The 72089-nt window shown below is 35.4% G+C and overlaps 1 protein-coding gene across 2 annotated transcripts; it reads left to right on the plus strand.

The window, feature by feature from the left end:
* The first annotated feature begins 16600 nt into the window (after positions 1 to 16600).
* RAE1 (ribonucleic acid export 1) lies at positions 16601 to 44224 on the plus strand. 2 transcript variants are annotated; one of them, XM_051976640.1, is made up of 12 exons: positions 16601 to 16784; positions 25910 to 26006; positions 26511 to 26615; positions 29177 to 29269; positions 32805 to 32891; positions 37381 to 37467; positions 37579 to 37650; positions 37982 to 38089; positions 40350 to 40456; positions 40542 to 40617; positions 43196 to 43390; positions 43764 to 44224. In XM_051976640.1, the coding sequence occupies exons 2-12, from the start codon at positions 25917 to 25919 to the stop codon at positions 43848 to 43850; spliced, it is 1107 nt and encodes a 368-aa protein (XP_051832600.1). In that variant the 5' UTR covers positions 16601 to 16784; positions 25910 to 25916; the 3' UTR covers positions 43851 to 44224. The 2 variants fall into 2 exon arrangements, with proteins under 2 accessions (XP_051832600.1, XP_051832601.1); XM_051976641.1 differs by lacking the exon at positions 16601 to 16784 and adding an exon at positions 16796 to 16924.
* Positions 44225 to 72089: the final 27865 nt, after the last annotated feature.

A 72089-nucleotide genomic window follows, 5' to 3' on the forward strand; every position in this document is an offset into this window, starting at 1 on the left:
GGCTCTGGACTATAAGAAAGCTAACCAGGCCCCAGGAAAGGAGACAAGACTTTGAAAGAGATTATATAGGATTTGGATTTTTAACCCCAGGCTACTAGTATGGTGATTACTAAACTGAAAAGAAGGCTGCCCCAGAGACCCCCAGAAAATCCAAAAGAGAACATTACAATCACCAACATTTGAGTGATCTAAATTACCCTTTAGCCTAATTTAAAACAATGAATAAACTAGGAAATCAGTCCAAATTCAAGAGTATCCATTCCTACTATATAGGAATGATAGTAGAGAAGTGATTACTACCTTTTGGAGTTCGTGGTAATAGAAAGGAAAATCAGGCATATTTTGATATGCATCCTCAATTTTGAGAAAACAGCTTTCAAAGGGTTCAGTGGAAAGATAGGCAGAATCCCATGAATTAATATTCTATAGGAGAAGTTAACTCAAGAGGAATGGAAAACTCTCAAGAATGAAATTTGTGTGTGTGTGTGTGTGTGTGTGTGTGTGTAATGAAATTCTTAAGATAGAAAGGGAAATAATTCCAATGAGGAGTAAAAAATAAAAATCACCTAAAGAATTTTATATTGATGAAAAGACAACTCATTGATCAATTTAGATTTTAAAGATATATACAACAGAGGCAATATGATAAAATGGATAGAAAGATTGTCTCAGAGTCAGGAAGACATAGGTTCAAGTTCTACCCCTGATGTTTAATGGCTATTTGACTCTCTCAAAATCCCAGGCAACTCTGACTAAAAATTGCAGAATAGATGCTGACCTGATGATTAAGACAATTTTCCTATCAGCATTTCACAGGTTATAGCAAGAAAAGATACAAGCAAGCAAAAGTAGCAGAGGATGAATACAAAAAAGTGTCACAGTCCTATAGGAATACTACCAGGAGAATAAAAGCTTCAAATGAAATTAGGTTAACAAGGACCACACCTAAAGCATTCTGTTCAATTCTGGGTGCTATAGTTTTGAAAGAACGTTGATAAACTGGAATGTGTCTAGATGAGGGGAATGAGAATTTTGAAGGACTTTCAGTCCTTACCATATAAAGGTTGTAAAGAAACTAGGGATATTTAGACTGACCAACAGACTTGTTGAGGGGATATAACTGTGTTTGAGTATTTGAAGGATCATCATAGAGAAGAGTTTAGTTCTGTTCTGCTTGACCCCAAAGACAAAGATTAGAAACAAGAACAAAGAAGTAAATCTAAAGAATGTAAGGAAATTAGTTCCTTAATGTAAGGAAAACTTTCCTTAAAAAGCTATTCTGATATCGACCAAACCATGATGAGAAGCAATGGGCCCCACTAAATGAGGCTAAGCAAAAGCTGTATTACCATTTATCTGTCACCTTTTTATGTGTGCATTGTCTGGATTAGATGGCTAGTGAACACCCTTTCAAGTCTGAAATTCTACAATTTTCTAATGGTTTTCAATCTTCAAAAATTTTTGTTTGCACATCCTTGAAAAATTAAAGACTGGATGAATTCACAAGTTTACTAACTGCATTAATGTACTTGTTTTTTCACCCTGGTCCTCATCCACCATTATATATCTGGGTTAGTGTAATAGATGATTGTTCTGTTTGTTGGTCTGTAAGATGGTCTCCCTGCCTCAAATCTCTTCCCACTCCACTTGAAACTCCACTTAAACTGTCAAATAGGTATTTCACTATTTTCCGGAGGCTTAGAACTCTCTTTAACTCTTAGATTGGCTTACTTCAAGTCTCAGCTAAAGTTCTACTTATACAAGTATAAAGTAATGTACTTTATACTTATTCCTTTTAATACTAGCACCTTTCCCTTGTTAGTTCTCTTCAATTTATTTTGTATGTATCTTTTGTTCATATTTGTTTGCATGTTCTTATTCATTAAACTGTAAGCTCCATTTTTTGCCCTGTGCTTTGCACAATGCCTGGTACATAGTAGAGTGTTAATAAATACTAGCTGACTGACTGATTGACTGATTTGGAAGCTCTAGATTTTTACAATATTTCTGAGAGTTTTTATTTTGGTGGAGTTTTTTCAGCAGATGACCAGTGGCTTCTTCCTATTTTTACTTTGTCCTCTGGTTTTTAAGAGTTCTAGTCAGTTTTCTTGTATTATTTCTTAAAATATAATGTCCTGGCTCTTCTATTGGTAATAACTTTCAGATAGTCCATTGATTTTTATTTCTTATTTAAAATTGTTTATTTATTTTATTTGCAGATTTGCATTCTGTCTCTATCTCTCTGTCTTTGTCTCTGTCTCCCCCTCTTTTTCTCCTTCTCTCCCTTCCTCCTTCCCTCCGCATTTCTCTCTTCCCCCAATCTCTCTCTCTCTCTCTCTCTCTCTCTCTCTCTCTCTCTCTCTCTCTCTCTCTCTCTCTCTCTCTCTTTCTCTCTCTCTCTTTCTCTCTCTTCCCCATACACACACATTAGAGAAATCAAGAAAAACAAACCTCTCTGACAAACATGTATAGACAGTCACAACAAATTTCCATAGGGACTATATTTTTAAAATGCCTTAAATTGTACTCTGAGTCCATTACCTCTCAAAGCAGGAAGTGGGTAACTTATTTCAACTAGAGCATGGGTCAGCAAACTACAGCTTGCAGGTAAAATCCAGCCTTCCAATTTTTTTGTCCAATCCATTAAATAAGAATAGCTTTTTACATTTTTTTAATGTGAAATGTAAAAGTCTAGTGTTTAACAAGTCCCAAATCCCAGAAATTAGGACAAGAACAAAAACTATTGGGAGAAGTGGAAAACAGTCTGACAGAAATTAGGTCTAGAATATGGCCATTAATAGTTTCAGTATAGGATGAGATTCTTGAATGCCTGAGTCTATGGTACAGAATATATATATATGTATATATTTAAAACACAGATAAAAGAAAAGACAAAGGCAAAGTTGTATCAGCTTTTTGTGATTTGCAAATGATTATAAGTCATAGATGTGATACAGGGACAGTAATGGAACATGTTTTATCTATATGGATTGAAATTTATTTTAAAAAACACATTCCTCTGGAAACTGAATAGATGCCCATCAATTAGGGAATTGCTGAATAAGTTATAGTATTTGAATGTAATGGAATATCATTATTCTATAAGAAACAATCAGCAGGATGATTTCAGAAAGGCCTGGAGAAATTTACATGAACTGATACTAAGTGAAATGAGCAGAACCAGGAGATGATTGTATATGACAACAAGAAGATTATGTGATGATCAACTGTGACGGACTAGACTCTTTTCAACAATGAGGTGATTGAGGTCAATTTCAATAGACTTGTGATAGACAATCTGTATCCAGAAAGAAGACTATGGGAATGGAATGTGGATCACAACCTAGTATTTTTACTTTTTTGTTCTTGTTTGCTTGATTTTTTTCTTTTTCTCATTTTTTTCCCTTTTGATCTGATTTTTTTGTGCAGCATGATAAATGGAAATATATTTAGAATAAACTGCACATGTTTAACCATCATTAGATTATTTAGTTAGGTGGAAAGGAAGAGAGAAAAATTTGGAACAAAATGTAGAGAGTGGAACTTTGGAGAAGTATACTTAAAAGAAGTATATTTGAAACTAGGTGTTAACTCAGTGGAATTGATGATACAATGGTTATCTAGTTTACATATACTTAGTATCTAGCACAGTGATGTTATAGTTCTACAGTTGATGTAATTGTAATAGGATATTTAAATTGAGGACAAAGTCGGACCAAAAGGGAAAAAAAATTGTAACAAAAAAACAAACACAAAAAGATGAAAACACTATGCACTATGCTTTGATCATTTTCAATCTTCATAGTTCTCTCTCTGGAAGTGGATGGTGTTTTCTATCTTAAGTATATTGGAATTGTCTTGTGTAATGTTCGGGCTAGCTTTCTGGAGGTCCTTCAGATGGGCCTTGGTCTTTAGGTGGAGAAGTGATGAAGGCAGGAGAGCCACCAGGAGGATGGTCAAAAATGGAATGTGTCATTTCCAGTCCTTCTCAACCTTTATATATCTTAGTATAATTAGATCATTACAGCATGCTGAATATGTGTGAGCTATAGAACCATTGCATCACCATACTAAGTACTGAGTATATAAATGAACTAGAGAACCATTATCTCATCAATCACACTGAATAAATACCTTGTTGAAAGTATCCTTGTTCCAAGTATACTTCTCCAGGGTTCCAGCCCTCTACACACAAAGTTCTGCAAAGATAAATGTTGAAAATTATCTTTGCGAAATCAAGCCATTCTCCAATTGATAAATGGTCAAAGGATATGAACAGACAATTTTCAGAGGATGAGATTGAAACTATTACCACTCATATGAAAGAGTGTTCCAAATCATTATTGATCAGAGAAATGCAAATTAAGACAACTCTGAGATACCACTACACACCTGTCAGATTGGCTAAGATGACAGGAAAAAATAATGGGCTTATATCCCAAAGAAATACTAAAGAAGGGAAAGGGACCTGTATGTGCCAAAATGTTTGTAGCAGCCCTGTTTGTAGTGGCTAGAAACTGGAAAATGAATGGATGCCCATCAATTGGAGAATGGCTGGGTAAATTGTGGTATATGAATGTTATGGAATATTATTGTTCTGTAAGAAATGACCAGCAGGATGAATACAGAGAGGACTGGCGAGACTTACATGAACTGATGCTAAGTGAAATGAGCAGAACCAGGAGATCATTATACACTTCGACAACGATGTTGTATGAGGACATATTTTGCTGGAAGTGGATTTCTTTGACAAAGAGACCTGAGTTTCAATTGATAAATGACGGACAAAAGCAGCTACACCCAAAGAAAGAACACTGGGAAACGAATGTAAACTATCTGCATTTTTGTTTTTCTTCCCGGATTATTTATACCTTCTGAATCCAATTCTCCCTAAGCAACAAGAGAACTGTTCGGTTCTGCAAACATATATTGTATCTAGGATATACTGCAACATATCCAACATATAAAGGATTGCTTGCCATCTAGGGGAGGGGGTGGAGGGAGGGAGGGGGAAAAAAAATTGGAACAGAAACGAGTGTCAATATAAAGTAATTATTAAATAAAAAATTAAAAAAAAAAAGAAAATTATCTTTGCATGTATTTTGAAAATAAAAAGCTATTATTGAAAAAAACTCATTCCTGTATACAAAGAATTGGAAGTTGAAGAGAACCTATCAGGAAATGGTTGAACAAGTTATGCTATATGAATATAATGAAATGTTATTGTGCAGAAATCATAAAGGAGTTGGTATCAAAGAAACTTGAGAAGATTTGTATGAACCGACACAGATTAAAATAAAAAGAATCAGGAATATAATTTATGCAACAATAACAATATTGTAAAGAGAACTACTCTGAAAAACTTATGAATTTTGATGAACTTTTCAGCATAATGACCAACCACAATTCCAAAGGATTCTAAATTAACAATTAGCAATCTGTTCCCCCATATATTTTACTTTAAAGATGCAAAAACCGTTCTTAATTTGCAAGCCATACAAAATAGATGGTGGGACATATAATTGGTGATTTAGAACATTTTTCATATGATTGTTGATAGCTTAGATTTTTTCCTCTGAAAAGGATTCATATTCTTTAACCATTTATCATTCAAAGAATCTTGTATTCTTTTAAAATTGAATCTTATATATATATCTTAGAAATGAAACATTTTAAAGAGAAACTTGTTGCAAAGATTCTTCCCCCATGTGCCACCTTCCTTTCTAATTTTAGCTGTATTCATTTTATTTCTTTGAAACCTTTTAAACTTCATGAATGAAAATTATCTATTTTATCTTCTGCAACCCTCTGTCTCTTATTTGGTCATGAAGTCTTGTCCTGTCCCTAGACCTGACAGGTAATTTCTTCCTTGCCCCTTTAATTTGTTATATCTAAGTCCTATACTCATTTGGAACTTATTTCAATATAATGTAAGATTGGTCATATCTATACCTATGCTTCCAGACTGCTTTCCATTTTCCCCAAGATTTCTTGTTGAAAAGTGAGTTCTTCTACTATGGAAGAAATTAGGGCTTGGCCCATACCTAACACCACATACCAAGATAAGATCTAAATGGGTTCATGATTTAGACATATTATAAGCAAATTAGAAAAATATAGGATAGTTTATCTCTCAGATCTGTGGAGAAGGAAGGAATTTGTGTCCCAAAAAGAATAGGAACTCATAATTGAACACCAGATAGATAATTTTAGTTATATTAAGTTAAAAACTTATTGTATAAATAAAACTAATGCAGACAAAATCAGAAGGGAAGCAAGAAATTGGGAAATCATTTTTACATTTAAGGGTTCTGATAAAGGCCTTATTTGTAAAATATATAGAAAATTGACTCAAAAGTATAAGAATTCAAGCCATTCTCCAATTGATAAATGATTGAAGGATATGAACAGACAATTTTCAGATGAAGAAATTAAAACTATTTCTAATCATTTGAGAAAGTGCTCTAAATCGCTATTGATTAAAGAAATGCAAATCAAAACATCCTGAGATAACACTATACATCTCTCAGATAACAGGAAAAGATAATGATGAAATGATAGAGGGGATGTGGGAAAACTGAGACACTGATACATTGTTGGTGGAACTGTGAACAGATCCAGCCATTCTGGAGAGCAATTTGGAACTATGTTCAAAAAAGTTATCAAATGGTGCATACTATTTGATCCAGCAGTGTTACTACTGGGCTTATATCCCAAAAAGATCTTAAAGGATGGAAAGAGACCTGTATGTGCAAAAATGTTTGTTGCAGCCCTTTTTGTAGTGACAAGAAAGTGGAAACTGAATGGACACCCATCAATTGGAGAATGGCCGAGTAAGTTATAGTCTATGAATGTTATGGAACATTATTGTTCTATAAGAAATGATCAGAAGGATAATTTTAGAGAGGCCTGGGGAGATTTACATGAACTGATGCTAAGTGAAATGAGCAGAACTAGGAGATCATTGTACACGACAACATCAATATTATATGACAATCAATTCTGATAAATGTGACTCTTTCTAACAATGAGATGACTGAGGCCAGTTCCAATGATCTTGTGATGAAGAGAGCTGTCTACACTCAGAGAGAGGACTGTGGGAACTGAATATGGATCACAACATAACATTCTCACTCTTTTTGTTGTTGTTTGCTTGCATTTTGTTTTCTTACTCATTTACTTTTTTTTTATCTGATTTTTCTAGTACAGCAAGAGAATTGTATAAATATGTTTTTGCATATTGGATTTAAGATATATTTTACCATATATTGGATTGCTTTCCATCCAGAGGAGGAGGAGAGGGGAAGGAGGAGAAAATCTGAAACACAAGGCTATGCAAAGGTTAATGTTGTCAAATATCCATGAATATGTTTTGAAAATAAAAGGCTTTTAAAAAATTTTTTTAAAGTGAGTTCTTGCCCCAATTGTTGAAGATCATATACAAGAGTACTATGCTCTTTTGCTTCCATATATTGTCTACCTAATCGGTTCCACTGATGAATCTATCTATCTCTTGTCCATAGCAAATTATTATTATTTTTTTTAATAACTTTTTATTGATAGAACCCATGCCAGGGCAATTCTTTACAGCATTATCCCCTGCATTCACTTCTGTTCCGACTTCTCCCCTCCCTCCCTCCACCCCCTCCCCCAGATGGTAAGCAGTCCCTTACATGTTGAATAGGTCACAGTATATCCTAGATACAATACATGTGTGCAGAACCAAACAGTTTTCTTGTTGTACAGGGAGAATTGGATTCAGAAGGCATAAACAACCCGGGAAGAAAAACAAAAATGCAAGCAGTTCATATTCATTTCCCAGTGCTCTTTCTCTGGGTGTAGCTGCTTCTGTCCATCATTGATCAATTGAAACTCAGTTAGGTCTCTTTGTCAAAGAAATCCACTTCCATCAGAATATATCCTCATACAATATCATTGTCGAAGTGTATAATGATCTCCTGGTTCTGCTCGTTTCACTTAGCATCAGTTCATGTAAGTCTTGCCAGTCGTCTCTGTTTTCATCCTGCTGGTCATTCCTTACAGAACAATAATATTCCATAACATTCATATACCACAATTTACTCAACCATTCTCCAATGGATGGGCATTCTTTCATTTTCCAGCTTCTAGCCACTACAAACAGGGCTGCCACAAACATTTTGGCACATACAGGTCCCTTTCCTTTCTTTAGTATCTCTTTGGGGTATAAGCCCAGTAGAAACACTGCTGGATCAAAGGGTATGCACAGTTTGATAACTTTTTGAGCATAGTTCCAAATTGCATAGCAAATTATTTTGATGACTGTAATATTCTCTCCAAAATGTAATGTTCTCTTGTTGCGGTTTTTTTGGGGTCTCTGGGAGCAGCTTTCATTTCAGTTCTGTAATCACCACAAATGCAGTCAGGTGTTAAAGTCCAAATCTTTTCTTTCTCCTTCAAAGTCTTATCCCCTTCACTTGGGGCTCAGCTAGTTTTCTGGAGGCCTATCTCTCTCCTTGGTTCTGAGAGCTTGAGCTCCCGCCTGCCTTCTCTGGCTTCTGAATCTCCCCAACTCCAAAGGTTTGTACTTTAGCCTCCAGCCACTACAAAGATGGATGATGGAATGAATCTGTCTCAGACTCCGAGAGCTTCTAGTGTGCTTGTCTACTCTGGTCCTGAGAGCTTCTAGCTTATACATGCTCTACACTGAGTACAAATCAATCATTATATCATTAGGAAACCATTATTTGTTGTAGGATTAAATCAATGCTTAACTAGATTTAACCATTGTCTCCTCAATTCCACTTAGTACCTTGTTTCAAGTTCTGGCCCATAACATCTCCTTGTAGGATTAAATCAATCATACTGAACTATGCTAAATTAGATAACTATTATCTCTATCAATTCCACTGACTTAGTACCTTGTAAGAATCCTTTGTTTCAAGTTCAGAGTTCTGGCCCATAACAGATGACTATTACTTTGAAGTATTGTTTGAAATCTGGCACTTCTAAGTCTCCTTTTTCCCACTTTTTTCAGAAGTTCCCTTGATATTCTTGACATTTTTATTTCTCCAAATTAATCTATTTTTTTCTAGTTCTATAATACAATTCTTGGGTAGTTTGATTGGTATGGCACTGAATAAGTAAATTAATTTCATAGTACAGGCTATGTTACAATTAATGTGAATTTGGAAAATGTGAAACTTGATTTAGTGTGAATTGCTAAGTGATACCAGGTCAAATTCAATGTGAGCCAAAATTCAATTAATGTTATATATGTGAGGCAATCAAGAGTTTTAACATGCCATTAAGTCATCAGACTACATTCCTATCATTTCATGTGAATGTGATATGCTGCTGCAAACCATATTACCAACAATGGTAGTAGCACTTTTTAAAATATCCTTTAGCAAAATGGACAAAAGGAAAAATACTTCAAGGGAAAACATTGCCAACACAAAAAATAAGAGGCTTGTTATTTTACAATAGAACAAAAGTTGATATAATTTAAATATAATACAAAGATATTGTAAAATCTACAAATGAACTAAACAAAAAAGGCGAAACTGCATCAACTTTTTATGATTTGCAAGTAACTATAAGGAATATAAGTATTACCATGTAAAAAACAGAGCATCTTTTAGCTGCATGAAGATTACATCAAAAACATATTCCTCTTGATAGAATATCTATTTAGACAAAAGCTTTAAATATGTTAAAGGCAATGAAAGAAAATGTAAATGAAATGGGGAGTGAAGAATCTTTTGCTCCAAGAACTGATTATCTTTGTAAAATTTGAGTTCAATTACATTATATTAAAATTGTCAGAGAAATGGTCAGTGCAGATGAGAAGATGGCAACTAAATATCTTGATATTTTCTAGAAAAAATTGAAGAAGGTGGGTGTACCGGCCAATACATTTTTAACGTCAATGAAATAGGTTTATTCTCTAATAGATGGCTTCCACATCTTACATTTCTCAGAAAGAAAAATCTCTTATGATGGAAAGAGCCATCTGCATTCAGAGGGAAGACAATAGAGACTGAATGTGGATCACAGTATAGTATTTCCACTTTTTTGTTTTTGCTTGGTTTTTTTCTTTCTCATTTTTCTTTTCCTTTTGATCTGATTTTTCTTGCACAGCATGATAAAGGTAGAAATATGTTTAAAATAGTTGCACATGTTTAATCTATATTGATTTACTTGCTGTCCAGGGAGAAAGAAAAACTTGGAACAAGGCTTTGCAAGAGTGAATGTTGAAAACTATCTTTGCATGTATTTTGAAAAATAAAAAGCTATTATTTTTCAAAAAAATCTCAACCTGGATTTAAAGCAACTAAAAATCATCTATACTTGTACTAAGAGATAATAAAACCAATGGTTACATATTGTCCTTGAAATCCTTACAATTTAAGGAGGCTATAACTACCAGTCTTTTCAACTCATAAGAAAGTATAAATGATTAAAGTTGATGTCAAAGATGGGTATTCAGGTTATTTTAGCCTAATTATTTAAAAATATTGTTAGGACAACAATATTGTGCTTAAAGCATCACTGATTTTAGATAATGCCCTGGATCATCCAAATATACTTGGTTCATTGTGTTAGATTGTGAGCATTCAAATTGATTGATCTGGATAAAACTCTCTGTACCTACCAGTATATGTCAAAAGATTTTAAAAATGTCTATTCAATCTATGCTAATGAAATATTTTAAATGACAATAATGACAATTATGTTATCCTTGTAGACATCTTTAGATACAACATTCAGTAAATTTTTAATTGAAAAAATTTTGCTTTTTCTAACTACTCAATTACTTTTTAATAAACTTGAATCAAAAATTGTTCAGTCATTTCAGACATGTCTAAACTCTTCATAACCCCATTTTGGGGTTCTTTGGGCAAAGATGCCAGAGTGGTTTGCCATTTCCTTCTCCAGTTTATTTTACACATGAGGAACTGAGGCAAACAGGTTTAAGACACTTTCCCCGGAGCCTGGAGGGGAGAGGGGTAGAGAGTCACATAGCTAGTGTCTAAGGCTAAATTTGATCTCTGGAAGATGAGTCTTCCTGATTTCAAGCCCAGTTCCCTATCTATTGTGTTACAATTTTTTTATCCATTGCTATCATAATAATAGCTTAAAAACTTATTTACACATTTTTTATTCATATTTCCATGGAACTGGAACAAATTAATATATTTTACATATGTAATTATAACTTTAAATAGTGCGAATTTGAATAATGTGAACATTTCACAGAATTCATTATTCATACTCATTGGTACCTTGCTAGATTGTTATTTTTATGATATTGAGTTGGCCTATCCAAGAACAATTATTATTTCTCCCATTATGTAGGTCTGTCTTTATTTACATATATATATGTGTGTGTGTGTGTGTGTGTGTGTGTGTGTATACATCACATTTTATAATTGAATTCATATATTTCCTGTGTATATCCTGGTAGTCATGATTTTTACATGATTTCTCCTTGATCTGTTTTCCAGATTTGTGAGATGTTACATTTTCCTCTATAAATTTTCCTCTATTTTTTCAGTCTTTTGACTTTTTAAAATATTTCTTTTTACATTTTTACATCCAAAGGGTCTGATAAAGGCCTCATTTCTAAAATATATAGAGAATTGGCTTGCATTTGTAATAGTTCAAGACATTCTCCAATTGATAAATGGTCAAAAGATATGAACAGACAATTTTCAGATGAAGAAATTGAAACTATTTGTAGTCACATGAAAAAGTGCTCCAAATCACTATTGATCAGAGAAATGCAAATTAAGACAACTCTTAGATACCACTACACACCTTTCAGATTGGCTAAGATGACAGGAAACGATAATGACCAGTGTTGGAAGGGATGTGGGAAACCTGGAACACTGATACATTGTTGGTGGAGTTGTGACCGTATCCCAACATTGTGGAAAGCAATTTGGAGCTATACCCAAAGAGGTATCAAAATGTGTATACCCTTTGATCCAGCGGTATTTCTACTGGGCTTTTATCCCAAAGGGATCTTAAAGGAAGGAAAGGGACTCACATTGCAAAAATGTTTGCAGCAGCCCTTTTTGTGTATCTAGAAACTAGAAACTGAGTGGATGCCCATTAGTTGGAGAATGGATGAATAAATTATGGTATATGAATGTTATGGAATACTATTGTTCTGTGAGAAAAGACCAGCCTTGATGATTTCAGAGGAGCTTAGAGAGACTTACATGAACTGATGCTAAATGAAATGAACAGAACCAGGAGATCATTGTACATGGCAACAAGAAGACTATACAATGATCAGTTCTGATAAATGTGGCTGTCTTCAACAATGAGAAGATTCAAACCTGTTCCACTTGTTCAGTGATAAAGAGAGCCTGCTACACCCAGAGAGAGAACTGTGGGAACAGAGTGTGGAACACAACAGAGCATTCTCACTCTCTCTATTGTTTGCTTGCATTATGTTTTCTTTCTCAGTTTTTCTTTTTCTTCCTTCTTGATCTGATTTTTCTTGTGCAGTAAGATAACTGTATAAATATGCATACATATATTGGATTTAACATGTATTTTAACATATTTAACATGTATTGGACTACCTGCCAGCTAGGGGAAGGGGTAAGAGGAAGGAGGGAAAATTTGGAACAAAGGGTTCTGCAAGGATCAATGTTGGAAAAATTACCCATGCATATGTTTTGAAAATAAAAAGCTTTAATAAAAAAATTACTTCTTTTTGTTCCATAAAGTGTGACACCCATAAAAAGTCTAACTTTTCAAGGTTTATGAAGTCATTCTCTGATCAAGGTAGAGAAGGAAAGGAGACAGAAACTATTCCCTTACTCCCAAATAATTCCCTTTCAAGGAATTAGATGGAAATGCTTTACTTTAGTCAGGCTTGATTCTGGAATTCTCGGATTCCAAACTGGCTTGCTGTTTTAAATCCAAGCCATACAGGAAGTGACTGACATTCCTCTACCACCACAACACAATTTTATGAAATTCATTTGCTTTCATCTAGTAGCTCAAAAGTATTTCATTATTCCTTTGAATGATTGTTCAGACCTTATCTTATTTCTTGGACTGATTAATTCAGTAGAAATATCTAGGCTGTATTCACACCTAATTCGTAGTTCTCTACATGGTTAAGTTGAGAAATCTGAGTCTCCGTAATTATTGAGATGGGGTTATTGAACTCCTTTTACACTCTCTCCATTCAGTTTAACATTTGCTGTTTTGGAGAAACCAACTAGAATATTGGCAGCAGGTTGTGGAACTACTACCTGCAAAACACTAAAGATTAGTATCATGGAAGGCATATGTTAGTTGTGAGCAGGTTGTAGCATATAACAAAGAAACTTCAAAGAACAGAAGTAAAGATGTCATTAAGAAATTGTATGACAGGAAAAGATGATGAACTGGTCATATGGTAATAATGCAGAATGACAGGTAAACAGACAGACTGTTTCACTAATATGCCTAATGTATTGGAAGAAAAGCAAGGAAGACTTCTAGTACATTGGATGGACCCCCTGTGCTAAACTCTTGGGAAAGCAAGGAGTTGTGTAGTTTGGGACTTTTTGCTTATATTATTGGAGGCAACTCTCAAATCACTGAGATTACAGAACCTTTAGAAAAGAAATTCTTAAATTATTGTGTGTCATGACTTAAAGTCTATGAATTCTTTCTCAGAATGTTTTAAAATAAATAAAATACAAAAGATTACAAAGAAAACCAATTATATTGAAATACAGTTATCAAACTTTTTTTTTTAACAAAACAAGTTTATGGACTAGAAATTAAGAAATCTGTTTTTAAAGTTTTTGAGCATTCTTATAACCAAGGTTTTTTAAGATGTAAAAATTAATAAATTAACATCAAGATAATTACAAGATATGTTAATACAGAAACAAAATCTAAACTGCTTTCCACAAAATGATTAAATGTCAAATATCCAAGTAAATTAAAATGGCCCATAGAGACATAAAAGTTCTTAAACAAAGGTAAACTTGATTTCTTCCTATTAAATACCATTATATTAAGCCAGCAGGAAGATCAATAGATATAGGCAATTACCACAAGTTGGTAGCTTTCCATCTTCCTTTTTATTCTTGAGCAAGAGCTATACTATCCATATAAGTGCTGTGCAAAATATAAATCAAAAAAAACTTCTGGACAGCAAAAAGATCAGTTTGCCAAAAAACAACAACAACTGTGCTTTGGGACCAATATCAGATGAAGTCATATTTTAAAAACAGCTTTGTTTCTTATGTCTAATAATCAAATTTCCCTAGATAAAATAGACCTTGTTATACAAATTATATTTCATTATTTAAAACTAAACACTTACATTGAGTTATTTAGCTCATGGGTCCAAGATAATGTAATATATGTAACTATGAAGCTATTTAACTCTAAGGCCCCTTCACCATAAAAAGAAGATATGAATAGTTCCATTTTCTATATCACAAAGCTGCTGTGAGAAAAAGCACTTTGGAAAATGTAATCAATGTATAAACATAGGTTATTACATACTAGGAGTTTGGTATTAACTAGTTAAGGGTAAAAATAGCTTTTTCTGTTAGCAATTCAGTCAGTGCTTGAAGAAAGCGCCTGAACAATTCCAGCTGTAATGCATTATGATTCCATTTACACAGTAATTATGATGGCATACCAGTGTCAGAAACATAATGTAGTATTACTAAAGTGGTAGGCTCTAATCAGGAGAAGCTTACTGGAGGAGATGAATCAGTAAAGGTCTATAGGCAAAATCTTGACTTAAAAAAAAAAAAGTCAATTCAATTCCATTTATTTTAACAAGCATTTTTAAAGCATCTGCTATGTGCCAGGAACTATGCAAGGTACTGGGGGTATAAAGACAAAAACAGCAATCTATTATAAGGAGATTATTTCAAGGAAAAAAATGTGTACATAGAAAGTTAAATACAAAATTTCTTGGAGAGCACTAGCAAATGAGAATAAATTTCTTTTAAAAGGCAGCACTTGAGCAGATATTTGAAAGAAGTTAGGGGTTCTTTGAGGAGAGACTACACATGCCAGGTAGGGGAAACCTGCTTTTGCAAAGAAAGATATGGAGATGGAAGTTCTGGAAAATTTGGAAGGAATGTACCATGAGTAGACAATAATGTGGAACAAGCCTAGAAAAGCAGGTTGAAGCTAAATTTATGAAGGTCTTTAAATTCCAAATACAGAGAGGTTGGTTTGTATTTTATCCTAAAGGTAAGGAAAAGCCTCTTGGGTCCTCTGGCTCCTGGACAGATTTCAGGAGTCCATGAATTTGAGTTCAAAAGAGGCAAAGAGTGAATTTAGATGTTTATTTTCACTAACCTATAAATAAAATTCATCATTTTTTTCAATTATTTAAAAACATTTTTTTTTTCTGAAAGGAAAACTGCTACAAGGGTCAGTTGACAAGCAAAATAATAATAATGATGATGATGATGATAAAGTAAGTTCAGATTTCAGAATGTAATTTCCTGATCAGTGGAGGGCCTTAAAGATAAATTGGAACAGTATTTTTCTTTCTTTTTTTTAATTATAGCTTTTTATTTACAAGATATATGCATGGGTAATTTTTCAGCATTGACAATTGCAAAACCTTTTGTTCCAATTTTTCCCCTCCTTCTTCCCCCTCTTTCCTCCCTCTCCCTCCCCTACATGGCAGGTTGATCGATACATGTTATATATGTTAAAGTAAAAGTTAAATACAATATATGTACAGTATTTTTCTTTTAAGGTTTTTTTGTTTGTTGTTTGTTTTTAACCTCAGGGAACTCACATTGGGGAAACTCGCTCTTCCAATGCAAACAGGTATCAGCTCAGTAGCTTGGTCTTAAAACGGGGTCTCTTAACTTGGGGTTCCATGAACTTGGTTTTTAAAATAGTGACAGCTATATTTCCATATAATTGGTTTCTTCCTTAATCGTGTGTGTGTGTGTGTGTGTGTGTGTGTGTGTGTGTGTGTGTATTACTATACGCATTAGAAATTATTCTGGGATAGGTTCTACAAATTTTTAAAATCAACTCAAAAAGGCTCCCGATTAAATTGTTAAATTTTCAACATGAGCATCCACCCCTCGGAAATCAGCAAACGCTACAAATTTGGGCGTTATTTATTGTTCAGTTGATTGTCTAGACTAAAAAGTGATGGAAAAAACGCTGGCAATGCAAATTAAACTTTTTCCTTCCGCAAAGTCAGTTGTTAAACTTTTCCCAGCACACCACGGAGATTGGGGGGGCGGGGGGGTCCATTATACAAAAATCAGTTAAGAACCCCATTTCAAAGAGCGTTCTCCAGGGCACGGAGATTTAGTGACAAGAGGCAGGACTTTCACTCTTGATTCTGTGGCCAGATTCTTTTCCTCCACGCCGCCCTGCAGCAAGATATCTAATTAAAATTCATATGTAAGGGAATGTTGAATTCTGTACATTGTCTTTACTTGAGATGTTTCTCCTTACATCTGGGTACCCCTTCTGACAGCCAATAATACCAGGGACCGAAGCTTCCGGTTACCTTCGGCAGGGCTTTTGCGCATGTGCGAAGGCAGCCTATCCCCTTTTCTCTCCCGCTTTCTCCCTCTTTCCGGGAATGAGGCACTCCGCTTCCGACGCGCATGCGTGGTCAACGGTTCTGGGGCAACCCCGTATTTTTGGAGGCCTCCCAGGCGGTGGAGAATCCTAGCACCTACCCTTCGTCTCGGCTTCTTGTCTCCTGCTTCCTTCGCGTCAGGCGCGGGGCGAAATTCTCTTAGTTCTTCCTGCTGTCTGGGCGTGGCCCCAGCTCCCAGGTAGGCCTCACGCGGCGCCCTCGGAGGGGACTTTCCTCAGCCCGATCCCCGGCGTGGATGAAACGGCCCGTGGCCGAGGGTCTCGCGGCCTAGGAACCTTCCTCCTTCTTCCCCCGCTCCTACGTGCTCTGTTCTCCTAGGTATGCAAGGAACCCACTCTCCTGCCCTTCGTTGTGCCACAGCTTAGCTCTCCCACCCCTCGTTGTGCCACAGCTTAGCTTTCCCGCTCTCCAGCCCCACACTGTACCCCGACTCTGCCCCGGCCGGGCCCCTGTTGTACCGGGCCCTCCCTCTCTGAACCTCCTGGCTCACGCCAGAGAACTTTTCTGAAGGCTTTACTAACGCTGCAAGTGTGACTGCCCCCGTTTTGCAAAGACGAAAATCGGGACCCCAAAGAGGTGAAGAGATTGTCCCTCAGTCATTACTGAGAAAGACGGACCATGGATTCGAACCCGATCCTCCTAACCCTTAAGTTCAGTGTTCTTTCTTCCCAGGAGCTTATGAGAATTAACAGTAATAATGATACTAACGCTTGCATAGTGCTTACTTTATGCCAGACCCTTTGAAGGGATCTTTACAGTTTTTTTTCTTTGATCCTCACTGTAATCCTGGGAAGTGGGCGATATCCTTATAGATAAGGAAACTGAGGCAAACAGATGACTTGCCCAGGGTCACACAACTAGGGTCATGTTATAACTCGGGTCTTACAGGCTTAACCCCTGGTGCTTTCTCACTTGGGCCTCATGAATTTTAAGAGAAGGGTCTTTCCGTTTCTCCCCAAAAGCCTTCCAGGTAGGGGTAAAAGGTTATGGGGGAAGTAATAAAACCAAACCCAGGAGAAGTACTCTTCAGGGGTCACACTTTACAGGTGAGGAAATTGAAATCACAAACTTAACCTTTTTTTTTTTTTTTAAAGAATCCAAAGTAAGGAGCAGTTACACTTCAAATTTGGTGTCTTCTGACCCCAAATTTTTGGTTCCATACATTGTCAGAGCTGTCATTTCTTAGGAAGAATCTGTTCTTTTACAAAGTCTTATGCTAGGTACTGTAGACTATATGCACCAATAGAAAATAACTATCAGTGATATTTCTCAGGCACTTTATAAGGTTTGAAAAGGACTGGTAGCTTCTTTGTGCAAATGAATGAGGCTCATATGACTCCTCTGCTATTACAGAGTTAATGTTCAAGGTAGAAGCCAGAAGCCAGATGTGATTCCAGAACAGTGAGTGTTCTTTGTACTACACAGATCCTCATCCCAATGAGGCTCCCTTCAAATAGGAGGGAAACACTTGGAACAGGAGCAGCTACTGTCATCGTCCACATCCTCTACACTCCAGAACTCCGATCTGACTTCAGCTCTTCAGATTGTTTCTCATCAGAATAGCTGACATTTGTCTAGTCTCTTAAGGCTTCCAAAGTTGTTCTTTATCTCTCATGTAATCCTCGAAATAATTTTGAGAAATATAGGCTACAATATGATTAGTCCCTTTTTTACAAAGGGTGTTCAGATATTCAGAGAGGTGTCTTGCCCATCCAATGACAGGGTCTGAATTGGAGCCTCTATTTTCTTGACTTCAAGTCTAGCACTGTACCTGTCACATTACATACCTGTTCTATGTTACATACCTTACTCCACCCTTTTAAAAAACTTTCAGTTCCCCCTTTTGCCACTCAGATAAAAAAAACTCATCCTAGTATTTAAAGCCTCTCACTTTCAAGCTCCTACCTACCTATGTCATTGTTTTTTATTCATTGTGTAAGAAAACCCATTGGGTTTTCTTGCGAAGACAGGGGTAGTTTGCCATTTCCTTCTCCAGCCCATTTTATAGTTGAAATGAAGTGACTTGGCCAGAATCTCACAACTAATAGGTGTCTAGGGCCAAATTTGAACTCAGGAAGGTATCTTCTTGACACCTTGATACCAGGTATTCTTGTCTGCTGTGCCAGCTAGCTGCACCAGCATTTGTATAGCCCTTTAAGATTTACAAAGTGCTCAGCATGTCATTTTTTTTTTTTAATCTTTAGTCAATTTGCACTACTAGATATTTCTGATCTTCTCTTACCCTCTCCCGCATTTGTGCAAACTATTCTTCAGGCTGTCCTCATCTTTGCCTGTTGAAATTCTTAAAGTAGTTCATGTGTTAAGACAGCTTCTCCATGAAGCCTTCTCAGATCTCTTCGTTTCCACTCCTACCACTCCAGCTGAAAGCAATCTTTCCCCCAGATTTTCCTAGATGATTATCTGTCTCTCTTCTTTGCTCCATTACGTCTTCAAACACTGTATGACCTAGAGCAAGTCACTAAGCTGCTGTTTGCCTCGATTTACTCATCTGTAAAATGGGGATATGATAATGCCCACCTTCCAGGGTTGTTGGGAGGATCAAATAAGATAATAATTGTAAAGTGCTTAAAACAGTGTCTGACATGTAGTAAATTCTATATAAATGTTACCTATTATTATAAGGTATTTTTTTTTAATAGCATTCATATTAGTGTTCTTGTTCCCTACACGCTAGCAAACTGTGGGCCAGAGACTATTTATTTCTCTTCATTTTTTTTATCTCCTGCATCTAGGACAATATCTTGGACAAAATAGGTGCTTAAAATAACTATTATTTGTATTAAAGAGGAAGTAAGTACCAAGGAGAGAAGTTTGAGTAGAATGATCATTTTCACTTGATGTGGGATTTGTTGGCTTCGGGGATGGTTTCTTAGATAAAGTGGCACTTGAGCTGGGCTTTGAAAGGAAGACTTTAAGAGCTAGAGTTGGGGGAGGACAGAGAGTGGAGGAAGAGTAAAAGTGATCCATCTATTGGGGATGATGTAAACAAAACATGAAGACTGAGGGCATGGTAAGAAAAAACAGAATAATCCAGTTAACAAGAATTGTTGGATATATAAAAGGAAGTTGTATGAGAGAAGGCTGAACTGGGCCAAACCCTGGGCCTGGCCCATCTCTACTACTTGACAGAGAACTTAAACCATTAGCATCATGATCTGTCAGGGTTTCTATAAGAGAAAATAACATTATGTGTAATGAAAAATGAACTGAAATGAGTCAGGAGTCCTAGGTCTTCACTCTGTTCACTGTAAGAATTTGAATAATTCTTTTTCTTTTTCAAAGCATCAATTTCTTGCCCCTTAAAAGTTGGATTTGATAATCTTAAGATCCCTACAAGTTTGACACTCCTGTAAGGAAAGCTCACATTTTTTGCAGTACTTTGTAAAAGTACTTTTTCATAACAACTCTGAAATAAGGCAGGAATTATTTCCATCATACAGAAGTGAAATCTTAAGACTGAAAGAGATAATGTGACTTACCCATAGTTACAGGACCAGTGTTAGATTTGGGAATGGATCCTTAATCTTTTGACTAAATCCATTGCATTTTTCATTATTCAGTACTGCCTCTGGGAAAGTTGGTTTCCCTGTGGGCCCAACTCTGTCCTAGTTGCTATGAGAGGAAGATAAAAATTGATGTAGTGGGTGATTTTTTTGCGCTGAAAGGACTTTCGGCTTCTTAGGAGAGAGAAAATTTGCCTATATGAAACAACTGTTTAGTTTAAAATATTGTTTTAAATTGTGTGATGTAGTCTATAGATGTTATTTTTGGAAAAAATTCATTTTTGTCTTAATTATATAGAAAAAAATAGATTTTTATTGTTTCTGAAAATTCCAACAAACTTCTTATTAGTTTAAGAAATAATTTATTGTCATCTCAACATTCAACATACAAAAAGGCTATAGAAATGAACTTCAAATTAAATCATAAAATCAAAACTATTTACATTTTTATTTTTTAAAGAGGGAAAAGAAAAAATTGGCTTAGCCAAATAGTAATAATTCATATTTTTTGTCTCCTTTAACTTTTTCATCTCTGCATTTGTGACATTTATTTTCATGAAGTTATAATTAATATGTATATTGCTCTAAGTCTAGTATTTTTACTTTGAGTTACTTAATTTCATATTTCTTTGTATTTATATTTGTCATTTTTTACAGTACAATACTATTTTATTGCATTGCTATATGTCATAATTTATTCAACTATTTTGTAATGGTTGAAAATAGTTATTTGTAGTGTAAATTTGTGGGTTTTTTTTGTTTTTTACTATTATTGCAAGCAGTGTATCTTCTGAGAGAAAAAGCTGACCTCAGAAGACTTCAGTTCAAGTCTCTTCTTATGATTCATTAAGACTGTGATTCTGATCAGCAAGTCATTTAATCTCTCAAAGGCCTCTAAGTTCTAAGACTATTAGTTTCATAAAAGATGCTAATCTGTCTTGTAAGAGGGAGATTCCTTACCTGGGGGTTCTCTATTCCAATGAAATCTCATATCTGGTTCCTACCAATCAGTCAATTAAAAACTAGAAGTATTGGTTAATCAGTTATCTTGTTCCAGGCACCTGTAGGCTCTAAAGATAACAAATACAATGAACACAATTCTGCTAACAAAGATAGTGGACAAAACAACAAAATAGAAATAAAAAAAATTTAAAATACATGGTATTGAGGAGGAGGACCCTAGCATTTTGTGAGGTCAGGTAGTTCTTGAGTTGCATCTTGAAGGAAGAGAGGGATTCCAGGAGGCAGAGATAGTAAGGATGTATGTTGGAGGCCTGGGAGATGGCCAGGGAAAAGGCATAGAGTCAAGAGTATTGTCTGAGGAACAGAGGAGGCCAATTTGGTTGGATCCAGCAGTGGGAGGGAGTGTGATATATAAAGAGGCTGGAGGGATAAGTTGGGATCAGCTTATGAAAGGGTTCTAAAGCTAAAGGAATAGTTGGTATTTGATTCTAGGGTCTGTAGGTTCATTGAGTATTGCAGTGACATGGTCAAGTTTGTGCTTAAGAAAAACCAGTTTGGGAGAGATATGGAGGATGGGATACTAAAGAGAAGCTTGAGATAGAGAGATTGGTTAGGAATCTATTATTGTAATCTAGGGGAGAAGTGATGAGGATCTGAACCAGGATAGTGGTGAATGTGTGAAGAGATGCAATAGATGTGAATAGGTGGTGGAAGCAGTAAAATGACTGTCTATGTGGGGTGAGGGGAAAGTGAAAAATTGAAGGTAGTACCAAGATTAAGAACCTGAAGTCTGAAAGAATATTGAGTCCCTTCAGTAGAAATGAGAAAGTTTAAAAGAAAGATGGGTTTGCAGGGAAATATTATAATGTGTTCTTTTTTGGACAAGCTGAATTTGATGTATCTGAGACATACAATTTAAAATATCACATGGACAGTTACTAATACTACTGTGAGTTTGAAGCTATAACTATTCTATGAATATTTTTGAACAAATAAATAAATCCCTTTTGACATCTTTAAAATATAGTCCTAGTAATAAAAATGTCATAGCTCATTCCTTTTACAGACAAGCAAACTGAGGTATGCCACAGCTGGTGAGTGGCATACTGTTATGATCCAGAGTTTCTGATTTCCTGCCCATTGCTCTCTATATAGAATTCAGCTCTCATTACTGAAATTTTCTCTTCAACTTTGTAATTTTTAAGAATGAGACCATGAAGCATATCCAGGGCATATTTTTTATCTTTAAAGGCAAAAGTTTCTTACTGTTAACCATCAAATATTTTACCCATGGATGTTTCTTAATCTGTTTATCCTCTAAGGTAAAGCAAACTGAGGGTCATGACCTCCACATGGAGTCTTGTAACTAAATATGGGGGTCACAAAATTATGATTAATTACTAGTAAATGTTTGATTTGTATACCTATTTTACATATTTATATAACGAGTTATGTAAAAATTCCTCAGGTTAGAAGATTCCCCTGCTTTAAGGGAGATATGACGCCAAGAAACACAATCCTTCCTTTTAAATTTAGTCTTTTTATAATAGCTTTTTATTTTTTAAAAAACATACAAAGATAGATTTCAACATTTACCTTTGCAAAACCTTGTGTTCCAAATTTTTCTCCCTCACACTTCCCTTCTTCCTCCCCTAGATAGTAAGGAATCCAATATAGGTTAAACATGTGCAATTTTTCTAAACTTATTTCCATATTTGTCATAATGCACAAGAAAAATCAGATCAAGGGGGAAAAACCCATAAGAAAGGAAAAAAAAAAAAAAAAAAAGCAAACCACCACCACCAACAACAACAAAAATACTATGTTTTGATCCATATTCGGTTTCCATAGTAGTCACTCTGGATGTAAATGGCTCTTTCCATCATAAGTCTATTAGAAGTGCATTGAATCACCTCATTGAATAAAACCCTTCTTTAATCCATTATATATATTCAGTCCTTTTTTGAAGACATTGTCTTTTTGATTATAGTAATTAACATGTCATTTAGTTGTTAGTCTTATTATAGATATTGTAGTAGAGGGTACCTAGTTTAGTAAATTAGGGGAGAAAATTGAGGGCATCAGATAAGTATTATAAGAGAATAACCAGATTTATGCTCACAAAAAGTCTTAGAAATTCAAAAAGAGGAAATTCAGTATCAAATAATATAAAATCCCTACCATACTACTATCAAAAAAATTGATAATCCAAGGATTCTTGGTAGACAAACAAAAGAAAATGTTTTTTAAAGTCTATATAGTCTGAAATGTTACTTGGATTAATGGCTTACTTTATTCAGTTCACTGCTGGAAGACAAATATACACATGCATTAATTGCAGAGCTGGTGCTGGCAGTTCTTAAAATGAAATTTATTGTTTTCAGTGAGCAAAAAAATCTGTCTTTTCTTACATACCCACCCATATTCCACCACTTCAGGAAAAAGAAAACACCACCCTTGTAACAAATAGACATAATCAAGCAAAACAAATTCCTGTAATGACAATGTTCAGAAATATATGTGCCACAATCTATACTCAGAATCCATTGCCTCTCTATCAGGAAATCAGTAGCATGGTTCATCATGGGTTCTCTGGAATGGGTGTTAATTAGATTTCTTGAAGTTATTTGTCTTCAGTGCATTATATAAATTGTTCTCCTGGTTCTGTTCACTTCACTCTACTTTAGATTATAATGTCTTTCTAGTTTTCCCTAAAACTATCTCCCTTATTTTTTTCCCTTTATTATTTCTTACAATATGGTAGTATTATAGTATATCGATATGGATGTACTGTATTTTCGATACCTTTGTAGTTTCCAATTCTCTGCTGCCACAAAAAAAATACTATAAAATTTTTGTACATGAGTCTTTTCTCCCTTTTTTTAATGTCTTTGGACCACACTCCCATGCAGTAGTTTATTGATTTTTTTTGAGCATGGTTCCAAATTGCTTTACACAGTGGTTGGAACAATTAACAGCTCCATCAATAGTGCATTGCCTGTTTCCTGCTTGTCCTCCAACATTGTCATTTCTTTTTTGTCAGTTTTGCCAATCTTATGAGTGTGAGAGGTAGAACTCAGATTTACTTTCACTTGCATTTCTGTGATTATTAAAGCTTTGGAGATTTTTCCATGTGGCATTCATAAATTGGATTTCCTTCTAGAAAACTAAACCTGTACATATCTTTTGACCATTTTGTTGACTAGGGTATGGCTCTTATAATTTTGGATCACTTCCATATCTTAGAAATGAGATCCATAGTTAAGGAAAAATTTTCCAGCTATCTTTTGTATTTCTAATTTTAGCTTGTATTATCTTTCTACAAAATATTTCAAATTTTTATTTAAAATGTGTGTTTTATCTCTTATAATTTCCTTGTTTGGTCTTAAACTCTTCTTAAAATATTCTTAGATCTGAAAGGTAATTTCTTTTCTTGTTCTTCTAATTTATGATGTCTCCTTTTAGAGCTAAGTTATATATCCACTTAAGTTTATTTTGAAAAAAACTGTGAGCTAGATGTTGGTCTCTACCTAGTTTCTGCAAAACTGCTTTCCAAGTTTTCTCTGTGTTTTCTCAGATAATGCTGTAATTGGCAGATTTATGTTGTAATCAGTAAATTTATGTTGTGTATTTAATCTGTGCCACAAATCAGCCTTTTTATTTCTTAGCTGTATTATCTAGATGATTACAGCTTTGTACTGTACTTTGAAATCTAGTATTGTAAGGTCTCTTCCTCCTTTTTTTTTCATCATTTCCCTTGAGGTTCTTGACTTTCTTCAGATGATTTTTCCCCCTAGCAATATAAAGTATGACACTAAATAAGTAAAATTAATTTTAGAGATAGTATTGTTATTTTTATTGTTGACTTGGCTTATCCAGCCATTAATAATGAACAATTAATATTAACATTTTGGAGAACCACATGGCAATATTTATTAATATCATACATCTTGATCCTGTAATTCTACTTCTAGCATATTATCTTAAAATCATTATTAAAAAGAAAAAGAGGCCTATTTTAAAAAATATTAATAGTTGCTATTTAATAGCAGAAAAAAGCATGTATTTCCAATACTTTGAGAATGACTGAATAAATTAGGGTATTTTAATGTAATAGAGTATCATAGTATTTTTTTTTTAATGAAACAAGCAATTATAGAAATAATGTATATGAAGTGATTTGGAGGGAAATCATCACTATCAGAACTATGTCTTTGCTAATTACAACTATATATATATTTTTTTATTTCCTTTTTTTCTCCAGTCTCCACCAAAGATGACAAATATCATTAAAAGTGGTAGAATTTTTGGACATTCCTAAAAGGGAATATAAACAAGCCAAAAATGCTTGTTTGTTATGTGTTAACTCTTTTGTGTGTTGCCTTATTAAAGGCTGGGGAATTTAAGTAAGATTTTGTACTTTATCTTATATGTTTGTTTTTTGTTGACAGTTAATTGTTACTTTAAATTATAAATTTAAAAACTTTAAAACAAATAGATTAGTTAAATTTGAACGATCCTTTAGATTACTTTCATGAAGAGAATCCTGCTATTATCCAAGGGGACTACTCTTTCCTTCTTTCAGTGTAAATGCTATTCATGTCCAGAGTATAGTATTCAGAGGTAGGAAGATAAGATAAGGCTTCCTCCTCTTCTCCATTAGATGGTTATAGCACAGATGCAAATGACTACAACAGAATAGATCATGATGAAATACTTTAAATATGAGTGGTACACAATTTCACCTTATTTGCCTCTCAAAGATATTTAATACTAAGAAAAAGCCTGTCATGAATTCTTTCTATTATTTTTTTAGGACCAAAATGAGCTTGTTTGGAACAACCTCAGGTTTTGGAACTACTGGAACAAGCATGTTTGGTAGCACAACAACAGATAATCACAATCCTATGAAGGTAACATGACCTTTTCCTGTAATTGGCATCCACATTGAAGAAAATAGGAATTTGGGTTATGAAAGAGGCTACACTACAATTTCACTGTCATATAAAGCAATACTGTAAATCATACTTAAAGCAAGTGAAGATTGTCATATCTTTTACAGAAGAAATGAAATTAATACTTGTACAGTATTTCAGCCAGAGAATCACTGAAAGTTAGGGACATGGGGAAAAAAATTAGTTAAATTGACAAAATCCATATACAATAATGAAGCCCCTTCTGTGTGCAAGGCATTTACTTGAGTTACAGAGACAAAAATTAACAGCTCCTGATCTTAGGGAGCTTATGACTTAATAGATTAGACAACATGTATATATAATTTTATGATTTATAGATTAAATACAAGAGAATTTTGGAGGGGAGAGAGACACTAGAAATTTGGAGAACAGGAATGGCCTTATATGACATTTGGTGCTTAAGATTAGCTTTAACATAATATTCACAAATTCTCTTTACAGGATATTGAAGTTACATCTTCTCCTGATGACAGTATTGGATGTCTTTCTTTTAGCCCACCTACCTTGCCAGGGAACTTTCTTATTGCAGGATCCTGGGCTAATGATGTAAGTATCATCTAAACAAAAGTTAGATAAATGACTAACTTCTTTTTTATGTGAATCATTATAATTCACTAAGTTTTGGGTTTGGCAGTACTTGGCATATTAGCATGTCATTTATGCTGTAATTGATAAAACAGTACTTAATGAGCAAAGAGAGAAATCTTTATGCATAGTCTTTGACTTATTTTGAACCTATAAACCATTCACATAGTAGGATATTATCTGCTTATTAGCAGGATAAAATTACCATCATATACAACTTTATATCTACATTCTTCAAACCATTTTGATACTGAGATGTGTGTGTGTGTGTGTGTGTGTGTGTTTGTACATAGTACATACATACATACATACATACATAGAGAGAGATTTGCATTCCTAAACTGTGTGGTGTATATTCCATTGTTTGAATTTGAAATTATCAGATTTAGTACACAGAGACCTAAACTCCCTATTTTGTACTCCTCTAAATGGATAGTTTCCAACCATCTGTTGTAAGATGTTTTCAATTACACATACACCAGTAATATGATGAGCACATTTGTTGTACTTAATCAGGGTACAAAGAATTCTGAAAAGGATAAAATTTTCCACTGTGGACCAGATTCCTCTTATGCCCTTGGATAAATGATGCACTGCTGCATTTTTCCAGAAATTAATAAAATATCTCAGAGTATAGTTGTGCATTTAAGGAAAAAATAATAATAGCTTATTAGTCTTCTCTATAAGCCATTATATGTATTATTATATAAACCTTTTTCCTTTTAACCTCCTATAGTTTAAAAATTGTATCTTTAAAAGTTTTTTCAGTCCGGATATAGTTAAATTATATATTATTAATTCTTAAATGCTTCAGTAGATCCATGATGTTCTTGATACCTTACAGAGTACAAATTGCAACCCACCCATGCCTTCTGATTTTATGATTCCTTTCCTTGTCCTCCCATAAATCTTCCATCAAAAATCTAGCCATTGTCAGAGTATCTTATCTTAGGCTTTTTAACATTCCATGGGCATCAGTCTTCATCCTTGCTATATGAGCACCTGCCGTCTTTTTTTCAGAAAATATTTTCTAAATGAGATCTTGAACACCACTGTGGGTCTCAGTCGTCATTGGCAATTTGCACTGCCTACTTACCCTTAACCATGTGAATTGCCATTGCTCTTTAGCTTACTTAAAACTAATTTTGATTCTTCAGGGATTCTGATGTTTAATGACTTGCAGCTATATCAGCATCACTGAAAAACTATATATATTTTGGAAATATAAGTAACATTCAATTTCCCAAAGGTAGTCCAGCTTTCTCTCTTACCCAGTTTTAGACCTAATTGTCCATTTGCAATTTCTACCCCAGTTACGTGCACTAATGGATTAACTCATTGGATTGCCCATCCAACTAAATGTCAATCTGGACAGTAGGCATTCTTTATCATTTTGGCTTTTCCTGTGTGGATTGTTAGGCTTATCTCTTTTGAGTGCTAATGGATCTCATTGAGGAGATTCTATAGTATTCTGGAATTTGATGCAGTCATCACTGTTATCTACATACAGCATCTGGAAGACCTTACCATCTATGGAAAATCCCCCTTCTGTTTGGATTCTGTATAGAGCATCCTCTCTGACTTTGTGGTGAGCAAGAATGCATATGACTGTGTTCTGCCTTGTTGGCTATTAATAATCAAAAGATCAGTAAATATATTTTTCTAATTGCCCCAAAGAATACTGCATGCCCTAGAGACACTTTGTTAATGGATAATCTTTGAGAATATTGCTTTATGTAGTCAAATGCTTTTTTATAATTGACAATAAAAAACAAAGCAGGATATTGTATTTTCTCCTTCTAGTCAATTGTGTGACTATGAAGATGTGGCTTACTCTAGAATATCATTTAGAAAAGCATGCCTGTTCTTTTATATTTTTTATCAAGGATTCCATCAATGCATATTTAGGTCATTTTTCAAAAAATGATTGAATTCTTTTATTTTTACATCACTTGGTTCTCTCCTGTCTCCCTGACTCAGGAAATTTAAAAGAAAAAAAAAAAGAAATCAAAAAAAAAAAAAAAAAAAAAGTGAGTAAGGGGCAGCTAGGTGGCAGAGTAGATAGAGAACTGGCCCTGGAGTCAGGAAGACCTCACTCAAAATCCAGCCTCAGACAACCTCTGACACTCATTAGCTTTGTGACCCTAGGCAAGTCACTTAACTCCGATTGCCTCCTCCTCTCCCTCTCAAAAACCTCCAATTGAATCAAACTAATATATCAACTTAAGCTAGTAACATATGCAGGTATAAATATAGTCTCACCTTTGCAAAGAGGTAAGGGAGGTACATTTTTTTAAATCTCTTTTTTGGGACAAAACTTAAATATATAGATCATTACCATAATGATTTTTAGAGATGAAAAAGTAGGCTTAGGGTCCATTGTTATTGATGTCCTTTTCATCATTTTTGTAAGTCCCTTGCTTTTGGTGGGGGAGCTAGTAGTAATACTATCTTATTCATTATCAAATGTAGTTGAATTTAATGTGAATTGTTCTAGTGATAATTAATTATTTTTAATACAGGTTCGATGTTGGGAAGTTCAAGATAATGGACAAACTATTCCAAAAGCCCAGCAAATGCACACAGGACCCGTACTTGATGTCTGTTGGAGCGATGTATGTTTCTATTAATTTCTGCTACTTTCTTAAGAGTAGAAGTAGATTTTTATCCACAATCCATTACTCAAAATGGGTAAATTCCAAGAGACTCCTTTCCTTCTTTCTTCATTACACATCCAAGGAATTCCCTATTTCTCGCTATAGATTTAGTATGGAGTTTTCTTGAATTTGACAATATGTTATTGATACTTCTTTGATCTAGGATGCAAAGAGCTTTTTCTTTGTAATACATACCTCATAAAGTAAAAGGCGTACTTTTTGTTTAAAAAAAAAAAAAAACATGCTTAGTGTACAAGCTTTTCAATCTAAAAATATCTAGGTAGATTTTTTTTCCTTTTAAAATTTATACTACTCAGAATACATTTTTTCCTTGATATAGCAATTGTTTTAAATGCCATTTTTGATTTTCATTTTATGAAATTCTCTTCTTAATTTCTAGGTGTATTTTAATATAAAACATATTAAAATGACAGTTGAATTTTTAAACATGAGCCCAATTGCTTAGAAGAAATCATAATTTAATAAATATGCTTTCATGTTTGAAAATGCTACTTTTATATTTTAAAGTCATATAGATATGACTCATGTGGATTAAAATTTTGAAAATCTGGATGATAGTCCAAAATAGAGCATTAATAAACAATATAGTCTTTTCCAAGTCACTGTTACTCCCTGTCTCAATTTCCATATGTAAAATGGGAAATTAGCAGAATAACCTATTCTAAAAATTTGTTTTTCATATGTATAAATAATTAACTTTATTCCATTTTAATTCTACACATTCTATATGAAAAAAAAATTTTTTTTATTAAGTGTTGAAAGAGATACAAAGAAAATTAAGACATGTTCTCTGCCCTTGTGGAGTTTTATAATTTAGCAGGGATATCCAATATCATTCAATGATTCTTGTGCAGAATATAACTTTTTCAGGGGACATGATCTGTAATTTCATTAATATAGGGACATCCTGTTGGGGAAAATCCCTTTAGTAATATATATTAGCAACTATTCTGCAATGTTATAACTAAGAGTTTTATGGGACACTTAGAGGTTGTGACTTTCCCAAATTACAAAATCATTATGTTTTAGAAGTAGGATTTAATCCAGTTCTTCTTAAATCCCAGACCAGTTCTTTTACGGCCTCTCAAACAATACACTAAGAAAATAAAGTATAAAATTCTATCTGAAGTCAATGTAAGGAAAGATCATTTCTAATTGAAAATTCCCAGAGGTTTTTTAATTAGATGTGATATGAGCTGAATCACAAGAGATGAGTGGAATTTTATTTTTATTTATTTTTAATTTAAATTAAATTTTATTTTATTTAATAATAACTTTGTAATGACAGAATCCATGCCAGGGTAATTTTTTACAACATTATCCCTTGCACTCGCTTATGTTTCGTTTTTTCCCCTCCCTCCCTCCACACCCCCCCCCCCCAAGATGGCAAGCAGTCCTATATATGTTAAATATGTTGCAGTATATCCTAGATACAATACATATTTGCAGAACCGAACAGTTCTCCTGTTGCACAGGGAGAATTGGATTCAGAAGGTAAAAATAACTCGGGAAGAAAATCAAAAATGCAAATAGTTCACATTCGTTTCCCAGTGTTCCTTCTCTGGGTGTAGCTGTCTCTGTCCATCATTTATCCATTGAAACTCAGTTAGGTCTCTTTGTCATAGAAATCCACTTCCATCAGAATACATCCTCATACAATATCGTTGTCGAAGTGTATAATGATCGAGATGAGTGGAATTTTAAAAGCTAAAGAATACCATACCTAAGAATACTAGATCTATGCAAAGTACATGTACTTTAGTTTGGCTATAGTAATACCAATATATATTAATATGGAAGTAGTGTGAGAATTGTTGATTGTTAGACTATAAATATAGTCTAAAATATAGTCTGGAAAAATATAAACTAAAGTGATATATAGGATAATATAATCTTATAAATTATAGAAGTCAATACACTATATTTTACTTATTCTAGATAGCATTAATTTAACTTCTATGATATCTTGGATCTAGTACATAATATATGAGCGTTATATAAATGACCAAGTTATCAAGCTCCTATATTTGCCCAGTAAGTCCTTGGATAATATCCTCTGGAAGATAGTTGAAATCATAAATTCATGAATATGGAGTTAGAAAAGATCTCAGAGGCTCACTAATCAGGTGCCCCTCCCCCCCATTTTACCAATGAAATTGATAAGTGCCTTTCTCTTCTAAGTCATCCATACAACCTTCCATTTGTCAGCTGGATGGTGGGAGGTAATGGAGAAAGGAGAACAAAGAGTCTGACATACTACTGGGATGGTGTATCTCTTGTGGCTTAGATGAAACCTGGCACCATTATAGGCATTTTTGTCCCTCTTAATGATATTTAGTATGAAGAACACAATGGGACTAATTAATTGATCTCTAATGACAAATGATAGTAAAAACAGAACTTAAAATAGAAGTTAAGGCAGTGAATATCTTTCATTTTCCAGAGATAAAAATCTGAATTGCTTGTATAGTTAGTGTTCTTCACTCTTTTTCTCCCCATCATAACAGGTAAACCTTCCTCACCACCTTTCCAAATGGTTCTCACTGATTCTCTTGCTTAGTCCCATAATTGATTGCCCAAGGAATGGAAGGTTGTTCTTCACTTTGAAAATTATAGACTTAAAGGAATTAGCTGACCATCTCATTCTCAGTGATGACAACAAAATTAACAAAACTAAAATTTTGTTTCTCTAATTTCAGTCATGTTCTTTTTCAGTTAGAATCTGCAGTTAGATCTAAGCAACCAGAAATAATAATGTTCAGAGAACACTTAGAAAGATTAATGTTTTACCTGTGATATTTCTAAGGACATATGTAGAATTAACCTTATAAATTTCTGAAATATGGAGGAGAGATATTGTTAAGTTTTACACATGGAGAATTGTAGATACAGGACTAAAAAGGGGAGATGGAGATGATAAATTTCTGTTGAAATTTTGATGTCTTAAGTAGTTATTATTTCTAATATAATACTCTACTTAACTGAGCTAATTTATGGGAGTTAAAAAGGTTTTTTAAAAAACTTGGAAAAGTCTTAATAAATTTATTTATAGTACCAAAAATGGTATGGTAAAATTAAAGTTAGTATTTACTCATATTTTATAATTCAGTTAGCACTTTATTCTGTTTTATTGTTATTTTCTACATTTGCTTTATAGAAAGCAAAATGAAAGACAGTGATAATTAAATTGAATGAAGTGTGACATGATTAAAGTGCTAATTTTGGATTCAGAAGATCTAAGTTTAAATTCTGGCTCTTACCTTACAATTGTGTGACTTTGAACAAGTCTCTTAAATTCTAGTTAGGCCTCAGTTTCCTCATCTTCAAAATGAAGTTTAATTAAGGATTAATTAAGGATCTCTTATTTCCCTTCCAATTCTAAATTTTTGTTTCTCTAATTTCAGTCATGTTCTTTTCAGCATTTTGTATTTTTGTTATAACAAATAATCACTTCCTTGCGTTTCCTTTTTAGGATGGGAGTAAAGTATTTACAGCATCTTGTGATAAAACTGCCAAAATGTGGGACCTCAACAGCAACCAGGCTATACAGATTGCACAGGTAACATAAATGTAGTCTTTATATAGAGTAAAAGGAAGATCAAAAGCCTTAAGTAGTTTTATCAAATAAAAGCTCTTTAAAGATGATGCATTTAGGATGCATATTGAGGCTCTTTTGGAGGATGGTGGAGAATGAGATAAGACATGACCAATGCAGGAATTTGGTTTGCTTGATTTTATATATATATATATATATATTTTATATATTTATATTTTATATTATATTATTATTTTATATATATATATATATAAAATAAAACCAGTTTTGTTTTTCTTTCTTTGAGAGGAGGCCATATATATAACCAGTTTTGTTTTTCTTGCTTTGAGAGGAGGCCATTAGAGTTGGAGGAGAAAGGAGGGAGAGAAAGCACATCTGATCATAAAATAAAATTGAATTAAATAAAAATTTAAAGCTCTTTTAAATGAAGCATTTTGGTAATGTTCTGTAGCATTCATTTTCATTGAAATGCTATTTGGCTTATGCTGTTATTTAAGAATATAATAGGTACCCGTTACAGAATGTTCCTTGCCTTATTTACTATAGATTACTAACTTTAAGTCCTTTTTAAGTGATGATGTATATATAATAATAGAATTGAATCCTAGGTGGCTTGACTTTGTAAGAAAATCTTAATTGTAAGTAAGCTGTTGCTTTTAAACTTATCTATATGCAGAACTTTACATAAGTTCTGTAGTCTAGAGCAAGTGTTTTGTCTCATCCTTACTAGTAAATATATGAAGTTATTGATAGACCTTCTTCCTTTTTTTATTCTTGAAAACACAGTCCTACTAAATTTGTTAATTCTCAGTATTCAGATTCAGTTCTAGAAACATTTGGACCTACCTGTGATTTTTTTGGCAGTGCTGCTTCTGCCTTTGCAGACTGTAAGTCTATCCATACTTTGGAAAGTAGAGTAATCATGAGAATGGTGGATTTGGAACATACAGCTTCACTTCCTGACACAGCTTAGCAGAACTGTGTGACTTTGGCCAGGTTACTTATTATCTTTTGTGGATCTGAGTTTCCTTCTTTATAAAATGAAAGGGTTATATTCGATAGAATTCTAAGGCCTTTCTCATTCTTTGTAAGTTCTCTATGGAGGATATAACCAGTATGACAGAGGCCTTCTATGGTGCCTTCACTTCTCATGGATAACCATTGCAGGACTCAGGTTGATTAGCTGTTGACTTACTAACCAGTCCATCTTTTATTCAAGTTATGTATGCTCCTCTTTTTGTGTATGTTTAGATAGATGTAGATGGCTGTATTCATATCACTACATACACAGACACGCACACCATTATGAAAATGCTAAATATGATGTTCATAGTCAATCAACAGGCATTTATTAAGCCTATTATCAAACATAGTAGTTGGGCCTAAGTATACAGAGAAAAGGTAAAAACTACAGTAACCTTCAAGGTCCTTACATGTACATAACATAAATGTGGTTTTATACAAGATACATAGAGAGTAAATATAAGATAAGAGGAAGGTAATTGATCAATGATGGACAGAAGCAGCTACACCCAGAGAAGGAATACTGGGAAATGAATGTAAACTATTTGCATTTTTGTTTTTCTTTCGGGGTTATTTTTACCTTCTGAATCCAATTCTCCCTGTGCAACAAGAGAACTGTTCGGTTCTGCTCACATATATTGTATTTAGGATATACAATAACATATTTAACATGTATAAGACTGCTTGCTATCTAGGGGAGGGAGTGGAGGAAGGAAAGGGAAAAGTCGGAACAGAAGTGCAGGCGTATGTGCAGGCGCAGGCGTGTGTGCAAGCGTAGGCGTAAGCCTTTAGCCAAGGCCTATCATGCAAGGGATAATGCTGTAAAAAATTACCCAAGCATATGTTCTGTCAATAAAAAGCTATTAAAAAAAAAAAAAAGGTAAGAGGAAGGTACTAGTATCTTGGGGAACTAGGAAAGGCCTTTGGATGAAGGTGGCATTTGAATAGAATCTTGAGAGTTAAGGATTGTGAAGTGGCAGTGAGGAGAGAAAACATTTCAGGAATAGAGAACTGCCATTGTGAAGGCACAGGAATTAGAGATAGAGCATGGTGTGGAGAGGAACAAATAGCTTAGTGTTGTTGGACCATAGAGTGTGTAAGGAAGAATAACATAAAAGAAGGCAAAAAAGAGAAAGAGGAAAAGAGAAAGCTCATTGTAAAGAGCTTTAAATACTAAACTGGTTATAAGTATCATTACATTTACATGCCAAATAAATACCACATATTTCATTCTAGAGGTAATAAGGAGTTATTTTAATTTTTTGACCAAGAGAGATAGTATGGTTAGACTTATAATTTAGCAAAATCTCTTTAGCAACTATGGAAAATGGATTGGAAGAGATTTGAAGCAGGGAAAACAATGGAGGATATTCGAAGTATTTTTTAAAATGCTACTTTTTGTCACATCACATTTTTTCACAGTACATTATGAAAGAAAATGAATTTTTGTCCAAAGAGTCCAAAGTGCTTCCCTGCTTGATTACACAATTAGGCTCATAACTACAGTATTAAAAATAGTACAGAAGCTTGAACTCTTCTTTTATATGCCACCTGTAGAAAGTTTTAGAAGAGACTATGAACTTTGTAGGAGTAGGAACTATTTAGTTTTTGTCATGGTATGTGCAACATCTCCGTAATCCCTTCCACATAATGGACCCTCAATAAATGTTTGTTGAATTTAACAAAATTGAAGAAGATTTGTGCTTTTTAAAATTTTATTGGCAACAGGTGCTACCTTCTTGCTCCAGCAGCTCATCTGCCCCTGTTTTCTCATGATAATAATGGTATGAAAAAAGGCACTGAGGCAGAAGAAGCCTAAATGGGAATGTGGAAGTTCTAATTTATCCAGAACAAAGAGCTTATGAAGAGGAGTAGTATGATAAAATGCCCGAAAAGTAGATTGGGACTTCATTTTGGAAGGCCTTGATTCAGGATCTTGTATTTATATTTCATTTTGTAAGCTGCAGCTACTGAAGGTTTTTGAGTAGCAAAGTAATAGCAGACTTGCATAGTTAATTCAAAGATTCATTAAACAGAGATAGACTCAGGATTATAAGTAGGGCCAAAAGAAATGAGGGCTTGCACTAGGGAGATTTCAATTAATTATGGAAAGGAGAACATACTTGGGAGAGTTGTTGCAAAGAGAGAATCAATATAACTTGACAGCTATTTGAATGTTAAGAATAGAATGAATGAATGAATAAAATATATTTACTGTGTTCAAAGCACTATGCTAAGTGCTGGGGAAACAAAGAAAAAGTAAAATACCTTACTGTCAGGACACTCACATTTTAATGGTGGACACACTATAACATATGGAAAGTTTCAGCTGCAAGTCAGATGGAAAAGTCCCATGGTCCTTTGGAGTACAGCAGCAAAGCAAATGGTCTTTTCTTTGATGTCATCCCACTAATGAAATGATACTCTTTTTTGATATTAACTGTTCCAGGGACTTTAATGATATAAACTTTCTTTTCTAAGTCTTCAATAGAGAAAATTTTTTTCCTTCAGAAGTTGTTACCAGGTTGCATCTTCATAAGGTTTGCTTCCCAAGGAGATAGTTACGGACACTCTGAATAGGGGCATTGCTATCCCAAAAAGCTGTTGGGCTCAGAATCCTCAGTTGTCTCCATCAAGGTCTGAAAGCAGATGGTGGTAGTGTGTATCCACTGGAGGCTCTCTTTCTTTCAGCTACACTACAATGCTTACCTTATGAGTAATGATTGTTTAGTTGGTGGGAATGACTAGCCTTTCTTTCATAGGAGCCACCTCCTCAGATTATGATTGAAAGCTAGCCTGGATGAAGACAAGAATCAAAAATTACTCAGAGATTATGGACCCAGAGTGACTAGGAAAGCACTGGTGCCATTAATAGAAAAGCAATTTGAAGGTAGTTTGGTAGGAAGGAAGATTGATAATAAAGTTAGGGGTTTTGTTGAAATATCCAAGTGAAGATGCTATGGGACTAGAGCTCTGGGGAAAAGTCAGATAATAGATACCTGGTTGTAGGATATTGTGATTAAAACCATCAGCATGGCTGAGATTTCTAAAGGAGAGACTATAAAGATGAGATGAGAGTCAGTGACAGAACCTTGAGATCACCATTGTGGCAGCATCGAGTAATCTAAAGTACATTGAATTTGAGGAAGAAGCTTGGATTTGGATCTCAGTTCTGCTATATACTACCCATCTTTCTGAGGCTCAGCTTCCTCCTTAGTAGAATGAGGCCTTTAGGTTAGCTAGTCCTCCTTCCAGCTCTAAATCCTTTGTCTGTTTTCATGAAAATTATCAGTGGGACAGTGGGGCACAGGGAAAGAGGTTGCTAAAACCTGAATGTGTGAGCCTCATTGTTTTTTATATTAACATTAACTGAATGTTCACTTAAAAAAGTTTTTCACTGAATCTTGAGGATATTTTATATTCACCATCAATCTTATCTCTTCTAAATTTTTTTGTTTTTTATGAAAAGCATGATGCCCCTGTGAAAACTGTGCATTGGATCAAAGCACCAAACTATAGCTGTGTGATGACAGGAAGCTGGGATAAAACTTTAAAGGTATAACATACTGGCGAGATAATGTTCCTGCAGTTTAATAGACATGACAAGATTCATATGATTGGTCCATCTGCTCTGATTAACCAAAGGCTCATTGTTCATTTTATATAGTTTTGGGACACACGGTCACCAAGTCCTATGATGACATTGCAGCTGCCTGAAAGATGTTACTGTGCTGATGTGGTAAGGCATTTCTAATTTCTTAAATAATATCCAAACCATAATATTTAATAATAAACTTGAAGACTGTACCATAGTAAAGTAGAGCCACTGTAAATGATCATTAATTTTAAATATAAGAACTTCTCCCAAATGTTACCCTTCAGATTATATTAAAATATGTTAACAGTATAGAATGATTCAATTCTCACTCAAAATAATAATGGTGTCCAAATTTGCAATTTTATGACTGAATAGCAAATATATTCCTTCATTTTAAAGGAAATTACTTTTAAGAGAGTGTGTTTAGATCCTAGACCATGAATTTTCATCTTTTCCTTATGTCTGGCTTTAGGTCTACCCCATGGCAGCTGTAGCTACTGCTGAGAGAGGATTGATAGTTTATCAATTAGAGAATCAGCCTTCTGAATTCAGGAGAATAGAATCTCCTCTTAAACATCAGGTAAGCAGCAACACATCAATGAATACTTACAATGTCTTATATGAAAGGTATTATGCTTATAAATAATATAGTAGAGAACATCTATGTCTAAGGAAGGTCACAAATTTTATCTAAGTTTTAGATAGGAAAATAATGTGATATTGTGCATGCAATCTGAGCATATTATGATTACATAAATCTGTATGAGTAAAAAAAAAAAATTTTTTTTAGGTAACCAAGATTTTATTGTTTGAATTAGAGGATAATACTGAATGTTGCAATGATTAAATAAAATGGTTTAGGGATCCTTATATAGTTATTTGTCCTTTTTTTTCAATTTTTATGATTGATATTTGAAGAAAAATAATCTCCTATGGCATGGGTGCAGTCCTAGGTTCTCAAATATTCTACTAGAAATGCATAAAGTCTGACAGATTCTACAATTCTGTCCCTGGTAATGAAATATATGTTTTTTGTATGAGGACCAGTTTGCCTAAATATAGAGATACTCACATGTAAAAAGTCTCCTTTAGGATTGAAATTTGTGTTGCTGGAAGGAGTACCCAGAATAGTAAAGTGATGAATCATTAAAGTACTGAAGAAATATTTATTTCTCAAAGAGTTTTTAAGTCTTTTTTTGGACCATGGTTTCCTTTTAAGTGGTTTGTGGCATGGTAGGATACTACCATAGAAAATGAAAGAAAAAATAGCCTATATAGTTGGATTTATGAAATAGTATAGGGTCAATATGCTTCTCTGGGAATTGATTTTCTCATCCTTACAGTGAGGGAATTGGATTGGATTGATCTCTGACAACCTTTCTAGCTCTTAAGTCCTAAAGTAGTTATTAAAAGGGGATAAGTTACTCCTTTAGTATATACCCAATAGTATAAAAATAAGCACTTGTGTCCTTGGAGAAAAACTCCAGTTTGAGTCCTGTTTGAGTGACCATTGAGTAATAAGTCATCTCATTTTTCTGAGCCTCATTTCATTCAGCTGTCAAGATACTGATACTTGTACCACCTATCATATTGGAGTTATTAAAAAAAAATCTTACTTAGACTCTCAAGGGAAATAGTGAGAAAAGGTATAAATGAAGGGGGTGCATAGCATTATCAAGCCATATTATATGCAAAGCCATCAACACTATTTGATGTAATGGAAATAAATTAGATAAGAAACACAGCAATCAAAAACATCCCATTTGATAAATCTGAGAACTTAAATTGCTTGGGCTTTTTGATAAGAATTGCTGAGAAAACTAGAAAATAGCTCAGCAGAAATTAGATTTAAATGAAGAACTTGAATTATTTGTCATAGTAAACTCAATGATTAAATGATCTAAATATGTGTCCATAAAAAGTTAGAATGAGATCAGATAGATGCCTTTTACAGTAAAGGCATGAAGAAGACTAACTAGTCTTCTAGTTAAGGTAAAGGAGATGATAAAAGAAAAAAAAAGTTGTTGTTTTTTTTAAATTTACATGAATAATTAGAAATATTTGCATCAGATATCAATGAGGAAAGTTTTGATATCCATAATTTTTAAGAAATAGATGCAAATATATAGCACCAATTAGATTACCTAGTAGATAAAGTGGCCAAAGGACATAAATTTATTAAAATACAATAAACCTATTATATGTTAACATAAATAACAGGACATTTTGAAAAATATTATCCCAAACAGGCCAGCAGTAAAAAACAAAGGCCCCATATACACCAAAGTCCACACAGCACTTTTTTTGTGGTAGCAATAAATTTGAAATAAAGGAGAAGTCTTTCTACTGGTTCTCCTGTTTCATGGATGCAATCCTAGGTTCTCAGATATTCTGTTATTCAATAGAATGGATAAAAAAGTTGTACAATGTAAATATAATGTGGTAAGGCTGTGCTCTCAGAATAGAGAATAGTACAGAGGAGATGGAAGAGACTTAAGATTAGCTGACACAAAGTAAAGTAAGAAGAACAATATTTACAATACTTACAGTGATGTAAATAGAAAGAAAAATCAATCAAAACTGAAAGCCAAGCTTGATCCCAGGGAGGAGATATGCTAAGGCATCTTGCTCCTTTAAGTGAAGGTCTATGGGTATGAAATCCTGTGTTATAAGAGATGGCTGTCTGGGAGAAAATAGAGGTGTATGTTGAGAAATGTAAATTATATAAAAACTATATCAGTAATGCATATTCAAAAGTAAATATAATTTTCACTAGCTTCTATCTTATTATTTAAGGAAGAGTTAAATAATTGATCTTATTTAATTCTTTATATCTTTAGCATCGCTGTGTTGCCATTTTTAAAGACAAACAGAATAAGCCTACTGGTTTTGCTCTGGGAAGTATTGAAGGAAGAGTTGCTATTCATTATATTAATCCACCAAATCCGTAAGTATGGTTGCATCAATTTCAATTAATTTTTTTGAAGTGTCTTAAAAAGTTTTTTTTTAATTAAAATAATATTCTCTTTCAGTGCCAAAGATAACTTCACCTTTAAATGTCATCGTTCTAATGGAACTAATACTTCAGCTCCTCAAGATATCTATGCAGTAAGTATTTAAAGTGACTATAATTTTTTTCAAAGTCCAACTAAAAAACTACAACTTCTGTACACATATACCTAAGATAAGCTAAAAATCACTGTTATTGAAGGACACTACAACTGCTTGAATTCTTCAGTATTTAAAATGAATAATTTTTTTGTTTATTTTTTTCTTTTTATTAATAAGAGTATAGAGTTATATACAGAATGATTTCCTTCCCATTTATGTATCTTTAAATTTTTTTAGTCAGTAAAAGCCACTCTGAGTAATTTAAGTCATTCCTGCCTGCTATATAGATATTGATTACACTTTACATTTATGCTTAGAAAATAGAAATTGTTATTTTCTACAATTAAATAGGAGTTTTCAACTTACATAAAGATGTAGATTTGCTTCTATAACTCTTAGCTATTCATTCATTGTAACTCCAGTGTTGGCTGGGTCAAGTGTAAATTAACTATCTTAATTTCAACTGGGTCTTCACTACCAAGAGACAATCTTTTTAATCTTCTCTGTATCCCCCTCCTCAACAGCCATTACATGCCTTCTTTTCTTAAGCCTCCCATGCCATTCCACTTTCCTGTTAGGAAATAACTTCATTTTATACCCTACAGAGAAAATAAAAGGTTATTTGCCTTGAACTCTCTCTTCTTCCCAGTCTTCTTCTTCTCTACTCCACAGCTGAAAAACCCTTGCCATCATCATTCTCTTTTCCTTTACTTCTGAGGAAGAGATAGTCTTTCTTGTCAAAGCCAACTCCTCCCCTTGGTTGAGCTCATGTCCTGTTTCTTTTGGCCGACTGACCCTCCCCAAAAGCAAAATTACATTTTTTTTACGTAATGCAGCAGAAGGGTTAAAGGAAAGAGCAGCTCTTTCCTTGCTGCTCAAAACATACTTAGGTCTCTTCAGTTCTTAAAAAAGTTTCATTTGATAGTATCATCTTCAAGCTCTCTTTCACAGAGTTATCTGTAGCCTCCATTTTCTCAGCATTCACCTAAAACTGCTCTCTCCAAAAATATTAATGATGTCCTAATTGACAAATCTAATGGTTTTTTCTCAATTTCAGCCCTTCCTGACATTCTTGCAGCCTTTGTCATTGTCTCTTCCTGAATATTTATACTCTCTAGGTTTTCATGATACTATTCTATCAAGTAGATCACTCTCAGTCTCTTTTATTGGGTCATCCACATCATCCCCTCTTTTCTCTGCCTTGGAATCTCTTCTCTTACTAGTACCTAATCAGAACCCATTTACATAGCCTTTCCATGTATATGATTCCCAGAACTTAGCTCCATTTTCTCATTATCAAAATATATATATATATATATATATATATATATATATATATATATATATATATATATATATATATATATATATATATATATATATATATGCTTCTAGCTATGATTGGTCAAAGGTAAGAATTCATGTTCTAGTTTTGTCTAAGAAAGATTAAGTTTTTCAGTATACATTTTTTAAAACTTAGTTTATAAATTCTGGTATGAATATAATATTGGATACTCAGACATTTAGGGCTAAATATCTTATAGATATCTGAAACTCAACATGTTCAGAATAGAGTTCATTATTTGTACTCCACCTTTCACTTTCTTAACTGCCCTATTTTTTGTTGTTTTTTTAATCGTATCCATGGTGGCTACATATAGAACCAAGTACTTAAACATTTTTTTAATTGAGGTATCACCAGTTTTTCATTCACCCAAGTTTGTAATTTCGATTGATTCTCTGTACTTTCATCTTCCTTCCTTGCCACACCCAATCTGTTCCTCAATCTTATTGATTCAACTCCACAATATCTCTTTCTTACCTCTGTATTTTCCTTCCCATTCCCATGGACATCATCCTAAGCCACCATCTAGCTGGTCTAATAGAATAGGTTGCTCATTGGTTTTCTGACTTGCAGCTTCTCCCTTCTCTAGGTGATTTGCCACATGGATTTTTCTAAGGCACAAATTTTAACCATGCTGCTCACTACTTAAGAAGAAACATTTCCTTTTGCTTTTAGGATGCAACACTAGCTTCACTATTAGTCATTTTAAAAAACCTTTCAGAATCTGACTCTAGTTAACTTTTCTAAGCTTATTGCACCATTTCACCTTCCCTTCCATGCATGCTGACCTACTTAACTATTCCTTAGGCACAGCATTTCTTCTCTGGCTTTGCTCAGGTATTTCCTTTGCTTGCAAAACTTCATCCTTATACTTCATCCCAGTCTTCTTCCATAGCTCAGAACAAGTACCTCCTCTTTTAGGAGGCCTTTCCTGAACCTCTCAACTGCCCCTGAAATTACCTTGTGTTTATTTTGTACATGTCTTTATTTACTTATGTGGATACTTCAGTTCCATGACAGCAGGTATGATTTTATTTTTGACTTTCAATCCCAGGATGGCTAACACTAGAATGATAATGGTCTTCTAATAGACACTTTAAAATATTTATTTTAACATTTCCCCTTGTCTTTCCAAGTTAAGCTTAAGGATATGTAAAAAACACATTCAAAATACCTCTATTCACTATTGTTCTACCTTCTCTTTCTTAAGATATGTATAATATTTTGCAGGTGAATGGGATAGCATTTCATCCTGTTCATGGAACCCTTGCAACTGTAGGATCTGATGGTAGATTCAGCTTTTGGGACAAAGATGCAAGGACAAAACTAAAAACTTCAGAACAATTAGATCAGCCAATTTCAGCTTGTTGTTTCAATCACAATGGAAACATATTTGCTTATGCTTCTAGCTATGATTGGTCAAAGGTAAGAATTCATATTCTAGTTTTGTCTAAGAAAGATTAAGTTTTTCAGTGTACATTTTTTAACTTAGTTTATAAAGTCTGGTATGAATGTAATATTATTACTTGGATAAATAAAACTAGTAATTGTTTGGCCTTATTTCCATAATATCAAAAAAATTTAAGATGGAATTGGAAGTGTTTTGAATATTTTCTAACTCTGGAAATTTTGGACCAGTCTTTTGTATTTATTACACTTCCATCTAAAAAAGAAGGCAGCAAGGGAGCTGTTCATTTAATATTCTGGGGCTGTTTTTGAATTCTCACTAAATTAAAATGGATGCTCACTTGTTTAAGAATTGAGTTTTCAAAATGTAATTTTTTTTCCTCCCTTTTAGGGACATGAATTTTATAATCCCCAAAAGAAAAATTACATTTTTCTACGTAATGCAGCAGAAGAATTAAAGCCCAGAAATAAGAAGTAACAAATATAAAACTCATAAGTTGAGCTGGATTGTTCTTCCTCACCCCAGTATGGTTTTGATCACTAAAATGTGATGGATTCTCAACTGTTGCATTGTTCAGATCCACTGGAGAAAACCATTTGAATCATGCTACCTGCAAGAATGCCAGATGTCCACAAAGTGACTTGCTGTTTCTACTCCACTATAATACTGCCTGACAAACTGCTCTATAAATTTAAGAGGATTAAAAGTATTGCTGTACAGCTTAGATTTATATGGGCATTTGCATAGATATTTTACAATCTTCAAGGTGTGTGAGTTATGGGAGATTGAAACACAATCTATAAAGACTGTATCATATTTTGTAATAAACTATTTTCAAAATTGCCTAAAAAGTTGTTTTTTTTCCTTAAACCTCTCAAGTGTTTAACTTCTATAATGTACTATTAGTCTTTGTTTATTTAGTCATTTTGGAAATGCCCTATTTGGAAAAGCAAAACTCTTGACTCATAGTGGAATAGAGAAGAGATGGAAATTCTATAGACTGCTAGCAGACAATTTGAATTCAATTATTTTGCTATTTTTTTCCTTTATCCATGTTCACAGTGCTTAATCAGTTCTGCTGTGCAAATTTTTTAATAAGTCCTTAACAGGCAATGTCTGTTCCAAATTATATTTAGTTTAGTGGATAAAACTTCCAAATCTATAGAGGGTAATATAACATATGGTCTTCAAGTTATAACCCAGGTCCCTTGCCTAAGAAGTGCTCTTAACTGTTTACTGCTAATATCTACAGTTTTTCATTGTATTTTCACTTCATGTAATTACAAATTCCCTAAGTGTTAGAAATGGAATACACTTAAATAAACTTAAAATTTATGCACCTTTAATAATAATGAGCTTCAAATCCTGGAACTTCCTTATCTTGGGGCTAGTATATGACTTAAAGACCTGCTAAGTATAAAAGCCTATTACCTTTATATTGTAAGATATATTTGCTGATGCACAGCTAAACATTTTAAGTAAAATTCTTGTAATTCACTAACTCAATTTAGTTTGAGAATTGTTTTCCAAAAATTAAATTGATAGATAAGAGGGAAAAAAATCTGTTTAAAAAAAAAGTAACAAAAAAACAACTGTTTCATTATGAATTATCCCTATGCCTGGGAATTCTATTGATCCTGTTGACCTGAATGATTTGTTAATAAAACATTCCATAACAAGGGCTGTTTTATGGAAATACTAAGTACTAGTCTCAATGTTCATTGTCATTTCTTGTAAATAAATTATTGGCTTTAGTTCAGCCATACTATTTTACTTTAAAAGTTGTCTTTTTTATCCATATCAACTGCAGAATTCATGATTGGAAAAGTAAATACAAAATAAGTTTGCCAATATTGTGAGCCAGATTGCTCTTCTAGTTCTGTTATCTAAGATTAGACTTCAACACTATTGTGATAGCATAGAAGTAAATGTGATAAAAGCAATCTGTATAAGTGCATAAGATAGATTGTTTATGGGCATGATATTCGGTATGTGCGTAGTTAAAAAGATCCCTCTAGGACAGATTGCAGCCCATTCTGTATGTCCCCCTTTAATTTTGTCCAGGGAGTAACTCAAAAAGCTGGAGGCCTTCCTCAAATTCTCTCAAATAGGAAGAGGATACAAATGAAGCACACTAAAGATAATGTCCATGGATTCTTCACTCACCAACAACCAACTGAGCATCTTTTTCTGGTTAGATGTGTCTGGGATGCCATTTTTACTCTCTTGTACCTGGTTTCCTTATTTTGTGATTTTCAGCATGAATTCTGCAGAGGCTGAAGTGTTCCCTAGAGAAACAGCCATAAGCTACTAAAAGAAGAAAATAGGTATTAAAATCAGGCCTTATGGATAATTTTTCAGTTTCCCCAAATCAGTCAATCTGTAATTATCCTTTAGTTGACTATATCAAAATTTATATAAAGTACTTGTGCTGATAGGGTCTACTAGAGTGAATAGTGCCAGACCAGACGTCAAAATTCATCTTTTCAAGTTCAAATCTGGCATCTGTGTGACTGTGGACAAGTCATTTAGCCCTGTTTGCCTCAGTTTCCTCAGCCATAAAATGAGCCGAAAAAGGAGATGACAGATCAGTACCTTTGCCAAGAAAACCCAAATGGGTTCACGTGGAGTTGGAAGAAAATCTCTACACAGGATAAATAGCTCCTGTGCACTACATTATTATCCCTCCGCAGTTCTCAGTTGTACCTGTTTAGCCTTAATCTCTCTCTTGACCCCCAGTATCACATGCTTATCGAGCGTCTAAAAGTAGATATGTTAGAGACGGCTCAAGCTCAACTCATTCTCTCCACTAATTCCTTCCCTCTCTTAACCGTCAGGCTACTGCCGAGGGGTATCCATCCCAGGGGTCTCCATCCCAGGTGGGCACCTTCATTCTTCTCGCGCCACCCCTTCCCACGTCAAGTGTGAGTCTTTGTATAGAGTAAACGACAAGACCTGGGTGACGCCTTGTACGTCCTGCGCTTCTCCCTGCCGCCACCTGCATCATGGAAGGCTAACGCCCTAGTCCCCCTGACTCTGGGCTCCCCACTCCAGTTCTTTCTCCTCCCAGTTCTCAATGTGATCTCCGGAAGCACAATGTCAGCCCCTTACAACAACTTCCAGCGGCTCCCTTCCACCTCGATGTGAAATCCTCCAGAAGCTCTTGTTTGCACAGGATAAACGGATTGCCTCAAGCCCTAGAACATTATAAATAAGTCTAACTATCCGCACAGGAGAAAACAAGTGGAGGAAGGATGCCGATTGTGCCTCTGGTAATGGGCAGTTAACTGAATGTACAAACAGGGTCTCAAATCTAGATACTTTGTATGTCTTGGACAGACACTGGAAATGAATGAGTTGAGCCCTGAACTGAATCAAGCACAGGGATACAACTGATATTAGATGGCCACATCTGTAGCAGTGAGTAATGTGGCTTCCAAGAAAGGATTGTAAAGCAGATTGCTATCCAAAAAATTTTCATTGGTTAATAGGCTTATAAAAGTCAAATACTAGTTAAATATCTTTTAAAAATTGCTTTAGAACAATGGTGTCAAATAGTCACAGGCCCACTAAATAGTACATAAGAAACTCTGCTGCTCTCATATTGTCTTAGCATGTCATGTGTTAACATTATGTTATATTGTATTTTTATTTAGTTAAATATTTTCTTTTTTTTTTTTTTGGTGAGGCAATTGGGGTTAAATGACTTGCTAAGGATCACATAGCTAGTAAGATTTAAGTGTCTGAGGCTGAATTTGAACTTAGATCTTCCTGACTCCAGGACCAACACTTTATTCATTACATCACCTGGCTGCCTCCCAAATTACATTTTAATCTGGTTCAGGTAGCACTAGGTAGCTTATTTGACATCTCTTTTTGAGAACATACTAAATATATGATTGGTCCTAGTTACCCAGAGTACAGTTAGTATTTATAAAAACCTTTCTAAGTAATTAGTTTCCTCATCTGTAAAATGAGCTGGAGATGGAAATGGCAAACCGCCCCAGTATGAGCCAAGAAAACCCCAAATGGGGTCACAAAGAGTTGAACAAGACTGAAATAACTGAAAACACCACCAACAAAAAGTAATTTTTGGTTGGTTGTATTTGCCAGACTCCATGTAAGATGCCTGAAATTTAAAATAAAACTCTCTCTCTCTCTCTCTCTCTCTCTCTCTCTCTCTCTCTCTCTCTCTCTCTCTCTCTCTTTTAATTCTAAATGATGTATTACAGAACCATAATTATGATTTTTGCTCCTTGGCCGAGAAGCAAGATGAAACTTCATGGTTGGAAAGAATGAATTGCATGAGACAGACACAATGATATGAAAGTGTAATGGGAATGTGGGATAGTTTTACCCCTATGAGCCATCTGGTAGTTTCTCATTTTAAATATTTTTACATTTTAAGTATTAGGCCATAAGAAACTGGTCTAAATGATCCAATAAGGTGGGTATATTTCTTAATCACCTGCCTCTCCCCTCCACTGTATAAAGGCCTTCTCCTAAGTAGAGGATGGCCAGGAATGGTGAAGGGGAATAAATTTACAGGACCTAACTGGACTAAATAATCTGTGTCTGCACAATTTTGCATCACCATGGTTATGAATAGAAGATGTGGAATAATAAAGAATATTATTCAAGAGAAAGGAAACAGCTTTTGGGACTGTCATCCCTCAATGGTGGCCCCTGGTGTCAGTTTCCTTCCATCCTTTAGGGATACACAATTGTAGGGGGGAAAATCTAGGACCCTCAAGTGAAAGAAGATGAAAGTTTATTGCATCCTTGCCTCTTGAGCCCAGATGAAAAGGTTCTCCTCCAGCTTTAGTTCACCCAGGGAGGGGTTGGTAAAATTTTAACAATCAGGAACCCAAAATGAATGATTCACTTAAAATGTTTAATCTGCATTATTTACACTTTCTTCTTCACTTAAGTCTTCTTAAAACAATAAATTAAACCAGCTAAAAACTGATTTCTGAAGTGTAAATGCTCACACTGAAAAATTTAACAATTGCTTCTGATTCTTAAGAGCTGTTAGGAGCTGGGAGCTGACTCCAGCACAGCACTGAGTACCCCCCTTTTGCCCTTCCACTTCAGCCTCCCAGCACAGAGGGAGGTTCTGAGCTGATCCACAATTAGGGTGGGCAGGGTGGTGAATAACTGAAGTGTCTCTCCCTTTCAGATTTGATATTGTCTGCTGTGCTTATCCCTAACCTCCAAATTAAATAGGACTATCTGTCTCTCAGCTCATAACCAGGAGGCAGCCAAGGTTCTGAAAGAAGAGATCCCACCTTGACTTTTCTCTAACCTCTATAAAGTGGTGGGTCGCTGTGGCTAGCCAATTGTTTGTAGAAGCTGGAGGGGGTGGTACTGGTTTTGGAAGTGGGGCTATAACTCAAGTGTGTGGGAAAGTGGTATTGGGAAGTCCTATCCCTCCCAGATGTAAACCTGTAGCCCACTTACCCCACGTGAGGAAGTAAAGGTTACATTATGTCTATTTTGGTGCAAACTCTGTATATCTAAGATCACAGACCTTGATCTGACCATGACCAGTCCATTAAAGTGAAATCAAACAAAATTAATGTTTTCCTGGTTATACACAAGCAGGTAATGGTGCAACTTGACTGATCCCCATATAATATCAGTCATTAAATACCAAGTGCCTCCTGTGTTTGTAGCTAGAGAAGAGAAAACATTTAGATAATACATAATCCCTGTTCACATAAAGTTTATATTCCAAAAGAAGGACAAACCAGTCAATGGTAAATATAAGAAACTTCTTGGTGTATATCAATTCAGCAGTTTCTCTGCTGCTAGTAACTATTCTTGAATGAATAAAAGATGAAATATAGCTATGACACTAATATAAATTGTTACTCTCTTCACATTCTCTCCCTTGGTGATCTCAATTCCCATAAGTTCTATCATTTTCCATAGCTGATTCTCAGATCCACATATACAACCCTTTTCCTCCTTTTCTCCTTGAACTCTAGCATAACATTTCCCACTGCCTTCTGGAAATCTCTACTTGAATATTGCACCAGTAGTTCCAATTCAGCTGATTGAAAACTAAGCAGATCTTCCCCTCCAGATCTGCCCTTCCTCCCAACTCCCAATAACACACACACACACACACACACACACACACACACACACACACACATTACTGATGTGCCACTTTCTTCAGGGCTTCTGGACTCCACGGGCAACTTTATTGCCCATATGCAGTTCTCACACCCTGTTACTGCCTTTATCACTCATGTTCAAATTATTCCAATAGCCTTATGATTGGTCTACCTGCCTCAAGTTTCCTCCCTGGACAGCATCCTTTGGATTGTCAAAGTTGACTTTCTAAGGGGGAGCTCTGACCATGTCATTCATCTACACTCATTTCCAGGGCAGAAAGGAGCATTTGTGGTCAGTCACAAGAGAGGGGAGCTTTGGTCACAGTTCCAGGATAAAGAAGATCCCTATATATTTTCAGCTTCAGAAGAGAAGGTCCTGAGTAAAGACCAGAACACAGACCAGGAAAGTAGTGCCCACATCTCTTCCCACATCACACCACCTTGAAAACACCAAAAACTTGCTGACTGGACAGCTATCTCTAAAGACAGGAGCACAAAAAAAAAAAACCCTGAAGTTTGAGAAGTACCTCTACACCCTCAGGTGAGCAGAGTCCAACTTTAACATAAACTTCAAAATCAAGAAATAGATTGGGAAAATGAGCAAAAGACAGGAAAGAACTTGACCATAGAAAACTACTACAGTGGCAGGGAAGACCAAGAAGTAAACTCAGAAGACATCAAAGTGAAAACAGTTATAAGCAAAGCCTCAAAAAAAAAAAAAAAATGCCAATTGGGACTCAAGCCCCTTTGGGTACCTCAGTCCTTGAAGATTTAAAGAAAGAAATGAGTGGTAGAGAAAAAAATAGGGAAAGAAATGAGAGTAAGAAAATTATGGAAAGAGAATTAACAGCTTGGTAAAAGGAGAACAAAAAATACTGAAGAAAATGACACTTTAAAAAAATTAGTATAACCCTGGCATAGATTCTGTCAATATAAAGTTATTATTAAATAAAATAAAATTTAAAAAAATTAGTATAATGATAAAAGCAGCACAAAAGTTCACTGAAGAAAAGAACTTATCAAAAAGCAGAATTGGCCAAATGGAGGAAGAGGTACGAAAGCTCTCTGAATAAAATAATTCCTTAAAAGTCATAATCAGGCAAGTAGGTGCTAATGTTTACATGAGACATAAAAAAAAATAAAACAAAGTCAAAAGAATAAAAAAATAAAATAAATTGTGAAATATCTTATTAGAAAAACAATGACCTTGAAAACTAGTCAAGGGGGGAATAATTTAAGAATTATTGGATTATCTGAAAAAAGCCTAGACATGCTATTTCAAGAAATTATTAAGAAAAAACTGCTATGATATCTTAAATCCAAATGAAAAAATAGAAATTGAAACATTTCACTGATCATCTCCTGACAGAGATCCCCAAATGAAAACTCTCAGAAATATTATAGCCCAATTCCAGAGTTCCCAGGTCAAGGAGAAAATGTAAGCTGTCAGAAAGAAATGATTCAAATATCATGGAGTAACAGTCAGGATCACACAAAATTGTAGTAGTATTCACCTTAAAGCAGTGGAAAGCTTGGAATATATTCTGGAAAGCAAAGGAGCTAGGATTACTATCAAGAATAACCTATCCAGCAAAACAATATAATCCTTTGGGAGTGGGGAAGAATGGATATTTAATGAAATAGAGAACTTTCAAAAATTTCTGATAAAAAGACCAGGACTAAATGGAAAATTTGACATTTAGACATATGACACAAGAGAACCATAAAAAGGTAAACATGAAATAATAATAATAGTAATCATAATAGATTCAATAAAATTAAACTTCACATTCTTACATGGAAAGATGATACATTTAACTCACAATACTTTATTATTATTAGAGCAATTAGAAGGAGTCTTAGAGGGCATGAGGGAATTTATTATGTTGGGATGACCTCCAAAAAAGGAAAAGAAAAAGTAGTGAGAAAGGGAAAGGATTGGGAGAAGGAGAGAAGAAAGAGATAGAGTGAGGAACAAAAAGAGGCTTGCAAGGAAGAACTTTTATAGTGAAAGGGAAAGTGAAGGATGGTGAGCAATGCTTGAACTTCACTCATCAGAATTGGTTCAAAGGAAGAAGAATATACATATGTATGTATGTATGTATGTATACTCAATCAATTATAGAAATCTATCTTACCCAATAGGGAAATAAGAGTGGAAGAGAATAAGAGTTAAGGGATACTTTCTTAAGTTGGTATTTGTTGTCATATATTTTGAATCCTCCCTGATGTTCTGCTGAGCACATGACAATATTCTCTTTTATTTTGTATCACTTTAATGTTTTTCTTTTTGCTTATTCTGTTTCTGCAAATAAAATGAATTAAAAAAACAAATTTGTGCACAAAAAAGTACTTAATAGAGTTTTGCTCACATTGAAAAGAATATTACTTCTTTGTTTAAGAATCTTCAGTGACTTCCTATTGCCTATGAGAAAAAAAAATAAATTTTAATTTGTCATTTAAGGTCTCCCAATCTAGATCTTTTCAACCTTTCAAACCTTAATTTACCCTGCTCACCTTCATAATAATCTTTGCAACCATATTGTTAACTGTTTCTAAATATTATCTGATTTTCTTCTTCCTCTATGCATTCGCTTAGACCATTTCCCATCTCCCTTCCCCAGGTCTGGAATATATTTCCTTCTTATCTGTATCTACTGAAATCCCTTCTCATTTTCAAGACTCAGCTTAAATGTTACTTTCTTCATGGATCCTTCTCTTACCCTCCTGTTGAGCCATATATGAAAGTGATCTCACCCTTCTCAATTTCCTAGAGCACTTCATCTGGCTCACTTCTTTGCCCTATCACATTCTCATTGTATCACAATTATTTGAGTACTTGGCATATCTCCCAAATTCAAATGTATACTTCATACTAGAATTATATTATTTTTTATATCGGTATTCCCATTATCTAGAAGAGAGTTTTGAATATAATAATTACAAATTATTAACAAAAAGACCAAATAGATTCACAAATTTCATTATGACAATTTTTTGAAACATTACAAAAAGAAGCAGCAGAGTAGTAGATAGGAATGAATACTAGATTTGCAATCTGAAGCTTTTTGGTTTGGACGTCCCTTTCAATAGATCAGCAATTAGATCTGGAAAGAACTTTAGTGACCATCTAATCAAACTCTCTCATTTTATATGGAACCCATCTCCTGATTCCCATCCCCCAAATCCCAACAATACAAACCTTGGATTCACATGGATTAGGTTCAAACCTAAGGATTGACTCCCCAAAAGTCATTGTTTTCCTCCATTTGGTTCATTGCTGAATTTAATCTAAGAAAAATTTGAAATTAAAGCTAAAGTATAATTTATATTTAGGTATACCTAAATATGGACAACAAAACTCCCCTCCAACTCTTACACTGTTGTTCTATGCACAATGTGGATATTGGGTATGGTATAGCATTTGTTTCATTCAAATGCACAAGATGCTAAATGTAACCTAAGCTTATCTGAACACTCCCAGTTCAGGTCACAAGGAAGAAGCCTTGAGGGATTTTTGGAGCATGTCCAGATTGCTTCATGCCCTTACATGGAAGAAACCCTCTGCATTCTGTATCATGTGAGTGGGTGTAACCTCCTTTGATTGGTTGCCTTCATCTTTAAATCTGACAAGACAAGACTTTCTTGCTGCTACTCATCTGCCAAATCCAAAGGATAAAGATTACAGCTCACCCAAAAGCTGAGCTCCACGGATTGAACCAGTGAAAAGGGAAGGATTTTCTTTCTCCTGCTCTCTCTTTTTTATCCTGGCTTTGGCAAATGGGCCTGGATTTTAAAAAATTTGTTTCTATTCTGTGTGGTTTGTCTTTCTCGTGTTTGAGCAATGGTGACCTTGAAGCCAGGATTACAGGCTAGAATGGTGCAGCCGGTCAGTCATCACAGCATGGAATTGTGGAGAAGTCAATGTGCTTGGGACTGGAACATGAAGGGGGCTGGGGGTTTGGAACTGGGACTGTGTTCTATGGCAATCAAGCTAATCCTTTTCCCCTCCCAGAGACTGAGGTGGTACCAAGGAGTAAGATTATTCCTTCTATGTGTTGGGAGGAGAGAGTTTGTATATTTGTGATTATACCTTTGGAAGAAAGTAAAAGTGACTGATTGTTAGCCACCCTCTACAATTGAGGAAACTCCATTGGTGGGAGCTGAAGTCATGTGCAGAAAGCCTAGATACCCCAATCCCCTTTGAGGAACTAGAACCCTGGATGATGGAGTGAAATGTAACCTACTTAATCTTCCATCATAGTTATATTGCAGAATTCACAAGAACCTATGAAAAGACACATAAGTATATGAAGAGAAGTATAAAACACTCAGATAATCCATCATCTATACCTGGGAGGGCATTGAATACAGGATTGATAGAAGGACATCTGCAATCCTTTATTCTCCCATGAGTCTCTCTTTCCCACAGAGTTCTATATAAGGTATCTAAAATTCATAGGATCAATCTCATACTTGGGTCTGCCTTCCCACCAAGGTAAGATGGCCTTGAAGGCTGCTCAAGCAGCTCTTATCTCACTGCCCAAGTAGTTCACTAGCTTTGCTCTCCAAGTAGGATGTTCTGCAAAAATATGGAGGAGTACATGGCCTCAGGAACCCCTCCAGAAGAGTTGGTGTTCACAAGGATTAGAGTTCACAACCCACCCTCTGAGGTTGTGGGCCAGAACAAGTGTCAAACCCAATCAGTACAGGGCTGGTGAAGGGTCCTTTATCCATGAAGCAACTCATCAAACTGATCAGAGGATTTCCCCCATGCACTCGTTCTTTGCATGAGAAAACAGACCCAGTGAGGTCCAGTGTCTTAACCGGGGTCGCAGAATCAGTAAGTGGCTGAACTGGGACTCAAACACTAGCTCTGCTACTTGTTTGGCAGCAGCTAGATGGCGCAGTGGGAAAAGTCACTGGGCTCAGGAAGCCTTAAGTTCAAATCCAGCTTTAGACACTGACTAGATTGTGATCTTGGACAAGTTTACTCATCTGTAAAATAGGGATAATAATAGCACCTATCTCCCAGGATTGTTTTGAGGATCAAATGAGATTAATAATTATAAAGCTCTTAGCACAGTGCCTTGTACATAGAAATTGCTCTATAAATCTTAGCTACAAATCTCCACCTTGGACCATAAGTTCACTTAACTCCTCTGCATGCAAGGTGGGGGAGAGGGGGATGGATCCTGGTGTCACCTGCCCACCGGACTATTCTTTTCTGTAATTTAAGGGATTCGATGATCTTGACGATCACTTTTAGCTCCGACCATGCGATAGAATGACATTCTGAAAGCTTGGGTGGGGAAAATGTAGTTGGGAATGTGGCTCCCTTTGCTTTTCCATTGGATACACCTCTTTCTGCACCTTCAAATAAGAGACAGGGCAAACTTCATTCTTGCGAAAGGAACGACTCGGACCTAAATGAAAGGACGAGTTTCCCATCGACCCCTCCAAGCAATTCCACAGCATGCCACTAAGTGGCACTAGCGACAGGTTGGCCCGAAGGCTCTTCGTTTCCCGTCCCAGTTTATTAGGTGCCGCTAAACGTGTGACTGCGTGGTCACTGAGCACTTAACGGAATATTAACGGGGACAGGATTGAAAACTTTTCTCGAGTCCGGCGGGAAAACACGCTATTAAAATAAAAATGCCTTTTCTTTTAGTGAAATTACAGAATTGCGTGGGGAATATTGCGGTCCCCGTAATGGATCAGGTTTTTGTTTTCTCTCTTTAAAACTTAAATTCCAGGTTTACTTTGTGGAGGTATGTGTGTGCTCAGGTCACCAAAGTGGGTTGGACTGTCTATACACACACTCGCAGAGGTCTGCGTGGTACAGGGGCACTAAAGGGGTGCGTCTCCCCCCGAGGTCTGGCCATCGGAGCGCTTTCCTCGATGGACTCCAGCTTCCTGAGCTGGACAACAGGCTCCTGCTCCACTTAGACAAACCAGAGTGCGAGCAGACAGAGGGAAGATGGGTGGGCCATTCTTGGAAAGAGACCGGGGAAAAAAGGTAAGCTGAGGAAGGAAAGAAAGAAGGAAGGAAGAGAGGGAAGGAAGGAAGGGAAGGAGAGAGGGAGGGAGAAAGGGAGGAAGAGAGGGAGAGAGGGAGGGAAGAAGAGAGAAGGGAGGGAAGGAGAGAGAGAGAGGGAAGGAGAGAGAAAGGGAGGGAAGGAAGAAAGAGAGAGAGGGAGAAAGAGAGGGCAGAGAGAGAGGGAAAAGGAAGGAAGCAGGGGGAAAGAGAGGGAAGGAAGGAAGAGAAGGAGAGAGGGAGGGAGAAAGGGAGGAAGAGAAGGAGGGAGGGAGGGAAGAAGAGAGAAAGGGAGGGAAGGAAGAGAGAGAGAGGGAAAGAGAGAGAAGAGCTAGGGAGAGAAAGGGGGAGAGGGAGGAAAAGGAAGGAAGGAAGGAGAAAGAGAGGCAGGGAGGGAGGGAGGGAGGGAAGGAAGAGAGAGAGAGGGAAGGAGAGAGAAGAGCTAGGGAGAGAAAGGGGGAGAGGGAGGGAGAAGGAAGGAAGGAAGGAGAAAGAGAGGCAGGGAGGGAGGGAGGAAAAAGAAAAGAAAGTAGGAAATGATGGATAGAGGAAGAAAGGGAAGAAGAAAGGGGGAGGAAGGGAAAGAAGGATGGGAGATAAAAAAGAAAGGGAGGAAAAAACATTTATTAAGCAGCTATTATGTGCAAAGCACCAGGTTAAGGATTTTACAAATATCTCATTTGATCCTCACAATAACCCTGGTAGCAGATGCTATTATGATTCCTGTTTTATAGTTGAGTAAACTAAGGCAGAGTGAAGAGACTTGTCCAGAGTCACAAAGCTAGTAAATGTCTGAGGTCAGATTTGAACACAGGTCCTCCCTACTGCAGACCTAGTACTCCATCTTCTTTGCCTCCTAGCTGGCCCTTGTAAGTGATTAAGTAGTTTATAATATTAGGCAGCTAGGTGGCGCTGGACTTCAAGTCAGGAAAACCTGAGTTCGCATCAGGCCTCAGAAAGTTGCTAGCTGTGTGACCCCGGGCAAGTTACTTAACCTCGTTTGTCTCAGTTTCCTCACCTGTAAAATGAGCTGGAGAAGGAAATAGCTTTAGTTCATTTAACCCTTTTGAAAATGTCCCATTTCCAAATGTCCTCTGAGATCTTGATGCGGATACTCTCTCTAATTAAAGAGGAAACTTACTTATACCTGCTCATCTTGTGGAACCCCTGAGCAAGCATCCTATAAATCTCCTGCAAGTACCAGCATTGTGTAAGGATTGTCCTTTTGTTGTCTTGACACTGAATGGAAACATCCTTTATTTCTTCATCCAATATCTTTTTCCTTGTTTTCCATTTATCTAATGACATCCTTAATACCACTTTTCCAGCATAATTCCCAGTCTCCTCATTGCCATCTGGAGGAGTTTAAACTCTATTCTTCAGAACGTCCATGATCTATATTATCACCGGGAGGATATTTGTTTCAGAAATATAAGCCTTTGTTATATCAACAGTTAGAGCAATTAGTGTTATAACAACATAATCAATGAATCAACAAGCACGACAGCTAGTAGGTATGACAGGATCTAGTAAAGGTTCCAAGCATGGGCAAGAGGGAAGCAGCCAATAGATAGGAAGTAAATGAATGTTAGAGATAGTGAGGTGATGATATTGGAGAAAATCTGTTAGAGAAAACGAGAAGGGATGGGATCAAGGAAGAACGTAGATAGGTTGCCCTTGACAAAGAGAAGAGTCACTTCGTCTAATTAAACATGATGTCAAGGATGAGAAGCGGGGAAAGAGGGACCTCAAAACAAATGGCCCCTCTTTTTTCAGATGATTTAGATTTAGATGATAATTATTTAAGGTCCTTAGTTGAGAGATCAGGAGAGGAGCTCATGAGGGATATTTTGGAGAGAAGAGAAAGTTTGGAAAAACTGATATGGTGGCTGGGATAGGAAATCAATTAGGGAAGAGTAAAAGATTGCCTTGTGGAAGTCTAGGAGCAGTTAAAATTACATAATATAATTTGGAATAGACCAGTAACCATAGTTGTATGTTGAGAATAAATAATAATAAAGATAAAAGGATCTAAGAGTCTAGTGATATAAAGCAGATATAACAGGAATTACTAAATTAGGAATATGTGACTTAAAACTCTTGTTACCTCTCTAGGTTAGGGGAGAGAAAAAAGGCCAAAAAAAAAAATTTACATGATAACTGGTGTATATTTGGAAGTAATAGCAAATTGTATGTACGTGGTAGATTGCAGGTTCACATGCAATTGTATTTTTTATTGTACTGTGTTATGGAAATGAGTTTTTGTTCTGTGAATTGAAAATAATTTTTTTAAATAGTGGGTTTTTTTTCAGGAATGGGGAGAGTAGAGAAGGTAGAAACTAAGAAGGTAATCAGTCAAGTAAGAAGAATAGATATAAATGATAGGAAAAAGTTACAGATGTATTTCAAGCCTAGTTTTCATAAAAGAGGAGAGAAATGAATTCTGGTCCCTCAAGTCTACCTGAAAATAAAGTAAGATAAGGTACTGTTATTCAAGAATCTATAATACTAGTTTGGCTCTTTCATAAGCTAAGATCTCAAGGAATAAGACTCCACAGACAAGAAACAAAACTAAACAAACAAATAAATGTAGGGGGTATGCTCTGATCTCACGCTGTTGAGAGATGCTGGCTAGGGGAGAGATTACCCCTTCAGGGTTCTAGGATGTTCCCCTGAGAAATTGGGCTATCTTTCTCTAATTTCATCTGCTCAAGCTTCTTTTCCAGCAGCTCCCTCTCCTACCTTTCAAAACTCAAGACTGTAACTCAAACTTTCTTCAGCTGAAATGAATGAGCAAATGTTGGGGCAAAAGCACTGAAGCCCATATTCATGGGGCCACATGTCAGGTTCAGAGAAAGAAACCTGAAGCCCCTCCCCTTAAAGCATTGTCTCTCCCTGGATACCATCTGGCAGGAAGTCCAACTAAAAGAAGGTCAATCCAAGGGAGAAGAGGCTGGAGCTCTGCTGGGCTAGACCTTTTGAATACATCTCCAGTCAATCAAAAAAAAAGAAAAAGAAAAAGAAAAACATCCTCACCATGTGGTTAGCAGACTGAAGTCAGTTATAGAATGTCTCCACATGCCCATAAGTTTCTCCAAGGCACTTCCATCATCACAATGTTCCCAGAAACAAGCTTCCTAGCTTCTTCCACAAAGTGAATTGCACCAGCAGCTACTCCCTGCATGCTTGTAAAGATAGATTCATTGGCCAGTCCCCCATTAAATGAAAGAGATGAGAAAGGGGAGGATGGACATAATTTTCATTGCTCTAACAGATAAATAATAAAGTGAATTAATTAATCAAAACTTGTATTCTGTAGAAGTTCTACCTTAAATGACCTGCAGAGAGAGTAAAGAAAGAACACTTTAAATAAATAGCTTATGAATGGGACGCTAAATTTCAAAAAAGGCTAAAAATGGAGAAAAATTAAGGAGACAGAAAAAGCTATCTATTCTTGAAAAAAAATGGCTCCATAGATGAATGTTGTTAAATTTTAAAAATGAATTGAGGTTTTGGAAGGTGGAATGGGAAAGATCCTGAACTTCTCTTTTATCTGCATGGAGAAGAGAAAATAATTTATGTAAGTTCAAGAAAGTTGAAAGAGCTTAGAGAAATAGAAGTAAGAGTCCATGGGATCAAAGTAGTATAAGAAAAGTTAATTGTAGAAATCAAAAGCTAACTTAAAAAAGAAGGGATAATAAATACAAAATAATTAAATGAAGAATAAAAAGGTAACAACCAAAAACTTAAATACGAATAGATTAAATAAACTCTCATAAAATGAGGAAATGAGAGAATTCATTTTAAAAACCCAACAACTTGCTGCATGCAAGAAAAACACTTTGAAATTGCTCTTCATAATGAAAGTGAGGATTGGAATAAAATTTATTATGCAGCAGACAAGTCCTAAAAAGTAAGAGCTGCAATGAAGAGCTGCAAATCAGACAAGGCAATAATAAAATTCACAAGATCAATAGGGTAAGACAGGGGAAATACATTATGTTTAAAGTCACCATAGACTATGAAACAATAAAAGTATATATGCACCAAAAGGTATAGCATCTAACTTCAAAAAAGAAACGTTAACTGAGTAGTTTAATATATATATATATAATATATATATATATATAATATATATATATATATATATATATATATATATATATACACATATATATAGTTAACATATAAATTGCAGAAACATTCAATGTTACTCTTCTGAGTGAGGACAAGGCTGAATGATTTGTTCAAGGTCAAATAGCCAATATGTATCACAGGTGGGACTTGAATATAGTCTTTTGCTCATGCACAAAGAAATAATAAATAAGTGTAAAAAGACCTATTTCAAATCACAAGACAATAGAAATAATAACTATTATTAGGAAAAGAAGTAAAAGATATGAATCTATATGAAGATAAAGTAATAAATTATAGAATAAATAGTGGAAATAATTAATAATTATATAAAAGGGAATGACAAGAAGCTGACCTGATACTAAAGATTTTAGAATATTGCTAAAGCAATCCTCAGAGGAAAAAAAATTATGTAATTATAGTAGCCAGCATTTATACAGCACTGAAATTTACAAAGCATTTTATAGTCACTATCTCATTTGATCCTCCCAATGATTCTGTGAGCTAGGTACTGTTATTATCTTCTTTTTACAGATGAGAAAACTGAAGCTGAGAGAGCTTAAGTGATTTGCTGGGTCACAGAGCTGATCAATATTTGAGGCAGAATTTGAATTCAATTCTTTTTGGTTCTAAAACCAGTACTCATATTTAGTATACTATATAGCTGCCCTGAAAACATCAGAAAAGAGAGCATCAATGATCTAAATATGCAATTAAAAAAACAACTACAAAATCAACAAATTAACACATCTCAAGCATAAAAGTAGAAATCATGAAAATCAAAGGAAAAATAGAAGTGAGAAGAAAAGACTTTAGAAGTGATAAATATCAATATCTTTTTTTAATTAACACAATTCATATCAATTAGGTATCTTGATTTGACAAAAGAGAAAAATCAAATGTCCAAAATAAGAAGTAAACTACATTAATTTACTTAGAGATACAATAAAAAGAATTATCAGAAATTATTTCACCAAATTGTATGACAAACAAAACAAAGCAAAAACCAAAACTATGCAAACATAAAGGGATGATTACCTACAAAAAATATTAAAATATTCAAATGAACAAAATAAGAACCAGAAGTCTTTAACAACTCAAATCACCAGAAAAGAAATAGAATAAGAGAGAAGGAAACCATGAAAGGGGAGAAAGGGAAAACACTGATCCAAATGTATTTATAAACACAACTTAGCTAATACTTACATATCATCACCAACATCATAGCTAGCATTTAATATAGCACTTGAAGGTTCACAAAGCACTTTAAATATATGATTTCATTTGATTTTCCCAATAACCCTTGAGTTAGATGCTATTATTATCTCCATTTTCCAGATGAGGAGCTGAGATTGAGAGGTTAAATATCTTTTCCAGGGTGACATAGCTAGCAAGGATCTGAGCTAGCAGGTTTTCCTGACTCTAAATCCAACTCTTTATTCACTCTGCCAATTCTATCAAAGAATTCGTATCAAAGAAGAATTCGTATTTACATTTGGAAATACATAAAAAAGAATACTAATCTGTTTATGTTCCTTGACCCAGGAATCATATTTTTGGGCATAATAATAAAAAGAATTGTCTAGAATAGAATATTCATAGCAGCATTTTTTCTGGGAATGGTGAACATATATTGGGAAACAGTTGAACAAACTGTAGCAAATGAATGAATGAATGTAAATAAATATTATTGCCCAAATAGAAATGGTAGTTTGAATAATTTAGAGAAATATGGGAAGAATTACCTCAAATGATGGGGACTATAAAAAGCAGAACCAAGAAAACCATATACACACTTAATGGCAATGATAATGTAAATGATAGCAATGCATTAAAAGTAATCAAGCTGATGGTGATGGTCTTGGACTCAGAAAACTCATCCTTAGATAGACCTTAGGTAGAGAGGTGGGCCTTGGAGATGCAGAATGTGTCTCATGCATTGTAAAACAGGGTCAACAGCAGATGATTTTTTTTCTTTGTTAGGAGAAAGAGTTAGGGGTTAGAGAGTATTAAGTGAAATGCCTTATAAAAATAAAAGGCAGAAATAAAACCTAAAGGGGGAAAAAAAACCTAAAGAGGGAACAGCACCAGTGTGGCTATATCATCATCATCATCATCATCATCATCATCATCATCATCATCATTTTTTGTATATTTCTATTTTTCAGTACTGATCTAAATGGCAGATTTCTCCTTTGACATATTAATGTCACTTTTAAAATGCAGCACAGCTTCCTTTTTAAATGCACTGTCAGTATTACTCTAGATTACTTTTCAGGTTTAGTGTTAATGAAATTTCACAAGGTTAACTGAGGATTCGTAATGTGAGCAGTTATACTATATTAATTATGGCTTGCACTCAGTGGTTAAAGGAACAGATTGTGTTTACAGTTTGAACTATGTACCTGATATTGATCTTGGAATGGAATTGTATACCTCATTATAGAGTATATTTTAAAATAATTCTGGTTCATTCACTTATAGGGTGGTGAGGCCTTCCTGGTTAAAGTGATTAGAATGACATCTCTAGTCTTATCCAGGTGATTGGTATTTGACACACCTTGATGGAATAGTGTCTTTGTTTTCAAAAGAAGAGAATTTTTCAAAGGAATTGTGTTTTTTGTCTGCTTTTTTAATATGTTTGTTTTTTAAAAATTTGAAAAATCCAGAATACCATTTCATATCCTACATTCCCTTAGTTTCTAATATATATATTTAACTCAAAATTTTTGTATACATAGCAGTTGCTGGTGTGTGTGTGTGTGTGTGTGTGTGTGTGTGTGTGTGTGAAAGTGAGAGAGAGACAGAGAGACAGAGAGGGGATAAGGAGAAGGAGAAGAAGGAGAAGAAGGAGAAGGAGGAGAAGGAGAAGGAGAAGGAGAAGGAGAAGGAGAAGGAGAAGGAGAAGGAGAAGAAGAAGAAGGAGGAGGAGGAGGAGGAGGAGGAGGAGGAGGAGGAGGAGGAGGAGGAAGAGGAGGAGGAGGAGGAGGGGGGAGGGAGGAAAAGTTAGAGGGAAGGAAGGAAGAAGAAAGAAGGAAGGAGGAAGGGAGGATATTTAAAGTACAGTTTCAGATGGGGAGATGTTGGAATTGTTACAAATTGTTAAGTCATTAGAGTTGATAGAGACAATAATTATCTAATTTAGCATGGTTCAGTATCACTGATCTGATCTTACAAGGAGATGTTTTGGGCCAGAACCTGAAACAAGGTACTAAGTAGAACTAATTGATACAATGCTTGTGTTCACACCTTTACTCATTGGAGTTCACAAGTACGGGAGATTCACAAAGCAAACTTTGTAACTTTGTGAATTCACGCCTCCCTTAGGTGTGCCTCCAGAAGGAGGAATCAACCTTTGGGAAATCACATATAAGAAGCAGACTCAGTCGGGAGTTCAGCTGAATTAGATTGGAGAGGAGCACACTGGGAGATTGAGAGCCAGGAGCACTCTGGGAGATACAGAAGCCCACAAGCCCATTCTCGGAGGCGACAACAGAATCATTTCATCTTTGTGCTGGCTGAAGGCTGAAGGGAGCAGAGACAAAGGACAAAGGGCAAGAGCTCTTGGAACCAAGCAGAGAGATGGGCCTCAACTAACCGGGCTATTTTGGAAGGAGAAAATAAATATTTGCATTTTATCACCTGGCTGCGTTTTGAGGTGATTATTACTTTCAATTGCAACTAAGGCTGCCTCCAGAAAACCTCCCCGAGAGACCTGCTCTCTCCCAGAGAGAATTCTATTATTATTTTAAAGAAGAAAAACACCACAGGGAGGGCAGGGATGGAATGTTGACATAATATTGCCCCAAAGAGGCAGACAAAAGACCTTGGACAACTAGTATGAAGTCATTGCAAGGAGCAGGAGGAACTTCCATTTTAACTAATTATTCTTACTAATTAGGGGCAAAACTTTGTTGTTTCTGCCTACTGGAGGACTGCTGGTGTTTTGCCTTGAGGCAAAGCTCTATTAGTGGACTCTTGTTCTATGTCTACTCTTCATTACTTAAAAATCCATTATTTCATCACTCTGTGTGTCTTCTTTCAACCAGTATAAGCCATAATAATCCTTTCATTCTTTAGCTGATGATTTTCATGAGTTTTGACAGAAAAAAATTCATCTTATTGCCAGCTCCCTGGTGATGAGCCTGTCTAGGACTAGCTGAGCTGGTCCTTGGTGGATAGACACACAGTCCATCACCAGGCCCATATAGGAAGGTCTTCTAACTTGCTTGACAAAGTCTCTGAGAACATAGGTAAACCTCTGAGAATCTCCAAGCCATTGGGAGACATCTGAGAAGGACCTTAATGAAGGGTTTAATTTCTAATGTTTTCATGTAAGAGAAATCCATTCTTCCAACTCAATGAAAGAAAAAGTATTGGAAAAAAAATAAAATCAGAAGGATTTAAGGAAATAGCACTTAACATTTTAGGTTTTTTAAATTTTTCTTCAATTATATATAAAAACAATTTTCAACATTCATTTTTTAAAACTGAGTTCCAGATTCTCTCTCTTCTTCCCTTCCCAATATAACATAATGCATACATTATACATGTGTAGTCATGTAAAACAGTTCTATAATAATAATGTGAAAGAAAATATAGACACTCTCCAAAAAAGAAACTCTCAAGAAAAATAAAGTTTAAAAAGTATGCTTCAATCTATATTTGGCTATCAGCAGCTCTTTCTCTCATTAGCATTTTTCAATATAAGTCCTTCAGAGTTGTCTTGAATCATTATATTGCTGAGAATAATTATGTCATTCACAACTGATCATCTTACAACATTGCTGTTAACTTTGTACACAGTACATTTCACTTTGCATCAGTTCATGGAAATCTTTCTAGGTTTTTCTGACATTATCTTGCTCATCATCTCTTGTATAGCCCAATAGAATTCCAGTCATAATCACATGCCACAATTTATTCAGCCATTCCCCAATTGATGGGCATCCTCTCAATTTCCAGTTCCTTGACCCCAGAAAAGAAAAATACTTTTTGCACATATAGGTGTTTTTCCTTTTTGTTTTTTATCTCTTTTGGAATATAGATCTAGTAGTGATATTGTTAAGTCAAAGAGTATGTGCATGATTTTATAGCCCTTTAGACATAAGGGAACCAGCATGTCACAATAAAAAGAGAGCTGAACTTGGTGTTGTGGGGCTTGAGTTCCCAATCCTGACTCTTTATTTTACTATTTATGTGATTCTGAGTAAGTCAGTTTCTGTGGGATCTAATTTTTCTTATCTTTAAAATAATGACATCGGATTAGATCAGAAGTGTCATGCTTAAATAGAAATGGCAGCAACTAAGCCACAGGATCCCTGTAGGCCATATATTGACATAGAAAACTACACATGTTTATATATCTTTTTTATTAATATTTCAACACATTATAAGCAGTTAGGAGTGATATTTTAATCTTGTTCAGGCTGCATTTGGGAATATTGTGGGCCACCTGTTTAGTACCTCTGGACTAGGTGACAACTAAAGTGCCTTCCCATTCTGGATCTAAGTCTTATGATTAAAACCAAAGCCAATCAATCAATAAACATTTATTTATTAAGTGCCAACTCTATACAAGGCCTCATATCCCTATAAAGGATTGCTTATGGTAAAAACAAATGATTGATTTTCATCTTTTATTGAACCCTGAGACCTGTCACAATGTGTGAATAACCTTGTTTTCTATAAAGGAAAATAAACCAACCAATTCCCAAAGAGACATGATCAGGGAGTCTGTTTCACATGACAGTGTTTTGACTCATCCTGAGCCCAGATCTTCTTCACTCTGCATGAATGATTGAAATTCAAGCTAAGCCCAGTCATTCAGGATGAGAAAAAACTTGTCAAATAATATTGTTAAATTTGCCTTTCTTGGGCTTTTCTTCATGGCTTTAGGAAGTGTTTCTATAGTAACTGTGTATATTTAGCCACATGGTGTGCAAAAGAATGCATGGATAGTTTCAGGAAAGCTAATTCTCTTGCTCTTGACCCCAACCCCCTTTCCCCACAAAAAGCATTTAATCTTGTATGCACTGAATTTTAAAAACTCACCTTGCTTTTTTTTTTTCCATAACAAAATGTCAGCTATCCATTGTCTAGGGAATTATTGAAGAAATTGATATATACTAATACAATGGAATATTATTGTGCTATAAGAAATGATAATTATGAGAAATGTGAGAAAAATGGTAAACCTGACATGACTTGACACAGGAAAGAAAAAGCATAATTAGGAAGATAATATTTACAAAGGCCATAATGGCATAAAAGAAAACAATAATGAGGGCCTGCATTTGGATGAATGTAATCATTGATAATGAAACATCTTTCTCATCTCAACAGAGAAACATCATCCCAGCTCAATGTTCAACTATGTCTATGGTTTGCTGGTTACACTGTCAGATATGGTTAACATTTCAGTTTTGCTCATCTGCTTCCCTTCCTTACAAAGAGAGTTCTCAAGAAAGGCGCCTCTACTGATAAGTGATAATAACGTAACAAAATACAAAAAAAAAATCTCAAAGCCAGAATGAAACATTAAAAAACAAACAAATATTGCGATGTTTCTACTTGGTAACTTGGTCCATGTGGTTCAAAGTTTCTAACCAATCCAGAGCCAAAAGACTCTGGATTAACCAGATCCTCCCAATCCGGCAACAAAGAGCTGGATTTGAAGTTAGAAGAGACAGTGGTCTGAATCCTGATTGGGACACTTAACTATCTGTGATGGAAGATGATTTCTTGAACTTCATTGATACCCACCAAACATGAGAATGCCTGTAGAATGACTGCCTCTGAGATGAAAGTCAGGCTTCCCAGAATGGTGTTTAAAGTGCCATATAGCCTAAGGTTTGACCCACATTCCCTGATTTTCCACATATTACTCTCTTCAGTTGAATGATGCAGCCAAAATGACTTAATTGATATTTCCCAAACTCAGCATTTCATTTCCCATTTTCTTACTATCTTTTTTATAGAATTTTCTCAATGTCATGTGTAGAATATATCATATGTCTGAAATAAACTTCCTCTTTGATCCTGTCTCATAAAATCAAGTATCTTCAAGACTCAGCTCAGGTGCCATTTCCTACAAGAATTCTTTTTGGATGTCCCCTATTTTAATGGTCTCTTCCTCTCGAAATTAGATAGAATTGGCTTCTCTGGATACATGTTATATTTCCCCCATAACATGTAAGCTCTTTGAGGACAGGCATTATTTTTGCATATATGTGTGCCTAGCATCTGAGTTGCCATATGCAGGCACTTAATAAATGTTCACTGAGAAGCAATTACTAATTATATATATATATATATATATATATATATATATATATATATACACACACACACATATATATATATATGGATGTGTGGATGTGTGTATACACATATACATAGTTATGTGTGTATATGTATATATAGGTTAAATTGAAAATGCCATTTAAATATTAACTTTATCTTGAATTTGGACTTTTCTTTCTGTTTTTGAGCTAGTGGAGAATAGGAACTGTCTTTTGCCTTTTTTGCATCTCTTTGCTTAGCACAATGTCTGGCTTAATAAATGCCTTTTTTGATTATTTCACTCAATATATCATTATTTCAGAAGATAAGAGACCTAAGAGATTATCTAATATCATCCCCTCATTATCTTTATAGATGAAGAAACTAGGTCCAAATTAAGGGAGTGATTTACCTGAGACCACATAAGTAGAATGTAGCACAACCAGGATATAAACCCAGCTCTGATTCGATATCCAGTTTCCTTTTCTTGAGATAATTTTTTTTTCTCACAACTAAAACCAAAAAGTTGTGAGCATAATCTGAGAAAAAAAAAGAAACACAGAGAAAGCGGGATAAGGAGGAAGGGAGAAGAAGAAGGGGGAAGGGAAGAGAGAGAGAGAGAGAGAGAGAGAGAGAGAGAGAGAGAGAGAGAGAGAGAGAGAGAGAGAGCTGTCAAATACAAGTGATTTTCCTAAATTTCTCATCATGGTAATGGCTTCCTCACCTCTTGCTCCTTTCTCCCACCACACATACATATTCCATAATGGCTCCCTGTTACTTCCAGGAACAAATAAAAAAAAAATATTTTATTTGACATTTGAAGACTTCCCCAGCCCATTCTTTTTCTACTTTTCTATTCTTTTGGACTTAACACTCCATCTATACTGGGCTTGTTTTTTCCTTATACACAACACTCCATCTCCTGGCTCTGGTTCTCTCCACTCCTACCCTCAACTGGCTTTCCTCATTCTTGAGGAAATACTCTGCTGGCTCAACTCTACTCCCTTCACTTTCTTAAGGCACTTTCAAATTTCACTTCCCCCCCCCCCCCCCCCAGATGGCCTTTCCTCCTCTCTCAGTGCAAATCCTTTCTTTTAAAGATTACCTTCCATTTACTCTCTACATGTTGATGTTGTCCCTTTCATTAAATGGTAAGCTCCTTGAGGAAAGGTTCGGTGTATTTTTATCTTTTTTTAAACTCATAAATCCTAGCACAGCACCCCAATTTAGTAAGTTCTTAATAAATGCAAGTTGACTAACTGACAAAGAGTGTCTGGGCTGTGTCCTTCAAACAGAAATGTGACAACAAGGTGTGAAAATGATGTGACTGACTCATCTTTTCCCTGTGGCAGCTCACCCTTCACCACCTACAATCAAGGATTTCTAAATTTCACAACCCTCATGACTATCACTCCATCATTTTATAAGTGTCTTGGGGTATGGGACTGATTTGGAGAAAGGAAACAGGTGATATAGTCTGGCTATCAAAAGATAGTTGAAAACTGAATCAATGCTCTCAAATTTTTTGTTGCCTGTGGCCAGTTTGGATTGTGGTTCTTTCCTCTGGAAATGGGAACTTAGCATTTGACGTGGGCACATCTATTTGTTTGAGGTGTTTTATATATATATAGTCTCTTAGTGCCAGATAATTGGCTGCTTACGAATGCCTCAAGATGTATACAGTGTATTTTTGACCATATAAGGGTACCTCCTGAGACTGTGTGATCCCTGTTCTCTCTCCTCTCAATAAGCACATAGGTGTCATGAAATATAAGAAAGAACCTAGGGGTTAGGGGGTAGCACAAGCTCCAACATAAAGAAGAAACTTCCTACAGAACAGCTGTCCCTTGCAAGGTTACATAGCTGGGACAGTTAAGGTGCTGAATAGAAAACAACAAGCATTAGGAAGCTCTCCCTGGCTTGTTGGCTTTCTCCATGAAGATTCTGGGGAACCAGCCAAAGCCAACTCAGTGCCAACTGAGTTGTTAAATAAGAGTAGGTTGGTTCCATTTGGAAATATTTTCCTGTGACCTGTCTCTCTGAGGAAGTTCCATGACTGCTTAGAAGGGCCTGGGAGAACCCTTCTGCCCAGGTGGGGCATTCCTTCTCTTGCCTTGGCCCAGAGACAAGAACAACTGACTGGCTCACTCTCCTACCAAGGTGCTCTTGTCCAGCCTTAACTGTCCTTCCAGTGTGAGGACTTCTTCAATGGCAGGACAGTGGGCATGTGGAATTCCCAGATGCAAAAGAAAGAGAAGTGACTATCTTCCTCCATAACACTATTGCCCAAATCTAATTTAGAGGATGTCGAAAATGGGATTAAAACAAATAGGTAATTGAGGTTGCCCAAATGGTCAAAATCACCACCAACATGTAGTTATTGAGCACTGACCCTATGTAGGTTATAGTGTTATTAGGGGGAGGGCAAAAAACATTCTACCTAGTTAGGACATGAGGACATTTAAAACTAATTAGCAATTTTGATAGGTAGAGGAAAGAGCCTGGGATTCAAAGGTAGAACACTAAGGATTAAATCTCATTTCTGTACCTGTACCTTGTCCTCTCTAGGCCTTAGATTATTGCTCTCTAAAATGAGGATTGCAAACGAAATCATCTCTAAAGTCTCTCTTAGTTCTAACTCGTCTCAATGTTGTTGAGTGCTCCAGGCCAGACAAATTGTAGGGAAAGGGTACTGGTTCCTTCCCTTGGAGATCACCTGCCATTTATACTTATACATCTAGTATGGACATAGTTATTTGCCTGTGGTGTCTTTTGCTTAATGTGAGCTCCCAGAAGCCTGTCAGTGACCCTCAACTTGGTTTAGCTCATCTACCAGAGTATGACCTTGCATATGTTACAGCCAAGTAGACATCAACAGTGTATGAACAGGCCTGAAAGGAGCTTGACAAGCTCTCCTGCCAAAGATGCTAGTCCTCTCTGGGCACCCTATATACCCCACCTTTCTTGTATAGAGAAAATGTGTCTAGTTTGGCCAGAAGATAAAGCTTGCGAGAGAGAGTAATATTAAAAAAAAAAAAAACCCTGCAAAGGCAGATGTGAGGAGTTTTAAATTCCATGCTGTGACATTTGTATTTATCCTAGAGGCAATAGGAAACTGTTAAAAGAAGGTTCTTGAGTCAAGGAGTGATTCCATTAGGTTTGTATTTTATTTGGTAGCTATGTGAAAGATGGATTGGAGAGGAAAAAATTAGAAGGCTGGAATCCAAAAGTCCAGGTGAAAGGTGATTATGACAGCTTGAACTTGGGTAGATGACCAATAGGGAAGAGGAATGAAAATAAGAATTTATCAACCACCTACTATGTACCAAGCACTGAGCTAATAATTCTACAAATGTTTCTCATTCAACCCTAGAAGATACATACTATTATTACCCTCAACTTACAGTTCAGGAAACTGAGGTACACAGAGGGTAAATGTTTTGCCTAGGAATCATATAGTTAATAAGTCTCTGAGGCTGGATTTGAACTCTGGTTTTCCTGACTTCAGGTCCAACATCGTATCCACAGTGCCCCTAGAAGCCTCCAATTTCCAAATGAATGGAAAGGAGATGGACACAAGAACTTTAGTAAAGCTTGGATTGACAATTGTGCTTAGAAAATGGACTTTAAAGAGCTAAGGATCATTTCCATGGAATTGGTCATTGATCCTGGGTAAACAACTGTTCTTGTTCAGTTGTTTTAGTTTTATCTGTTGTGACCCTATTTGGGGTTTTCTTGGCAAAGATCCTCTAATGGTTTATCATTTTCTTCTCCAGTTTGTTTTACAGATGAGGAAATTGAGGTAATCAGAGTTAAATGACTTGCCCAGGGTCACACAACCAATAAATGTGTAAGGTCACATTTGAACTCAAGTCTTCTTGATTCCAGGAAAGGATATAAAATCCACTTTTCTACTTAGTACCTCTGTGATCTAAGATAAATTTTTTTTGAGCCTCATTTTTCCACCTGTAAAACTCGAGAAATTGAATAAGAAGATGTCTAAAGTCCCTTCCAGTTCTGAGTTATAATGTATTATGTAAGCATAGAAAAAGCACCAAGGTCATGGTAGAAAAGAATGGAATGGATAGGAAGATACTGGCTGGGGAATGACTCCTTTTTATAATGGAACTTTTAAAAAATTAATTGACAAAAGTTTAAAAAATATGAACAATGCAGATTTCTTTACTGCTTGAATATATATTTGAGTCAGTTTTCTTCTTTGTTAGCTCCTGATGTTTCTGCACTTGGCATTCATCTAGTCCATCTGTTATCTCAGACAAGATCATATTTGTCAATGTAATTCTTGCAGATGGAGGCAGCTGGAAGAAACCTTGTCTCTCATCCTACACAAACTTATCTACCTGCGCAGAACCATTCTAACCTTGGCATCATGGAAGAATGAATCTTCAGGAAGCATTTAGTTCATCCAATAAACATTTATCACGAGCCCCTCCTACATGCCCTGTTGTAATTTTGTACACAGAAGTCTTAGTTTCTTTTCTCAGGACAATACTTGAAAATTAAACTTATTTGCAATGGAAAAATCTCCTTTTCTTTAGAAGTCTATCCCTAGAGACGCTTGCTTGAATCTCAGGAATCCAGTTTAATAGCGTTCTGGTGGAGATTCTGGGTCAGAAATGGGTTGGACTATATAACATAACAATGAGATTTTGTGATCAAGCTGACCCACAAATTCATCTAAAGGCCATGGCATTTGCCAGAGTCATAGCTAAGAATTTTTTCATCTGCAGTGAAAACAGTTGTCAGATAAGGAATATAACACAGGAGAATTCATAATACAGGAGATAGTGGAACCATGGACCTAGGGATGCTAAAATTGGACATTACCTGAACCTCACTCTCCACCTCCATTGTGAAGAGGGAGAGGTAAACCCTGTGAAAGTAATGTCTTTGATAGTGGACGGGATCTTAGAGGTGGCAATCTGCTGGCCCCCAGGAGCCCTGGTCACCCTGGACCAAGAATAATTCAGGTATTTGCCAATTACAGTGCTCAGAGGATTGTGTATGCCCAGAATATGTGTTGGGAATGACAGGCTATGAAGAATATCCTGGTAGCAGCCAAGAATCTCAGAAAAACAAAATGATCCTCAATAATGCAGTGATCCAAGACAATACCAA

The sequence above is a fragment of the Antechinus flavipes genome, chromosome 2 (genome assembly GCF_016432865.1).
Source record: "Antechinus flavipes isolate AdamAnt ecotype Samford, QLD, Australia chromosome 2, AdamAnt_v2, whole genome shotgun sequence".
NCBI classification, from domain to species: Eukaryota; Metazoa; Chordata; class Mammalia; order Dasyuromorphia; family Dasyuridae; genus Antechinus; species Antechinus flavipes.

Bases quoted from the DNA above. Each gene is read 5' to 3' on its own strand.
- RAE1 (XM_051976640.1), top strand. From the start codon at position 25,917: ATGAGCTTGTTTGGAACAACCTCAGGTTTTGGAACTACTGGAACAAGC. The intron at 29,270-32,804 runs GTATGTTTCTAT...TTTCCTTTTTAG, and splicing joins TTGATGTCTGTTGGAGCGAT to GATGGGAGTAAAGTATTTAC. The intron at 40,457-40,541 runs GTAAGTATGGTT...ATTCTCTTTCAG, and splicing joins TATATTAATCCACCAAATCC to TGCCAAAGATAACTTCACCT.